The 68,378-nt window shown below is 37.1% G+C and overlaps 2 protein-coding genes across 6 annotated transcripts; one reads left to right on the plus strand and one right to left on the minus strand.

The window, feature by feature from the left end:
- The first annotated feature begins 38,319 nt into the window (after positions 1 to 38,319).
- LOC145243805 (uncharacterized) lies at positions 38,320 to 38,787 on the plus strand. The gene has a single exon (XM_080106836.1). The coding sequence runs from the start codon at positions 38,320 to 38,322 to the stop codon at positions 38,785 to 38,787; it is 468 nt and encodes a 155-aa protein (XP_079962962.1).
- Positions 38,788 to 40,087: 1,300 nt separating this feature from the next.
- LOC145243854 (beta-1,3-galactosyltransferase 1-like) lies at positions 40,088 to 60,739 on the minus strand. 5 transcript variants are annotated; one of them, XM_080106891.1, is made up of 4 exons: positions 60,417 to 60,739; positions 44,360 to 44,406; positions 41,593 to 41,638; positions 40,088 to 41,464 (listed from the first exon to the last, which is right to left on the minus strand). In XM_080106891.1, exon 4 carries the CDS (start codon positions 41,435 to 41,437, stop codon positions 40,490 to 40,492), a length of 948 nt encoding a protein of 315 aa, XP_079963017.1. In that variant the 5' UTR covers positions 41,438 to 41,464; positions 41,593 to 41,638; positions 44,360 to 44,406; positions 60,417 to 60,739; the 3' UTR covers positions 40,088 to 40,489. The 5 variants fall into 5 exon arrangements, with proteins under 5 accessions (XP_079963017.1, XP_079963018.1, XP_079963015.1 ...); XM_080106892.1 differs by having other exon boundaries at positions 60,413 to 60,739; XM_080106889.1 differs by lacking the exon at positions 41,593 to 41,638 and having other exon boundaries at positions 60,413 to 60,739.
- Positions 60,740 to 68,378: the final 7,639 nt, after the last annotated feature.

The raw sequence follows: 68,378 nt of genomic DNA on the forward strand, positions 1-68,378 counted from the left end.
ATTGTATAGGGAATAGGAGAAAAAGAAATAATCTCAGCGGATACCCATAAGTTCCAAATTATGGGTATACTCTGTTTACACAGATGGTTGGCGCAAATTAATGGGTACTCCCTCGAGAATTTAAGTGAGTTCTCGAGTGCGCTCTGTGCAAAACCGAGAGTTTCATCAGTGTATCCGTCAGTGCAGATTTGGCACTGTAATATACAATTTCCTTTTTTTCTTCTTCTTTTTACCCCCGCTATTAATTTATGGTCTTTTGACCACGTTTTTAAACGATGTTTTCTCCCCGTTACCAGCGTTAATCTTGATAAGGGTTGACTGGAAGACGTCTCGATAGAGTTTTTGTTTCTGCCCCACCCATTATTTATCCCTTTTATCTAATTTATATTTGTAAAAGATACAAAATTTCTCCTAAGCCATAATTGTATTTTGGTCTTCTTTTTGAAAGGTTCTGTTCATGTTTAAACTGTAGAAAGAAAAAAAAACATTAAACCCTCAGCAATTAATTATGGCACTACGTCCGGTGTTATTAAAGTGATATAAAATTATCCATAAAAATCTTTGTGTGTGTTTAAATGAGAAGAATCCCTAAAGCAAGGTTTTCAAACTTTTCATTATGACTTAAAAGCCCATATTGTTCATTGAGACAGAGACAAATTCTGCTACGATGTTCATTTATTTAAGAAAATTTGTATATTTCTGATATTTCGTGGTTTTCAACTTGAAAATAAAGCAAATAATACTCAATTTTTATTGAATGAGATTGATGAGCTTGTTTTTTTTTTTTTGTTTTTTTTTTCTCCAACACGATCTCGGTCCCCTATTAGACAAAACAAACAGTAGCCAACATTCAAGTCTGTTATTCTTACTGATTTCCCCCTTTTTTTCTCTCGACTCCCTACTTTATTTTGCTTTTTCTCCTTAAATTGCATGTGTCACAACCTCTTTTTGATCAAACAATATTGTCACCACGTCTCTTTTATACACAAGACTAGTAGGGCGCCTAGCGGTGCCCAGTCCTACAATACGCTTAAATATATTTTAATTTATGCAGATTGCATATGTCTTATCATACAATCAATCCTCTATTATATATTACGAGGAATAATTTGCCCGGTGGACCAATTTTTAAAAAATAAAAATGATAATGTTATCAAATTCCGTCTGTGTTTGTTTACAATATCACATCAGCTGATAGTTGATCTTGACGATAGGAAAGTCACTTTTGATTAATGTTTAGTTTTTAAGATATTCAAAGGAAGAAATGATTTGCAGCGATTTTAAATGGTACTTCTTTTTATCGTAAATTGAACTCATTAATAAAAAAAAATGAGGTGCATTCGAGCTGAATATGGGATCATTCGATTTGTAGTTGAATACTCTACCACTTAGCTATATCTCCAGACTATAGGAAATCTTTGTTTTATTAGAAATTATTTACTGAAATTTTATCTCTTCGCAGGTGTAACTAAAAATATTCCTCTGTAAAAATTATTTTTTTATCTATAAGAGAGAAAAGACTATTTTTAAGATTGTTGTTTTTGTTTTTTTTTTATTTTTGATACATACCGTATGAATTTTTGTACAAAACAAAAAAAAGCACTGTCAGATATATAACTTACCTTTATGTGAAATTTGCAAAAGATAGGTTCAACCATTTCGGAACATATAAGGAAGGAATTTACAAACACACAGTGATTTTCTATGATAGTAAAGATAGATATGTTGCTAGCCTCTTTCTGCGCTATCGTTATGTTCATGGTAGGTTCTCGACTGACCTTCAGTCCTTCTCCTCCTAAAACATTAACAAAGAACTAAATACAACGTAGCAAATAACTTTTCTTTCTGTAAAAAAAAAAAAAAAAAAAAAAACTGAATGTCCATTAAAAAAGTTTATTTCTTATAACATTTCATCCACGGGACAAGATATCACGTGTCTACTTCCAAACAACTACAGCATGGTCGTCTTCAAATGAACAAATACTTTTCTAATCGTCCCCGAAGAACATAAAGTCCTATTAAGTAATTGTTTTCCCATTCCACCAATTATCTTCAATCCTCGCATGGCGGCAATCATGATCTAACTCCTGGATTACGATGCGTTTCTTAAAGAGGACCAAATTCTTTATATGGAACAATTAAATGGTTGCAGACATTTTTTTTTTTTTTTTTTACTGGAAACTAAACGTGCAAAGAGTGTCAGGATGTTCTTGAAAAAATAAATTAATAAAGAATGCAGCAATTTTCGATTACTCAAAAACAAAATGGTTGTAAACACGAAAATATAAAAACAGGAACGACTAACGAACAAATATAATTTAAAATTTGAAATTAATGTTTTTCATATTTATTTTAGTAATCACCTTGTTAGTGCTCCGTGAAAGACCTTTGCCCTGCTCAAGAGCTCTATGGTATCCTGAAGTTTGGGAAACGCTGGTCTAACCAATAATCCTTCTTATATCCTCGAGTGGCTCAACACCTTGATAAACTGAACCATCAGTAAGAATGCACGTTTCTTGTTAACCAGACCTCTCTCGCAGGTGTTCCATAGAACTTTTTATTTCCAGTCTTGAAAAATAGCTCTTATTACTTCAGTATAGTTGATCATTAAATTAGCAATTTAACCAAACCGTAATAAAATTAAGATTACATTTGCTTGTATAAATATCAGTTTAAATATAATTGTTTACATTGATCCAGGGGAATTAAAATCAAGAACAATTCAAAATTTCCCCTTTTTTATAATCTAAAATATTGTGAGAAAGGAAGTTTGTAGTATTTAATCGGATATAACGTAAGACATTTAACAAAAAGAGAGCATAGTGAGTACAATTAAAGAGTTCAGATGGAGTTGCTGAACTGATCACATGTATTAGAAATGATTTAACACAGCGTTAAGTAATAAAGTTAAAATAAGTCTCTTTCGATTTCTCTATTCCCAATTTTCATCTCAGAATTTACTGAACAATTATGGACAATAAATTATTCATCTTCTTGAATCGTTTTGTTGACCTAATTAAACAATGCAAGAAAAACGACCTGGCCTTAGTTCTCGGAATTACACATCGTCGAAAGGTGATATCCTAGTGCCTATTTTATAAGAATTTCAATGGCAAGTGTTCTGAGGAACTTCGAGCATTAGTATCCCCAGCGCTGACAATACTCTGGACAAACCTGACAAACAGCAAAATCCCGCCCCTACCATATAGAGATCGCCATATGTCGTAAAGCCTTTTACTCTAATAGCTTTTCCCTCTGACTGCTGCACTTTGGAATTCCCTTTTTTTTTCTTCTTTTTTTTATTACATTTTCACCCCAAACAAGGCAAATTGCCACTGTGGTGTAGGGGGCTACTATCAGGGGCAGCAACTACTGGGGCACTATGTTGAGATTTGGGCAGCAAGATGTCGGTTCACGTTACACTTGAACTTCTGCATGTCAGTACAGTTGGGGAAGCAGGGACCTGGAATGGAATTCCAGAGTCTAGCGGTTCTGGGGAAGAAACTACTGGAGTAGAAAGATCTTGTACATCTAGAGATCTCTACTGTGTGGGGTGGGATTTAGCTGCCTGTCGGGTTTGTCGAGGGTGTCTACGTCGTGGGGGCACAAGTGTCTGCAGTTCGTCAGAGCATTCACCATTAAAATACTTCTAGAACAGGCAGAGGGATGCAACGTTTCGTCGATGGGACAGAGGCTGAAGCGTAGATGCCAGTTCAGGGCCTATCAGGTTCGCGACTCTTTTTTTAACCTTGTCTAGGAGCGAGAGACTAGTAGCAGATGCACCAGCCCAAATGTGACAGCAATACTCCATACATGGGCGAATCGTGGCCTTATAGAGGTACAGGATACTTTCAGGTGTCAGTAGTTTTCTAGCACGGTAGAGAGAGCCTACCTTTTTCGCAGCGGCCCTGGCAATGTTTTCAATATAATTGTTCCAGCTCATGTTTCCTGTGAACGTTAGGCCAAGCAGTTTGAAAGATGTACTCTCAGACAGGGAGTCACTGGCCATTGCTATTGGTGGCAGAGAAGGTTTCTTGTAATTATTAAAGGAAACCAGTTTAGTCTTGGCAGCATTGAATGTGACCATCCATTTTTGTCCCCCATTCCACTACAGATTGGAGGTCATCCTCTAGTGTTTTTGCCATTTCTTTAGTTATGTGTTCATTTGTTTTCCTGTCATGCCTGTTATAGAGTGTGGTGTCATCAGCATATATACCCATCTCAGAGGCAGTTTTGTTGGGGGGGGTCATTAATAAATATTAGGAACAATAGAGGTCCAAGGATAGACCCCTGGTGCACTCCCGCATTTATGTCACACTGTTTAGATGTACGACCGTCGAGGACAACCTGGATTTTTCTCTTATCTAAGAAGGATTTAATTATGTTAAATATTCTACCAGTGATACCGTATGATTTAATTTTCCTGAGGAGACCCTCATGCCATACCCTGTCAAAAGCCTTAGATATATCTAGAGCTACCGCTCTGCCCTCCCCTGCTTTGTCCAGCGAATAGTATATACGTTCAGAGAGTGCAGTGAGGATGTCTGCTGTGGAATGGGCTTGTCTAAATACATATTGTTTGTCAGTTAGAAGTTTAGCATCTGTAAGGTGACGGGCTAGAGCATGGTTAATTAGTTAAATCTGCGGTGTCCATGCTGCCTTTGAGCAATGGCAGTTGCGCAAGTAGTGGTAAACCATTGGGGCTTGCTATAAAATTTCCGCATGAGAACATGTGCTTCAATTGCTGTTTTGAACCATTCAGTGGTCTCATTTGCGCACTGTTCAGCAGGAAGAGAAAATATATTTCCCCATGGGGTATCTCTGATAAGATCTCTGATGGCTTCCCAGTAAGACTTTATAATATCTCGTTGTTTTGAGCACTGGCTCTTCAGTTTTGGGTCTAGAGTTTAGGGCGATTTCGACCATTATCACTGCATGATCAGCGTTCCCGAGTGGGCTGTCAGCATTTGTTATATAATCCTCGGGAACTGTAGTCAGAAACAGATCTAGAAGTGATGCATGTTGTTCTTGCTGGTCAGGGAAACGGGTGGGAAACGTAACAATTTGTGATAGGGAGTGAGATAGTGAAGCTATGAGTTGTGCTGCCCGCTGCATCTGTGTAAGTAGAGAATCCAAGCCAGTTTTTGTGGTGAACATTAAAGTGCCCAAATACATGTACTTGTGCGCTAGTGTCGAGGGAGAGTGCTGTGTCTATGCTGTCAGAGACTTTGTTTATTATGGTGCAGTCCTGAGTCGAGCGAGAGCGGTAGAGAAAATAAAAGTAGCTAATGTTATGTTGTATGTTTAGTCTAAAGGACATAAAGGCTTGATCATCCGTTTCTAGGTTTGTTTCTCTAGTCAAGGGGAGGGTGTTACGAATGTAGACTCCAAGTCCGTGCATATGTCTGTGTCCTTATGGCAGAGTGGGAGATAGCCAGGCATGTTAAAGTAGTTTGAGGGGATTGAGGAGTGTAGGTTAGTCTCGCTTAGTGCTAAGATATCAGGGGTATTTGTTAGGAGAAATGCTTCAACATCAGCTAAATTAGTTCTTAACCAACGGATGTTAGTGAATGCAAGCATCAAGGGGGAAGCAAGCTGGATTTGTTAGTCCCTAGGCCTGGTTTAAGCTTTTTTTTTTATTGTACTGCCATGTTTTTAAAGTTCGGTAAGGTCGAGCTGAACAAGAGGTTATGCAGGGTATCAGACTGACTGTACTGACATGCAGAAATTCAAGTGTAACGTGAACAGACATCTCGTTGCTCGACTCCATAATTAGTATCCCTGCAAATCTAATCCCAACCAGTATCCCCTCACGACTAAGTGGCCCTGTGCCTTGTTTGAGGTGAAACGTCAGTAAAAAAGAAATTAATGCAAGAAAAATGCTGAAAAGTTTTATTGCAGTTCAACGACATCGCCTTAGTCTTCAGAATAACACAGGCGCGCATCTGACTTGAGTGATTGAAATAGTAACTAGCAGGACCCGTTAACCGGCGTTGCCCGGTGGTAGCATGCACCCCCTCCCCTCCACCTAAAAGTTTAAAATACGGCCGTTGTTTTGTTGTTGAACAACCCCAAACCTCCTCATGTTAAAAATGGCTTTCAGAATAGACACCCGAATTTAGTTGCCTGGGGGTGGGCTTGTCACAAAATTTGCTGGAAAGTTCAGGGTATGGTTTAGGGTAAAGTTCAGGGCGAGGTATTTTTCTTGGCAAGACTGGACTTATGGTGGCAAAAAAACTATCGAACCCTGCGTCCATTAAAGGGAACTAAATTCCTGTAGTCACCTGTTCGTTACCAAGTATAAATTTAAACCGTATTTAAGAAAGTGACCATTTTAAGTAAGCTGTAAAAGTAAACATTATAAACAGGACGATTTATTTAAACAACAAACAAAAGTGAAATAGGAAGAAACACTATATTTTTGTTTTAGACATATTTGCGTTTCCCAAAAACTAATGGGAAAGAAGTAATCGAAGCCTTTTATATGAAAACTTTTTAAAAATGAAAAAATACAATAATTATCCGCAGAATTCAGAAGCTAACGTGCAGTGAAGATTGTAGAAGGAGTTGCGAGGAAAGGAAACGCTTTAACCTACTGCCCAACGAGTAACGTACGACGAAATGACTTCTTTAAACAATCACTGAAAGTGACTCGTTCAGTGGACATCAATAAGTCGTGTAATGTAAACAGAAGTAGAATTAAACCAACATTTTAGTTTTGTTGGACAATGTTTACAAAATTTAATGATAAAACAAAGCACCTGCAATATTTGTTTTCGAGAATGATATCTATGTAGAAAGTAAACCTATATTTTTTAATAATCAACGTCTCAAATATTAAATGTACTAAAGTCGAGAAAAGAAACTGGCCTAATCAGTTGTTTTATTTTTTAAATAAGTGTATAATAGGTACCTCCAACGCGTGCCACAGTTTTAACCCCCCCCCCCGTATGTAACGCTATGTAACTGTAATTTAATATTATCATCCTATCTTTTTTACCATTTAAAAGAAGTTTTAAATAAACTGCTAATATTGTTTGTAAATTTTTTACAGCATACAAAAATAATGAAAACGCGAGACAAAAATCGTGTTTACATTATCGACGCTTTAACCAACGTTCTTATGTAGTGGTGTTTGTGAAGCCAATGACATGCCCATATTTAAAATATCTAGAAAAAAATCAAATAAGTCATATTTTCCTGGAATTTTCGATATTTATTCATTATAAACTTACATAATAAACGTATGTTTCGTTAAATATATTAGAGGGAATATTTTATTCTAAGTGTTATACTCCCCCCCCCCATATTTTATGTTACCGAAACTAAATAAAATAAATGTATGTTCATGAGAATTTCAATATTTTTACAGCTGAAAAGATGGTTAGAGCTGCCGACTGTCAATGCGACGGTTGTAGGTTCAATCCACGGCTGGGGAAAGGTGTTTGTCTAGCCGCACTGATGAGTTGTGGTACAACGAAACAGTACTGTATGTGGATGACAATTACAGCCCGCCTCTTTGGGTTGAGCACTTTGTAAATATATTTTCACCTGACGCGTATTTAAAGCGATTAAGCGAAGCCCACTATTAATTTGTTTGTAAACAAGCTGATGGTTCGATGCGACGGGAGGGTGTGTAGTTAATACACACTCTAGGAGAAACTAGGCACTGATTGGTAGCCGAATGGTGAGAGCCGCCGACTGTCAATGCGACGGTTGTAGGTTCAATCCACGGCTGGGGAAAGGTGTTTGTCTAGCCGCACTGATGAGTTGTGATACAACGAAACAGTACTGTATGTTAAAAAAATAAACAGATTTTTTTTTTTTTAATTTCTCGGTAATATAATTTTTTTACAACAAAAAAAAACAGAATTCTAAAAAAATATAATTATTTTAAAATATCGTGACACTCGATTTTAACCCGAAAAAAAAAACTATTTACAAATAGCGTGATCTCAAAAATACTAAAGTTTGGTTTAATTTGCCTATTGAACTTTAAATGGGTTACATTTAACCACGTTATTGAAAACGTGCGATTATATTTTAATTTAATTTTATACACGTCGAAAAAAAGAAATAATACAAGAGTAAGTTTTTTAACAGTTGGGTACTTACGTATTTTGATTGTGATGCACACAGGGCCTTTGAGCGTGTAGTGTTGTAGCTTAGTGAATGTGTAGAGTGCTTAGCTGCTTGGCTTTCAGGTGCTTTGCTCCTCTTGCTTCCAGCTGTAACCGCCACCTATACTCGCAAGAGTGAAGGGGAGGCAGTTTAGTAAGCCCTGCCCACTGGTGGTTAGAGCGTCTCACTGGTCAAGACTCGCATGCCACCTCCTCGTGGTACATCACGGTTTAACTGGGTACCTTGCGGCCCCAGGCTAAGTGTATGTGGGATCTCGGAGTAGTCTGGAGCCCCAGAGGTGTTGAGTGCATGGCCCTCCGGCGTGAGGACACGCCCTGGCTTACACCAATCCAGACCCCAGCTATGTGGTCAAATAGCAAAATGTCATCTCGGCAGCAGGAGTTGGCAGTCATGGTATGAGCGCAGCTGATATATTTTTCAACCACCGGTCTCCCATGGCGGATCACTGAGCGGATGAATCAAGAACGATCAACGGTCAGGGATCAACACCCAGTTAGCGGGTACTGCGGGGCAACCTACCACTGCTCCAGCTGTCGCACTCCTGTGCTCCGCTGGGGTCCGCAATGTTGGGTCCAGAGGTGGATGTTCTGTTCTGGGCATGCACTCATCCACTATTTCCCTGCCCCGGCGCTTGACGTTTCAGGCAACTACTATGGATATGTCAAGAATAAATTCTCAGCGACTGGCAATTCGGGAGCCCCCTGCAGTCGGGGGTGCTGTCGTTGCTCGGCAGGGCCCGCGTTCTAGGCAGGCGCGCCCCGGTCGACATCCTGCTACTGCCTCCCCACTACACCTGGCCTGCTGGAATGTCCGCTCCCTTGGGGTGACTTCCTCTCTTGACAGTTTTCATCCTCGGAAGTCTGCTGTTATCGACCTGGAATTACTCCGGTTGGGGGTGGATGTCTCAGCACTAGGCGAGACATGGCTCACTGGAAATGGCTCCATACGTGAAGCTAACTTCACATTTTACTGGACTGGCTACCCTGACTTGGAGAGACCAAAACATGGAGTGGGTTTTGCCATCTGCAACAAGCTGCTCAGCTTTGTCGAAACTCCCGTCGCCATCTCTCCCAGATTAATGTCACTACAGCTACACACCACCTCTGGTCCAGTGTCCCTATTGTCTGCCTACGCCCCAACCCTCACCTCGCCGGATGACCAGAAAGATGCTTTCTATCTCCAGCTGAGTGAGACCCTCTCCAAAATCGACCGCGGTCACCGCATAATCATCCTGGGTGATCTCAACGCTCGAGTAGGCAGTAACACCAATGCCTGGCCTGATGTCCTGGGTCCTCACGGAGTGGGCTCTATGAATGAAAATGGACAGCGTCTTCTGGAACTCTGTGCTACACACAGGCTGTGCATCCCATCAACCTTCTTTAAGGGCTCACCGTGGTCGAAGATGACATGGCAACACCCACGCTCTAAGCGCTGGCACCAGCTGGACCATGTGATCACTCAAAAGAAGCACCTCCAGGATATCATCCACTGCAGGACAATGCACTCTGCGGACTGTGACACAGACCACTCACTTGTGCGCTGTAAGCTTAAACTAAAGCCAAAGAAAATCCACCTGTCTTGCTCAAAACCACTTTCAACGCTCAATGTTCTTGCTACTAAGTCCAAGGAGAAATGCCAACATTTTCAAGCTTCAATACAATCCACCTTTGGCCAGTCTGCACCCCCTCAGGATGCTGCCTCTGCCTGGCTGCGGATTCGTGACACTGTTGGAGTTTGCGCACTCTCCAGTTTTGGTAGACGTACAGTAAAGCAGCCGGACTGGTTCAGACACCACGCGGACACACTCCATCAAGCACTAGCAGAAAAGCGAGCGGCAAGACTGGCTGTGAGGCAGGACCCCTCTCCTCAAGCTACTAGCCTCTGGAAGCAGAGCCGCTCAAAAGTGCAGCGCCTAACTCGAGAGGCTAAACACAACTATTGGAGTGACATCTCCAAGCGTGCTGAAGACTGCTCTGCCACCGGCAACACCGGTGGCATGTACCAAGCTCTGAAAGAGGCTCTAGGTCCTCCTGTGAAGAAATCATCTCCTTTGCGATCTCTGACCGGAGAACTACTCACCAATCCTGATGATCAGCTTGACCGTTGGGTGGAGCACTACAGCTCACTGTATGCTCAACCTGTAGCAGCTAGTGAGGCTGCTATAATAGCTGCTGTTCCCCAACTACCAGTCCTCCATGAGCTAGATTACGACATCACCATCGATGAAGTACACAAGACCATCAAGCTACTGAGGAACAACAAAGCCCCCGGCGTGGATGGGCTACCTTCAGAAATCTTCAGATGCGGTGGTGACTCACTAACTGAGGAACTCCATCATCTCTTCTCAATCTGCTGGAATGAAGGTACTATTCCCGATGAACTTCGTAACGCCAACATAGTTACCCTGTATAAGAACAAAGGGTTTCGCTGCGACTGCAACAACTACCGTGGCATATCTCTACTTTCCCAGCCTGGAAAGATCTATGCCCGCTTAGTCCTGCCACGTCTCCAGATTATTGCCAACAGAATTCTTCCTGAGAGTCAATGTGGCTTTCGACCTGGCCGCTCTACCACTGACATGATCTTTTCTGTTCGTCAGATCCAGGAGAAATGCATTGAGCAAGGCCGTCCTCTCTATGCAGTTTTCGTTGACTTGACGAAGGCCTTTGATTATGTTAGCAGATCAGGGCTATTTCTAGTCCTCCGTCTACTGGGCTGCCCTCCCAAACTCCTGAAAACCATACAAGAATTTCACGATCAGATGAAGGCTACAGTACAGTTTGAGGGCTCTCGTTCTAAAGAGTTCCCCATCTCTTGTGGTGTCAAGCAAGGCTGCGTGTTAGCTCCTACTCTGTTCGGAATATATTTCTCAGCTGTTCTGCGCCGAGCCTTCCCAAACCCAACTGGAGTGCTCCTTCACACTCGCAGTACTGGAGGCCTATTCAACCTGGCCAGGCTACGCTCAAAAACTATGGTTAACCGCGTACAGATCCGTGAACTCCTGTACGCTGATGATGCTGCCTTCATCGCCAACTCGGAGGTTGAGCTTCAGGCAATGTGCTCCTCCTTTGCTTCTGCCTGCGAGGAGTTTGGTCTCAAAATCAGCCTAGGCAAGACGGTGGTCTTTGCCCAGCCTGCTGGGCTTTCACCCATAATAACCGTAAACAATCATGTACTGTCAAACGTCACCAAGTTCACTTACTTGGGTTCTACAGTTGATAACACCAACAGTCTTGATTGTGAACTGGACTCCCGCATTGGAAAGGCATCAACAACTTTCGGCAGGCTTAGTGAGAGAGTCTGGAAGAACAAGTCCCTCTCGCTACACCTAAAGATCAAGGTTTACGAGGCCTGCATCCTCAGCACTCTCCTGTATGGCAGTGAGACTTGGTGCACCTACCGCCGACACGAACACCGTCTGAACGCCTTCCACTTCCGATGCCTGCGCACAATTCTTGGATTCACATGGAAGGATCATGTACCAAACACAGCTATCCTCTCCACGACCAAGAGTACTGACATGTACACAGTGCTGCGCATCCGTCGCTTACGTTGGGCTGGCCACACCTGCCGCATGGACGACAGCCGGCTACCAAAAGCACTTCTCTTTGGAGAGATAGCTGATGCCCCTCGCTGTGCTGGCAGGCCACGCCTCCGCTACAAGGATGTCCTGAAACGTGACCTCCAGGTCTTCGGCATCCCTCACAACACTTGGGAAACCTCTGCCGGCAACCGAGCAAAGTGGCAAGCTGCTATAAGATCTGGTGCCAAAAGATCCTGCCAGCAATACACAGACTTCCTGAACTGTAGAAGACTGAAGCGCCTTGCCAATCGTCGTCCTCGACGTTAAGGGCCTTTGTTGTTGTTGTTGTACTTACGTATTTTTTGTTCCGCGCTGAAATAATGTTATTTTGAAAGCCATTCTTTATATGCGGAGGGTGTTTTGTAACTAATTTGTGTTTCTGCCTTTTCAGCTGCATATGATGGCAGATGGTATCGCGCTCTGCCATCATATGCATTCCAGATCAATATCTAATTTAAAATTTGGTGTTTATGCGCGAATTTGTAAATAGTGTTTTCAGGTTAAATTTGTACGAGCCTTTTTCAAGTCTCACACAAAACACACATTCATATTTCAAGCTGTCATATACATACGCGCACACAAACATACGCGCCCACGTCCACACATGTACACTTATTCACGTTCGCGTACATACACTCACAGTCACGTATATATACACACACGCTTACGTATACACATGTACTCACACACGCGAACACGAACACAGCACATGGACGACGTCACTTCCGCTTTCTAAGGAAATACACATGCGCAAAATACACTCTGGAAACGAGTATAAAAACAAGGCGATAAGCTGTTTCTAATCCTCTTTAGAACCAACTCTCAACGAGAGAGGTTGGGCTAACAGCCGCCGCCGCTTCGGCGCGCGCGCACGCGCACCTCACGCCCACTTCCTACTATGTATGGGGCACGAGCTAAAGACTGTATGTATACATTCTCACTCTTTCTCTCTCTATCTACTACTGGCCACTAAGAACACCTTCGCGTAGCTGCCTACTAACTGATGACAACTCTAATATTCTCTTCCTTGCCTACACGCTGGATTCTCATTTCCACTACCACACTCACTTCAATTCTCACGCGCGAACAAACAATAATGACCCGAACTTGAGATGAAAACACATTTCCTATTCTTGCTACAACACTAGTCCTGCAACGGACATTGGTTACATACGCGCGGACATGTTATAACTAAAACATTCATTTCTTTCAACAGCAAATAAACGACATTTATCTTATCCATTAATTGAGTCTTTGTTTCCTTCAATTCCCATTCGTTTCATTATTTTTTGTAACGGGATTTATATATCCTAGTCCCCTACAAATTCACGTTTCATGCTATTTTTTATTATTATAATCGTAATGCGGAAGAATAGCGACAAAACGTCCCCCCCTCCCCAAGGTTTAAATGACTTTGTAAATAAAAACATTATTATTTCAGCACAGTACTAAAAATATATGCTGAACGCTTGTACTTATTACTTATTTATAAACACACACACATACACACACACACACACACACGTACTCATTTTAAGATTTAGATACTTCTGCAGTTTAAAGCTTGTCTTTCTGTGGGTCTCGCTGTCAACGCCCGACGAACGACGGAAACCGCCGGATTATACCGTAACTAATCTGTGCTTCCACCTAAAAATGTAATAGCAATAATAAAAAAAATATCGTGAAACATGAATTTAATGCATAAACACCAAAAATATACTTGTTCACTAATTCCAAGAAATCAAACTTTTATTACGATACAAATAACCGTTGACATAAAAAATAACTATAACAGAAAAATTTATGTAATTATTACGGTAAGTTTTATTTGTTTTATTTTCTTTCTTTTTTATGGGTTCGTTTATTGAATTCTATTCGCTCGGTATAATCCGGCGGTTTCCGTCGTCCGCCGGGCGTTGTCGAGTAAGACTGACGTAAATATATAACGGAATGAAAAAAAATCTGATTTGTTCTTGGTCAAATTATACGACAAATAAGTGATAAACCAAGGTTTGGGGGGGGGGTCCGAACGTAACAAATGCAATATACAAAAGTATAAATATATAATTGTAACAACAATAAAGTCTGCGTAAGAAAATATAAGAAAAGTTCGTATTGTAAGCAACATTGTATTTTTATATAGTAAAAAAAGTTATAATAATTAGAAGGTGCGAATGGTCAAAACTGGAAAAAGTATTTTAGTAAAAAGGTAATTTGTTATTACTTTAGTAAAAACAGGGGAAATTTATCTTTTCTGGTAATGATAAAATTAAAGTTCGTTTCATTTTTTTTTTCTTCGAGTTTCCGAAATTTGTAGTTGAGGTATTTAATCAGAAATGATTGTCTAAAATAATAAGTGACATCTTTTTTTTTAATCTCTGAGTGGGGTTCTTTTTTAATGAGGTTTCGCGCATTTCGGAATGGCAGAATATGTACTTGTCAGTCAATGAGATTGTATTAAATGTAAGGAAGGGGTAGATAAAAGGAAAGGTTATGGTGTGTGTATAAGTATATGAGCCAGAGAATTAGGGCGAACCCCCATATATTACCCTAATGCAGGAAACATTCCGGTGTCGAGTAGTAGTGGGAGTAGCACTTTTTTTTCTTTAGAAGGAAAAAACAGCTATTTCCATTGTATATCTGTGCGATCGTGATGATATCACTCATAGGATTAAATGTAATATTACGAATTAATGTGTCTAAAATGCCGTTCTATAGTTTAATAAGGTAATGATTAATAGTTTAAACCTAATAAATTTGTATGTGTCATCTGTTGTTGTAAACATACGGTATTTTGGTCCGGGGGGGGCTCTTTATATATATATATATATAGAGAGAGAGAGAGAGAAAGAGAGGGGGGATAAAGAAGTAACGATTGTGAAGAGTCAACTTGATGACAATCCCGAACTATGTAATGGATTCTTATTTAAAGTTCGGGATTCTCATATAGGTAATGTTGTTTTTAAAGCCATTTAATTTTTAGCAATTTATTTTTAAATTCAGTCTTTAATACATCGCCATTGTCGTTGAATTTTAAAAGATCTCTTTTAAATGATTTGTTTTGCAGAAATTAAATACTTCCAAATTCCTTTAAGATTTTAAAGCGTTAAAAAATCTGTGAGGTTGCTCGGGCGTTTATTTCTTTCTGTATCGAAAACCAAATGTTTTATAAACATCCCAAATAACCACTTGGTTATGATATTAGTGTAAACTTATTATTCTTTTTGTTCAAAACTTAAAAGTAACACTGTATGGTGTATCTTCATTTTTTTTTTCATACCAATGTCGGTCTTCATCAGGGCTCTATTCTAGCTCCAATACTGTTTCTTTATGTAAATGAATTTGGAGAGAATATTATTTAGGTTACGCCAGTATGTTGAAAATTGATATTGCTGTGCAGGTTCGTTTGTGCAAGAAGAGTTCAAGGGTTAAGTTGCTAACATATGTCAAACTTTGTAGCTGATATCGATGATAGCACCGGAAATAGGTTAATCGGGTTCGTGTAAAAGATAATGTGAAATGAGAGGAAGATATCTTTTCTTTCGCATGCAAGTCAATCTGGTTTCGATTTGGGACGCAGCCGAAAAGGTTAAGATTTTGCAAAGATGCGTAGAAGAAAAAGACGTAAAGAAGAGTCGGCCAACAAAAGATACGGAACGGCTGTAACGTGATCGACTTCAGGGAGCGATTTTCTCCCCATTGGGGAGGTTGAGACCCCCGGGACCTGCGAAAGACTGAGTAAATATGCTAAAATTATTTAAATTATCCCCTTACGACAGCGGTTATCAAAAAGATTTGAATTAGAAGATTCAGATATATATTTTGTTTCATTGTCAAAGCCAGAAATATATTTGTTATTTGAAAAATAGACGACAGGAAATGTTAGAATAATGACGATGACATTCGTCTGCCCTGAGGAGCACCGGGCCAGGTGTTCTGAGTTTTAGGCAAGAAAAATTGACAGCCGTTGACCCTCTAAGGTCATGGGAACAGATATCATTTTTGGTCCCAGATTACAAAACGCAATTTAGATTATAAAGCCCCATATAGTACCATGATCTGATTGGCTGAGTGGATTTTCCACTCCGACCCGACCCAAAATATATAAGGCCAATGCCGCTCGAAATTAACCAGATTTGCGCGAAATCTCGAGATAATAACCAGCTCCCAACGCCTGACCCCCTCTCTATTCCGCCTGAGTGCCATCTACGAAGAACAGAGATTTGAGACTTTAAAAACGTGCTAAGAACTGTCTTCAAAAATGTGCTGAAAACTGAAGTGTACATATCTGTAAAAAGTTTGTAATTTTTGTGTAATTGATTTTTAGTAGAATAGTAACCAATTGTTTGTTTTTCTTTCTGACGAATGCAGCTTTCGTTTTTCCGCTTCCAGAGAATTCTACACCGAGGCGTTTAGGATTTAATGTGATAGCCTCTCGGAGAACTAGACATCACGAGCCAAAGTTCGAAGACGAGCAGGGGTCAGTTGTTTGGCCTCACCACGAGGGGCGTGTCACAGGCAAAGACAAGAATAAACCAAGCACTTGTTATTTTGTGCATGCAGTTTCCTTTTTCAGCTACGAGCGACGAAGCCAAGAGACAGAAAAAAGGATATGTCAATGTTTAGTTATGCACACACATACACGCGTACTAACAAACGATAAGACATTATGAACACAGCCATATATAGACACAAGATGTATCATGATCACATGCATAGATACAGACAAAGAGACACACGTAAGGAAATATACACACAGCAGACAAAATCCCCGAAATCTTACAATTGGTCTCCAATTCAATTTTAATACTTCATTGTAACACAGTTTATTAATCCAGTAGTTTCTTTCTAAAAACTGCAAGGTTGTGGAACTCTATTCCTGTTCACCTTTTTTCCTCCTCCTGCATACAGCTTTTCAAGATTACGGCCAATATGCATCTCCTGTCTTTGCGATAATCTTTCGTTCTTGATAGCCTCAAGTGGCTCCGTGCTTTTTTTCAAGCGATTTGCATGTTTATAAAGTCTTACTACAATATGGAGTATTCAGGTTTAATGTAAACAAATACTTTTCGGCTCGTCATCTGAGATAATGGATATTTCTTAATTAATTGTCGTAATTTTTGAAGAGCCGGTAATCAAGACAAACGTACTAGTATCTTAAACAAAAGTGTGTTACAAAAAGTATGCTTCCGATTCTGCAGCAATAACTGCCACTACGCAATGTCTCTATCAGTCAACAGATTTCTGGAAGAAATAGATCAAGTTACACCATAAAAGTAATCTTCGGCTTATCCTACCTATTGTTTCCAATCCTCTTGTGTTCATAGTCATATGCTGGTGACAGTCTCTTTAACAGTTATCTTCAGGTGGAATTCGAACATAAGCCATGATCCTTTAGTAAAAAATAATTCATCTTTTATCGACAATCAACAAAAAATTAAAATGACTGATTTGATTAACGAAAAACCCGAAATGCATTGTGGTGGATTTAATTCTGTCATCTAAGTTATATTCCTCTTTGTCTGACTATGTCGAAAACTACTAGTCCGACCTGGCTAAAATTGTATGGATCTTTATAAGGTGCCGCGAACCAAGTATTATGGTATCCTTTCGATAAGGATTAATGTGGATATTTAATGCAAAAATGAGTACAAATTTAACCATATTCAACCATAAATTTGGCATAAAGCACTCGCTCTAAATCAACGGACTATAATTTTTGCCCGTTTTTAACGCTCCATTTCACGTACGAGAATTAAGCTTTCTTTCGCAGAAAAAATAATCCCTATGCAATGAAAACAGGACAATATTTTCCGTCTAGTAATCTTTATTCAATTAAGAATTCGACTACTTGTCTAATTGACAAGCGGAAATACACAGCTTTTATCGGCTTGGATTATCAAGGGAGATAATCCATATTCACAACACCCCCGAACGCTATTAATTAGAATTAGTGAAAAAAAGTGCGTCGACTTTATTGTATCTAAAATCCCCAGCTCTAAACTTTGTGAACTACTTCCATAGAGTTCTGTCACCTAAAACATCTTCATCGTAAACTGTACATAACTGTTATGTTATTGTCGTCGTGTGTGCGAGACAGTTTTATTACTATCAAAATAGAAAAACATCAATTACTAAAAACGGGTCTTACAGTCTTCCATTCTCAAAGACCTCAAAAATTAACACCAGTTAGATAATTATTCAATTTCGTTTTCATTAAAAGCTTAGAGTATGCTCTGACCACAAACGAAAGTGGAATGACGGTGTGGAGAACCACAGCAATAATTACCAACGGTTAGCGTGTGCCCTCTGTAGAGGAGGAGCGCTGGCATTCGAAGCCGCCCGATACGAAAAATAAGAATGCAACTTTAGGCTATCGTGGTTAGACACCAAATGCTGCAGTATACTGTCGCCTTGAGACACAATCGCGTTTGTTCGAAGACAATGGCATTTTATTCTCGTGCACGTGAGGTTGCTGTCAATTGCGAAGAAGACGAAAATAGAATTACGACAGCGAGGAAGAAGAAATAGAACACTGATTGTTAAGAAGAATTCGGAATCCGACCATTTTTTTTTTTTTTTGCTTTTACTGCTTTGAGAAGTTAACGATTCGCCGTGAAAGAAGTACGAACACAATTTCGACGTCGTTTTTTCTCAACTCGAACGAATTTACAGGATTAATTCCCAGAGAAAACTATAAACAATCTTGCAGAAAGTATATTGTATTTGTCAATAAGTTATGTTCTAACGCCTCTAAACATAAAGTACTAAATATCGAACTTTTTGGACAATCTTATATCATATCTATATTAATAACATCATGAGACAACTTTATGTGTGTGTGAGTGTGTATGTATATGTACGTGTGTGCATTTCGTATGTTAAAGTGACTAATAATTTCATATTGAATCATTGCTTTTTATTGGCTGTTAATCGAACACTATACGACAGAATCCCGTTGGATCACCGGTTAAGCAACGTTGAACCTGGTCAATACTAAATGGGTGACCAGGTGCTGTATGTGCTCTCCGCTTGTCTCGTATCGGCATTGTTTCCAGTCGTCCTGGACTTCTTGCCACTGGACTCAAGCAGTGTTGATTCAGGAAATTACACGTGCAGCTTCCCCTACAGGGGATCCCCTTTGTCTTTCGAGACTGAACGGAGGAATCGAATCGACCACTTATTGAAATCCAAATGCAATCGCGTACATTAAACGAAATTTTCAAAATATTCAAAATATAATTTAACTAGACTATATCAGACACATAAATTCTTTCGAGTTGATAACAAAACATACGCTCGAGTCGGATTATTTTTGTGTTCTTTCACGACGAAACGTTCGTTTTTTCGCATAAGCAGCAGTCTGTTTCTTTTTCTCTAACTACATTGGCCTTTTAGCCGAGATCAAAGTGTAGTATCTGTTCCGGCAGATACTGCACTTAAGATAATTTGTACCAGTCAATGGAGGGGAAACCCTCTATACTGGGACAATTATTATTTTTGGTAACCAGAGTGACCCCTTTTAGGGGAGCTGGTTTTTACCTCACATTAAAAACGGCCTTGTGCCTAATTTGCTCAGTGGGGGAGCAAATAAATACCATCTGTTCTTCAGATGCTGCACTTCTATTTCTTGTTCTCTTTCGGTGGAGGAGAAATCCTTCACGACTGAGACAATTTTTATTTTTGTACCTTTTCTCCACGTTAAAAAACGACCCTGGTGTCTAACTCTCTCCCGTGGGGAGGCATAGTAAATAAGTACAATAAACTCGCAAGTTAACGAGACAATGTCTAAAAACGAAAACCTTATTTGAAACAATAAATCTGTTTATGTTATCACATCGTATTTTCAACAGCGCTTAAATTTGCATACTCGTATTATTCTAGTATCGGAAGGGTTCTATGTTCGTGTGCCAATGCTTCCGTACAGCGGACACACGCCAACCGTGGGTGCTTATTACTATGACTCTCCACAACATCATCACAATAGCAGCCTTAGCTATACAATCAAACCAATATATACGTTTAGTTTACGTTTATTTTACTCAAATGTGTTTTTCATGTGTGCCATAAATGAATAAGAATATTTCAACCGTTTACAAGCATATTTTTTTTCATTTATTCTTTTTCTTCTAGCTAGAGATGAGGCATCCTACTTGATATCAGATATTTACCTGCTATCTCACACATTTCAGCTGAAAGATATATAAGGTTCTAACCATTATTTTCAGTGCAATTATTTGCATCTCTCTTGCACTTGGTTCACAGTGTATAATTGTATCAACGTCTAAAAGTGAAAGATTTATGTAGACAAAAAAATTTATCTTTTTATGCTGCGCCTTCAACTCCCACCAGCGCCTAAATTTACTTACACTATTTTTGTATTGGAAGGTTTCAAGGTTCGCGTGCCAGTGCTTTTCTACAGTGGGCACACGCTAACCGTGGGCACTTGTTTATATGTCTCTTCATACCGTTACCACACGGACAGAAAGGCTTATCAAAACATATCACTATTTATGAGTAGTTAGTAAAACTTGGCTACAAAAATCCATTTGATCATTGCGTGTCACGTGATTAAAATTTGGCACGAACATTTCAGACGGTTTAATAATCGTTTCACTAATAAAATTACGTAAAGAAAACACGTTTTGTAACTGTTGCATTTATTTCTTACATTGTAAAATATTTTCATTACAGGGATGATCATTTTCATGCCTGGTTGGACTGGTGTGTGTATGTGTGTGCATTTACTTTTATTCCTTCTAAACCAGGGTTTCCCAAACTTTTTCGGCAAACGCACCCCTAGAACACTCTAATACCTACTACTGCCCCCTCCCTACATGCATCCTTACATAATAATAACGTTATTGGTACAAAATTAAAGTAAAAATAATTAACTGAATATTCATATAGCTTTGTCAATAGTACAGGGTGTGATGCTTGAATTAATTTTTCTAATTAAAAATAAATGTGATTGAATCAATTTCCATATTGAATTGTGAATCCCAAAGAAAATGGGTTGAGAAAACCTGATTATGTTACTAGAAGCTCTTTTTTTCACAACCCTAAAGGATCTAAAGGAATCCCTATAGGATAAATTTGGCCACCGCCCACCTGAGGTCTTGTAACGCCCCCCCCCTCGTGGGCGGTACCGACCCCGTTGGGAACCCTGCTCTAAACAAATGGATATTGTCACTGAATGCAACGGAACAGCATACTGTGATAGGACTCAGACTTGTGGAGCGAAACTTGAATGGGGAACTTGACAGCAATATATTTGGTCATATTACATTTAAATTTCGGCTTGTGTGGTCAGAGAAATGGAAAGCAGGGAAAGGATTTTATAGGCAATTAGTCGGAGGAAAAAAAAACTGCCAGAACAGAAAATGTTCAGGTATGCAAGAGTGAAGGGGTGCGTTGGATTGATATAAGTGCAGAAAAGTTTCTCGGGGAAAAATTTTTTTTTTTACATGGAGTTCACCACTTATCAAGGCCCAATGGCCACTCGGGGATAAGGGTTATTGTGTGTACAGTACTCAATGGGATAGTGTAACAATAGTATTGGAGAATTGATAAGGTGTCATTACTTAGGGGGGGGTCATCAGGAATTTGTTTGTGTTGGACTTGAAGACATCCAGGTTGAAGTCGGGAGGGAAACAGGCAAGCGGAACAGAGTTCCACAGGCATGCAGTTCTAAGAAAGAAGCTTTGTTCGTGAAATCTACGTTTTGATTTAGGCACAGATAAGGAGTGGGGAAAATTATTGACGGTGGTTTCAGCTAGTCGGGTGTTTTTCGTGAAAGATTGGCGAGGGGGGACCAGAGAATGGAGCTCAGACGAGCACTTGCTATGGAAATAATGATAGAACAATGACAGACTCGCTATGTCTCTTTTGTGGGAAAAAGGTTGCGGGGAAGAGAAAAGGGCATCCCCCACCAAACCACGAAGTCTATTTTGTACTCTGTCAAGGCAGGATAGGCTATTTTTAGCAGCTCCTGTCCAGATGTGGCAGCAGTACTCCATCTTTGGACGTACTTGGCTCTTATATAGATGTACTTGAAAAAAAAATTAACCAAAATATAGATGCATGTTACACTTTGCGAGTAAAACGATTAAGTATTAGAAAAAATACATTTTTATCTATACATCTGTGGTGTAGTCATCAGTTCGATCCTTGTCGATGGTTGATCCATGCTGATGACAGATCATACCCAGAAGCACTTGTCCATTGATATAATTTATTCACGTAATAAACAATAATAAAATAAATAATAAATACGTCCCATCAAAACAAAATGGGATAACGAAAAACAAAAATAAAGTGGGGGGGGGTAATCTACCTCCTTTTCACCGCTTAGGAAGTGAAAATTAAATACAAAAATAAGCAACGGTTCAAAACTGCTTCTATATACAAAAAAGTAAAAACAGATATATATAATTTTGCTATGCAACTATTTACTTTCAAAATGTTACTCTCTGATAACATTGTGTCCGAGATGGTTATATTTGTTGATGATACGACGCTCTATGATATGCATGAGGGAAGAACGGATAGACATAAATCTAAGATAATGGCAGAATCGTTAGCAAATAACCTCAGTGAAATGGGATGTTAATATTTAATGCTAATAAGTTATTCTCCTTTAACAATAACAAAAAGACGCCTCTCCAACCACTGATACCCATGATAAATAATGCCCTAACTACGAATTCTTCCTTCAAACTCCTCGGTCTAGTACGCTGAGAACATTTCGAAGGCTGATGGAAATAAGGTGGTTCTCTCTATTGAGCTAGAAGACTACTCACATCTGAGAGTATCCTGTACCTTTAAAAGCCTACCATTCGCATGGAGTATTGTTGCCACATCTGGGCTGGTGCATCGACCACTAGCTTCTCCCTCTTGGATAGGGTCCAAAAAGAGTTTTTAATCTAATGTGACCTAATTGACCTAAGGGAGCGTTTTGCTCACCATTCGGGGGGGTCAGACTTCCCATGGACCTGAGGAGGACCGGATAACTATGCTGAGATAGCTTTAATAGATCCCAGGCAACGGCAGATATCCCAAAACTTGAATTGAAATATATAGATATATTTTGCTTTATTGTTTGAAAATCGGAGATATAGTGTTGTTTGAGAGGTGAACAACAGGAAAGGGGAGAATGTTAGAATATTCGACTGTACTTGTCGACCCAGAGAATCCTTCAGACTATGGCTGTCTGAATGATGGGACGTGATCTTTTGAGGTCATAGGAATTGATTGTTGATTTTGGTTCCCAGATTTCAAAGCTCTCGACTATAGCCGAGCTGCACACATACAATCCGCACCTGCGTGTCGTAATTTGATTCGCTTAGGAGACTTTCCATTCCGACACCCCCCACTATATAATGTTAACCCGCTCAAAGATTAAGCAGATCCCCGTTTGATTCCAAGGGGCACAGATTGCATGGAAACTCGCCGTTCCCTGAAGACGTGACCAACACGCCCCTCCTCCGACCTGTTTGAGTGACGTCTGCGAAGACTAAAGATTTGAGACTTTTAAAACTTTCTAAAAACAAAAAATATTGTAAAAAGTCTGTAATATTTTTTGTGAAATTAACCTTCATTAGAATAGAATTCAAGTGTCTGCAATCTTTCTTCCCTGCGTGAGTTTTGTTATTCGTTTTCAGCATACCAGGAATCTGATGTGACCGCCTCTCGGCGATTTAACGACACGAGCCGAAGTTTTTCCAAAGGTCAGTGGGGTGATCTTACAGACAGAGAGGTAAGTCACACTAATAGGTCTCATTTATCAACTAAGCTCGAACCCCTGTCCCATCGCCGCAATGCTGCATCTCTGTGCCTGTTTTACAAGTATTTTAATGGAATGTGCTCTGATGAACTCGTTGCAATTGTGCCCCCTCGACAAACCCGCTTAGCAACAAAATCACACCCCTTACTGTTGAGGTCCCTAAATGCCAGAAAGCTTTCTACTCTAACAGTTTCTTCCCCCGAACAGCTAGACTTTGGAATTCCCTTTCTGCTTACTGTTTCCCTGATTGTACTGATATGCAGTAGTTTAAATGTAATGTAAACCAACATCTCGATAATCTTTCCTATGTCTGGTCCCAAATAGTAGCCCCTTGCGTTCAAATGGCGATATAGTTTGAATGTGAGTAAAAAAGAAACATAATTTCAAATACAAATTTGCGTTGCTGGGCGTCACGCGCCGTGTTATAATGTTTATCACTAATGAATCCGTCCACAAACAACAAACCTGTTTTCAATTATCCTAGTATTCGTATGTTGCCGTCTTGGCGTGTTGAATTAAATGACGTGACCCAATTCACATATTACCAAACAATTAATTTCAACGTGCATTTAAAAGAATAAATGATATGATCGTCAAGTGGCCAAATAGTAAAAAAAAAAAAGGGGGGGGGATCGATTTACTAATGTTTTAAGGGAATCGATTAATTATATCATCGTTTTCTTAGACCATTTTTAAAACTTGTTCTAAATTCGGCCATTTCCAGAAAATGGTTCTCCCAGAATAACATCGAATGCATATGCAAACTAGCATGCCGCCCGGCGTTGGCCAGTCGTAAATTACACATAAATATTATATTTTAATTAATGAATATTTCTTATTTATTATAAACAGAAATATCGTAAGTATTAAACGTAAATTCCTTTAAAAAAAATTAAGTAAAAAACGGAAAGAAACTGAGACATATACATGTGAGTATTATGTTTGCTCTAAACAGTTCAATTCTTGTAAGTGAAAATAAATCCTCGAGCTGAGATCGAAACCAAAACCTAAATACAGTTAGTCAAATATAATAACCATTAAGCCAGATTGACGTGCGCTTTAAAAAGTGTTTTCAAACCTACTTATTCTTAACATAAATAATTTGTCATGTATAAATCGTCCCCTTAAATAATCCAATTTATCAAATCTTTCTTCCCTGCGTGAGTTTTGTTATTCGTTTTCAGCATACCAGGAATCTGATGTGACCGCCTCTCGGCGATTTAACGATTACTACGATATTATCCCATTGAGTAATGTACACGAATAACCGTTATCCTCGAGTGGCCTCGGGATCTTAATAAGTGGTGACTCCTATGTAAAAAAAAACATAAAATCCGTTTCCAAGGTCGCTGAGAAAATGGCGGTATCATTTTACCGCTCTAGTAGATATGTCACCGTTAATGTAATTCTTCATCTGTATAAGAGCCAGGTACGTTCAAAGATGAAGTACTGTTTTCACGTTTGGGCAGGAGCTACCAGAAGCATTTTATCCTGACTTGACAGAGTTCAAAATAGACATCATAGCCTAATATGGGATGCCCTTTTCGCTTCCCTGCAACCTATTTACCACAGAAGAGAAAAATTGTAGAGGAGGCGGTGTCTGAGATGTAGGAAGCGGGGATAATTGAACACTCCAGCTTACCGTGGAGTTTCCCCATGGTAATTGTAAAAAAGAAAAACAGGGCACACAGATTTTATGTGGATGTCCGGAAGCTAAGTGCCATTATCAAACCCTTAGCGGTGTCTCTGCCCCTATTAGATGACATACTGGCTTTGTTGGATAAAGCGAGATGCTTTACCACCCTAGACTTAAGATCAGGTTACTGGCAGGTAGTCCTCAATGGGGAGGATTGGAACCGGGAGTGGATGATAGGGCTTTCCAGGTAGGAGTGATTAATTCCTACACCATAAGGGAAAGACCGGACTGGAATGAGACTGAAGCTGAGCCTATTGTCGACCTTGATTGGGTCGAAATAATCGAAGCAGGTCAAAAAGATAAGGAATTAGCAGGGTTAAGAGCTCGGGTGGAGGAAAGTCGAACCCAAAAATACAGCCTTCACCACGCCAGGCTGTATTATATTGTTGGTCGAGACGGAGAAATGGGATTAAAGATGGTGGTACCAGCCCGACTCCGGAAAGAAGTCCTGGATCAGGCCCATGAGTAGGCAGGACACTTGGGAATCGAAAAGACGTATCAGTTGATATTCAGAAATTATTCTTGGCCGGGACTGGTCAAGGATGTTGTAGAATGGGTAAATAGATGCGTAACATGTCAGACTCACAGTAGATATCACCCGCAGGATCCCTTCCAGAAAGAAAGTTTGGACATCTCCGGACCCTACCCCTTGACAGAAGGTAGTATATATCGTGAGCATAGTGGACTGGCTTAGTAGCTGGCCAGAGGGTTACGCAGTGCCAGATAAAACCGCTCAGTCGGTGGCCGGTGTAATCTTAGGTGAGATTTATCCGAGGTATGGGCCCCCAGAGCAATTAGTTACCGACAATGGTGCAGAGAATGTGAATCGGATTATGAAGGAGGTACTCGACGTCCTTGGTGTCCAGCATGTGCTGACCTCCCCTTATCACCCCCAGAGTAATTCCAAGGTTGAGCGATTCCACAAGACGTCTCTGTTTTATCTTTATTTTTATGGCATCTTCATCGTCTGAGCTCCAATCTATGATCCTCCCTTGCAAAACTTTCACGAAAAACACTCATCTAGCTGAAACCACTATCAATAATTTTCTCCACTCTTTATCTGTGCCTTAACCTAAACATAGATTCCAGGAACAGAGCTTCTTTCTTAGAATTACACGACTGTTGAACTCTGTTCCGTTTGCCTGCTTTCCAGCAGACTACAACGCAAATCAGAACTACACAAGTGTGGAACTCTGTTCCGTTTGCCTGCTTTCCAGCAGACTACAACACAAACAAGTTCTTGAACTCTCCCCTTAAGTAATCCAATTTACCAAATTCACATTACTAACGATGACTACGATATTTTCCCATTGACTACTGTACGCTCATTAACCCTTATCTTCGAGTGGTCTCCGGGCCTTGATAAGTGGTGACTCTTTTTGAAGAAAAAAGTTAACGATTCACGCATGCTCATTCGTGAAACAGTAATAAACAAATAACATCCGATAACTTCCAAGGTGTCTTTCATGCGAGAACTTAAGATGTCTTCAATAAGTTTCAAAACTTTTCTCGTATGAGCACTCTATTAATAGTATACACATGAACTCTACTCTCCATTCGAAGTAATCTCCTCCGGCTGCAATGCCCTTGTACCATTCCAACAACTTCTGGAAAGCCCCATGGAAGTCCTCTTGTGTGAGCATGTCAATGACCCTCGTCGCAGCTTCTTTCATCTCCTCAATTTTTATATTACGACAGCCTATAAAGTTTTCCTTGAGCTTAGGGAATAACCAAAAGTAACAGGGAGCAAATATGAACTATAAGAGGGTACAGAATTTTCTTGATGCCCATTTTGCTAAAATAGTCTGTGACAAGGATGGAGTACCCTTGGGACAAACGTAGCGCAAATCTTCCGCATCTTCGTTTCCTCGCGAATAATTGTGTACAGTTCCCACACTGACATCAAACTATGTACTTATTGTCTTTATAGATCCAGGACGGTCCTTATCCATGAAATTATTTATTTGGCAAATCAACTCTGGTGTTCTGACTTCCTTACTCCTCCCACACCTTTGAACATCCCTCACAGATTCCCTGCCTTCCTTGAACCTCTTATACCACTCAAAAACTGATGCTTGATTTATGCAAGATATTCCAAAAGCAGTCTAAAATATTCCATACGTTCCTGTGGCATTTATATTTTTTCATATTTAAACGGAATTTTATTGCATATCGTTCTTCTAAAATGTCCTTACCTCCTGATTGCATTTTCGAAATTTACCAGCTGTGACGATCAGGCTTTAGTAGGGCGCATTCTACTTCTTGTTGTAGCTGTTCATTTGAACCTGAAATCATAAAAATTGGTCAGTACTCTCATAAGGTATACAGCAGTAATATACTGAATTTTCGAGAGTCTGCGATTTTAAATGCCGATGCAAAAACAGTCTGGACTAATTTAAAGCACCTTGTATTTCCGATTGTTGGTCTCAGACGTGTTGCTTTTGTAAGTTTTGTAGAAAGCTTTTCCTTCTGGGTCATAGCGTTTCTTAGCACAATAGAGACCATCTAGATTTTCTTAACACAATAGAGACCATCTAGATTTTCTTAACACAATAGAGACCATCTAAATTTTCTTATCACAAGAGACCATCTAAATTTTGTTTGCTTTGTTTTCAAACACGGGACTTATTTACTTTACTACGCAATTTATATCTTTATTCTGTTTATTCATGGCTGACCCATATGAAAATCTTTCATTCGCCCGTTTTGTAATACTTTTAGTATTGCTATATAGTAAGACGTCATCACACACAAAAAATATTTGTGATTTTCTATTTTGCAGCACTATTAAATTTATCTTTTTGTACTTCACGTGTGATTTCATGTAGTATGACCGAAACGTTTTTGATAGTATTCTGCATCATGATTTTAATTTCACTTCCTGTAACATGGTGCACATGAGCGCGTGGAAAAAATATCAACAGCAGCAAATGATGGCTGGCTTGCGAAGAGATTAGCAACAGCAGCAGCCGAAAAAAGCGCATATGCAAATTAGGAAGTGTGCGCGATAAGAAAAGAGATAAAAATACTACTTGGTTGAAAAAAAACAAAACAAAGTCGGCGTCGAATAAAATGAACGTGTAAATGTAAAGACGAGAAATGACTGGCTATGGTCGGAAAAGAAAAGTGTATGCCAGGCGAAATGGGTGATAGGGAGAGACTTTTTCAGATGGTGTTGATAGTGTAGAATAACGGTAATAAATTTATTTGCTAAAAAATGTCGACCCAGATTTATTTATTTTTGTTTGTTCCTGTCCGACAATTCTGGACTGTGTGGAAGTCCGGGAGAAGTTTGAACTGTAACGAACACGGTTTGAGCAACGTTACATATCGATACATAAGGAAGCGATTACTGCGTCCTTTATAGATTCACTCTGTCTCAGGACCAACCTTGAAAGTCTGTCCGTATGTCCGACATACTTGAATGAGAGATACTCTAACTTTAAATCGTAATTTAGCAAACAAGTCTCCCACCTCAGCAATGTATTCGCTGCATAGACATATAGTTCCTTTTTACAGCCTCAAGATGGTCAACAGAAGTTTATAGTCAGTCTGCAGTAAAAAAATTCATCCTTGTAAATATCGGTGGAACTTTGTAACTGCAAAGATAATAGCAAGAGCTTTTTTCTTGATTTGTGAATAGTATTTTTCTGCCGAGAGCACAGATCTTCAATCATGTGCAATAGTTTTTCGTTTTCTTTTTTACTTCTGCCTTGCAAGTTTATTGAAGATACAGGCCTGTATTCCTTAAGAGCTCGTATCTCTAACGAATATGATATCTAATTTGGGGTCATAGTGGGTGAGGAATGTGTATGGCGTCAGTGTTTGTTATTTTATCGGATGCAACCTAGTGTTGTATACTGTAGTGTTGTATACCGAGTATATATATATATATATATATATATATATATATATATATATATATGCACGTGTATGTAACGATTGTTTTATTGGGTGTACGTCTGTTCTTCTCACATGTATTTACGTGTGATCGCCTAGTTTTTAAAATGTCACAAAAATAACTTACCTGGTCTATGTTTACATATAACAACAATTAAGGGATATGATAAACATTTTTGTCTCTTGCCAGACAAAGGAAGACATACCTTCAACAAAAGGGACGAATTTGGGGTTATAACATTCGGCCAATTAGGGAACACATTTGGTTCATCTTTGATCTTGTCGAAAGCTGCAATAAAAATTCTACCACGAACAACAGATCTTCGGGTTTCTTTTCGGCAACCTTTATTCCAAGATGATGTTTCCATCTTGGAAAGGTTGAACGCTGATACAGTCCTGTCTACATCTTAATTGTCGATCTTGCCGTTGATGGGTGCCATTTCATCTCTCAGTCGTCCCCGACTGCCCGTTACACTCTACTAACTTTCTAAGGTGTCTCTAAACTCGTTACGTCATTTATCTACGTAACCAAAAATCCTTGCCTGGACTTTTGTCACGTATCTTTCTTTATTAAAACCAAACATTCCAATCCTATTTATCAATGCATTTTTACCGGGAATTCAATGACGCATCTCTGCTTCTGACGCACGTCTACGATAGAGGTTGCTTTCTTAGAGTATAATACCGTTAATATCTGTAACAGAGAGATGAAATTTTTAGGTCATGAATGCATAAGTTAAGTCATCATAACAATGCAATTTGCAGTCTCTTCTGATCCATTCGGACGAAATAAAAAATAGGAGGCATTACTTTTGGAACGCTTGTATAATATTACGCTTACCGACAATTGAAAGGCATCATGGATAGAGATATCATAGATACTGCAGAATGTTGTCAGTTGGATTGCGTAACGCTTACATACATAGAATTGGCTTCGATAATGTCTTCTTGATCGACCAAAGGTCGTTTCTTATTATGCCGAACAAGTTGATGTTAAGCGACAGGTTCCACTGAGAGCAGCCACTATGAGAAAGAGCTTATATAAGTAGAACGCCTATTGGATATGGAGACGTGGCGATACACATTTGAAAGCAGAGGTGTTCATACACGAACATTCCGAGTTGATTTGATGTACATTCTTGTGTCCTATAAAAGTAGCTGAAATTGTAATTATCACGAAAACAAAGAACTGTTTATATTCCAAGGTCAGAAGTTATGAATTGTGCAAAATAGAACAGAAGAATGTGGTATGTTGATGTATACCATTCCAGAAATGTCGATTTATGACAATATAAATGTTGCATAGGGGTACATATTGGGTACATAACAGGACATGTATAACGGGGTACATATAATACACGAATTACGATGGTGACGACAATTCTGATGGGAAGACATTTATATGACATCGTGAGGACGACTGTGACAATTCTTGGAGTTTTCATATTAATACGGACCGGGTGATATTGAGACAACAGTTCTTATACACATATAGAGAGGAGGAGAGATACTTCACTTATGATGATGGGGAGGACACATAATTGTGAGACTAACCGTAGCCCTCGGCGCAAGAGGGTCCGTGTGTGCCTGGCGTGCGGGGTGGTGGCTGATCCTGTGGTCGGGGAAGCGGAAGAAAGAGTTCCAAGATGGCGCCTGCCTGCTTTTATTAGAGACGGAATCTCGCAGGATCGCGCGAGATCTCGCGGGGATGCAAATTAGCTAGGCCATCTTGAGGAATAAAAATCGGTCCATTGGAGGTGCGAGGCAGTCGGGTTCTGACGTTCGCGATCAGTACAGTGACCATTGGGTTCAGTTAGTGACCGTTGGGTTCCGTTTCTATTCGTGCAGTCAGCTGAGCTTTGTTAATTACCTTCGCGCCGTGGCTGTCATTGTTTGTTGGTTCGCTGTGTGTTGCCGTGGTTCTTCAGTGAAACGCTTCGTCGCCCACGACGAGACTCCCCGTCTCCTACACGTCGGAAACTACACAAGATACTCTTACAAGCTATTTCGCCCCCCCCCCACTCCGAACTTGGTTTTCTTTTCTTCAATGGCGGATAGGTTCGATCTAAAGTTGATACCGGAATTCGACGGATCCGACCCGGTACTCAGCTGAGTTGAGAAGGTCGAGTTACATTGTCAGTTGTCCGGCGTGAAAAATATCGAGCGCGTGATTCCTCTGCGGCTGACCGGCGGGGCCTTCGCTGTATATCAGCAACTCAGCGCTGAGGAAAAGTGTGACTACTCGAGTATCAAGGCGGCGTTGTACAGGGCGTTCGCCACTGACCCCGCCACTGCATGGGAGCAGTTTGAGACGAGGCCTATACGCTTGGGCGAAACTGTGGACGTGTATCTCGCCGAGCTTAAGAAGCTGATGGTGTTGTTCGGCGGTCTTCCCGAGAGGGCCCTAGCCTAAAAATTCCTGTCAGGACTCCCCGCTGGAGCAAAGCAGCTCCTGCGAGCAACCTCTACCATGTCCTCACTACCGCTGAGTGACCTAGTGGACAGAGCCAGGACAATAATGAAGGATGACTCGACGGTGCAGGAACCGGTAGTCGCCGTCGCACAGGCCCCACCAAGTGGCGAAGGACCGTCTCAGGGACCCAGCCCGCAAGGTGATGTCATCTGCTACAGATGCAACGGGCGGGGCCACATGGCAAGAAATTGTAGAAGGCGGTCGACGGCTGTTCGCTGCTACCGCTGTAACAAGACTGGGCACATGGCCCGAGACTGTGCGGGAAACGGGGACGGGGACAAGGTGCCAGTGCCGAGCTCTTCCCTGAACAGAAAATAAACAAGGCGCTCCCTGTCATTCAGGTCCGAGTTAATGACACGTTATGTTCAGCCCTCCTTGATTCCGGTTTCTCCCGCACCATAGTGTGTGCAGACTTCTGTCGGGCGTGGAAAAAGAAGAACGTCAGGATAACTACCATTACTGGAAAAATACGAATGTGTTGCGGCGTGGGTGTGGTACACATTCGCACAAGAACTGGAAACTCGGCCAACGTCGAAGCGCTGGTGACACGCGAAAAGCCGCTGAGTTTCAACCTGTTGCTAGGCTATGATGCCATCAAAGCCCTGGGCGGCGTGCGCATAACGCGCGCTGGCGTTGTAGAGTTTCAGGATATGCCCTCGGTGTGCGCAGCACTAAGATTCGACCAGCCGGACTTCAGTGCGGAGTTCGACGACAAACAGAAGGCGTGGACCGCCACTTGGAGGTGGTCAGAAGACAAGGAACCGGCCAAACTACAAAACAAAGTGGCAGAGTACCGTATGCCCGACCAGATAAAGCCTGCATACGAAAGCGAGCTCCGTGAATGGATTAAGAACGGTTGGCTGATTCCATACCCCTACGACAAACTTGGACCCCCCAAGGGCCTGATACCGCTGATGGCAGTTGCCCAACCTAACAAGTCAAAGGTGAGGCCGGTAATGGACTACCGCGAGTTGAATGCGCACGTTGATGTATTCACAGCGGACGCCGACGTCTGTGCCAGCAAGCTGCGAGTGGCGCCGGCAGGGGTCCAATGTGTCCCTACTGGACTTGAGAAAAGCATACTTGCAGGTCCGGATCGGCGAGGCGATGTGGCCTTTCCAGACAGTGATGTTTTCCGGGAAGAGATACTGTCTTACGCGACTCGGATTTGGGCTAAACGTAGCACCCCAGATAATGAAGGCTATCGTCAATGTCGTGTTGTCACAAGAAGAATGGATCAGAAAGGGAACATCGGCGTACATTGACGATATATACGTGAACGAAGATATCATGTCATCTTCGCGCGTAAGATCCAAACTTGCTGAGTTTGGTCTAAACTGCAAGGACTCTGAGCGGCTTGAGGATGGAGCCCGCGTATTGGGCTTGAGCGTTCAAGAGGAGCGAGGGATCCTGAAATGGAGGCGTGGAACCGCAGTTCCCGACGTACCCGACGTTTACACAAGACGTGCCGTGTTCTCCCTGTGCGGGAAACTTGTGGGGCACCTTCCAGTATGCGGATGGGTTCGTGCGGCGACAGGCGTCATAAAAAGGAGGGCAAATGCGGTCACCAAAGGCTGGGACGATGAGATAACCGACGAAATATTGGTTCGAATGTTAAAGGAGACCGTCGCTAGTGTGAAAAAGAATGACCCCGCCACAGGGGACTGGTGCGTGCAGGGAGACGAACTGAGCGTGTGGGTGGACGCAAGTTCTCTAGCGATCGGTGTAGTTTTGGAGAAAGATGGGGCCGTAGTTGAGGATGCCTGCTGGCTGCGACCGGCGAATGATGCTGCCCATATCAACCTGGCAGAACTCGACGCTGTAATAAAGGGTATTAACCTGGCACTTCAATGGGAAGTGAAGAAACTGCGTGTGCACACTGAATCACTTTGCGTGCACCACTGGGTGTCGGACACACTCACGAGCAAGGCCAGGGCACGCACCAAGGCAGCCAGCGAAATGCTGATAAGACGGAGGCTGGAGACTGTGAAAAAACTGGTGACGGAGTACAACCTGTCCGTAGACGTAGTGCTCGTCACCTCGGACTACAACCTCGCCGACAAGCTCACTCGGGTACCACGGAGATGGTATGAGGCTATGAAGAAAGAAGCTAAGCCATTGCCTCTGTGTGCTGCCTCCGTCGAGGAGGACGAAATCAGGAAGATACATCACGACAGTGGGCACACCGGAGTACAACGGACCTACTACTTTGTGAAGTTGGCTAGACCATCAATACCAAAAAGCGCAGTAAGAGCAGTGGTCAGGGAGTGCCAAACGTGCCAGTCCATCGACCCCGCCCCAGCCAGATGGCGAAAAGGACAGCTGGGAGTGGACGCGACCTGGAGTCGGTTGGGTATGGATATAACCCACTACGGCAGCCAACACTTCCTCACGCTGATAGACTGCGGGCCAACGGGGTTCGCGATTTGGCGCCAATTAGCGAGGCAGGATTCCACCAGTGTCATCCACGAATTGGAATCCATATTCTACGAAAGGGGGCCGCCTGAGGAGATCCTCACGGATAACGACACGGCGTTCTGCAGCAGGGAATTCAGGCATTTTATGGACAACTGGGGGATCCGCCTTCGACACCGATGCGCGTATGTGCCGAGCGGCGACGGCATAGCGGAGCGGTGCCATCGAACCGTGAAGAGGATCGCGGCCAGGAAGAAGTGTACGGAGGCGGTTTACAGATACAACACAACGCCTAAGGACGCCGTGACTGGCGACAGTGCGCCCGCTGATGCGATTCATCACTACCATCTCGCGGGATGCAAATTAGCTAGGCCATCTTGAGGAATAAAAATCGGTCCATTGGAGGTGCGAGGCAGTCGGGTTCTGACGTTCGTGGCGATCAGTACAGTGACCGTTGGGTTCAGTTAGTGACCGTTGGGTTCCGTTTCTATTCGTGCAGTCAGCTGAGCTTTGTTAATTACCTTCGTGCCGTGGCTGTCATTGTTTGTTGGTTCGCTGTGTGTTGCCGTGGTTCTTCAGTGAAACGCTTCGTCGCCCACGACGAGACTCCCCGTCTCCTACACGTCGGAAACTACACAAGATACGGACCGGGTGATATTGAGACAACAGTTCTTATACACATATAGAGAGGAGGAGAGATACTTCACTTATGATGATGGGGAGGACACATAATACTTTGAAGGGGGTTACACAAGACTTCGTTACAAGATGATAAAACACATTTACCTTTTCTGTTGTAAGGAATGACGTCACGAGACAACATATTTGATTTCTTTATTCTTCAACCGACCGATCAGTGACGTCAGAAATTCCAACCTTTTCGACTACATGGTTTACTCTAAGGACTCCCACTCTACATGTGTGATTTGCTCTGATTATCTCATCCTCATCAACTCTTCACTGACTAACTCCTGGCTGATCAACTGACTTCTAACTCCGAACCCTCAGATTCCTATATTGAGAAATCTCCTTTGTTTATGACGTCAGAAGTGTGGTTTTCAAACGTGACTAATTTTCGCGTGGCTTTACATATGCTTGTTCAAACACACTTTTAGCAAACAAAAGACTCCTCAATTCTAATTGTAACCTATTTTTAAACAATATATCGTATTGTGCATTACTTTAACTGACATATTTAATATCTAAATTTCTGAAAGAATGGGCAATCGACTCTTTTTCCGACATAAGCAATATTTAAATTAAGTCTATTGTTAATCCTAACATTCCATTCTCCATTATCTTTAACACTTGCCTACAGGGTTCGATTCTAACCTTGTCCTAATGTCATTTTCACTTATCTAGTACGTCTTCTTACTTACATGAGAAGGGGACAGTCCTTCATGTAACACTCCTTTCCTGCCTATTTTTAAAAAAATGTACGTATTTTTAAATTCTAGTACATTTTTTCTATATCTGTACAGCCACTTGGCTAAGAAAGATCAGACACCATTAAAATAAATAAATAAACTTCGTTAGCCAGACCTTTTCCAACTGACTCCATAATTATATTTAGCCCAGAATCTCTATCTGATCTTCCTGGCATATTCCTTTTGGGTTTAGGGTATTACCTCCTATGATCCATATCAGCTGCTCCCTCCAGCCACGCTTATGCCGTAAACCTAGGTCCCATTTTACCTCTTCGCGAAATCGACGACTCTTCGTCCAAATGTGTCTTGATCCTTTCTTTCCGCGTGGTTGTTCTACTAATTAGAGCTTTGTCTCATTTTCGAACTATTTTATTTCTTTTGGGACATACATCAAAGCTCATTTACTTAAATCGTTGTAGGTTGGCTTCTAATTATTAAGATACACCTTTTCATCATACTGATTTACTCGGATTTCCTTTCTTGGACTCTTAGAAATCGACAAAGACTTAGAAAATATCACCCTTAACTAAACAACCCCCATCCTCTGCGCCAAAAATCCTACTTGTGCACTGAATTCTAACTATGGCCCAGATTTCTGTGATTTTTTTTCCCCATCAGAGCGTCCAAGATCCCAAAACAGGAATATCCCGCATGCATTCATCTCTAAAAAAGTATAAGGTTATATATTTTTCTTCCTACGTATTACGGCATATTTTACTTTTTCTCCCTTCTTATTACTATATGTGATTTGCCCGTGGTACTGACTCTTATAGTCCTTTGCTACCCTAAGGAATTCTCGTATACTCTCCAACACCTGCATTTTTAATTTATTGTGCAGAGACTTATCCTTTACTCGGAGCCGTTACGTGCAGCATACTTTAAATAAAAAGAAAAATTCTCTCTTTTGGCTTATCACATTTGAAAACCTATCAAAATACCCGCTTACGTAATTTTCTTTTGTTCCCTCTCTGAAATTTTAACATATTCTAGGCCAACCATTCGTTCTAATCATCGTTTCATTTGTATTTTCTTATGACTTATTTTTTTTTCATTTTAATTTATCTACATTATTATGGCTTGAATTCCTGACGACAAATACAATACAGTATACATACATTTAAAAACAATGTGTACAATACTTGTTCAAACATCGTATAACATCTTCTTCAAAACAAAATTCATAATTACATTGCATTTAACTATGATCAAGACAAAAAAAACGTTCCAGTTATAAATTTCCTCCCCCCCCCCAAAAAAAAAAATTTCTGTAAACAATAACAACAAAGTCTGTTAAAAATGGGCAAGAATATGCAATTTGTTTTTTTTTTTCATTCATATTTACGACTGTATATCGTCTCTATTTTAAGTACATTCTTTTGTGCGATTATTTTCCGTTTTTTCTTCATTTTACATTGTGTGTATGTGTGCAATAAATAAATATTCGTGTATCTTTTTGTTTTATCTGTTCTATTACTGTTTTTTTCTTTGCGACTTCTTTTTGTGTGTGTGCGGCTGTATGATAAATCGTCTAGCATTTTTTTCGTGTGTTTTAAGGACCGTATTTTGTGACTATTTCCCTTTTTTAATAGAGTTTTTCATATTATGACTGTGTTTTTCCTTCTTTTCTTTTTTTTCTTGATTATTGTGTGAATTCCGTCTAGTGTGTGTGTGTGTTTTCTTTTTTTTCAAATGACCCTTAGTTGTGTTCCGTGGCATTACCGAAGTTCGATTTTTATTCTTGCAGAATAAAATTATCACGACACTCAAATCGTATGATGTTGCATAGGGGTACATATTTAAAGATGACAGGAGTTCATATTGAGGACATATATATATATATATATATATATATATATATATATATATATATATATATATATATATATATATATAACGGAGACTCAGAAGAGATGACGATGATAATGAGGGAGGCACTGATTCTTGGGGACTTCATATTATCTATACAGACTGCATGATATGATGTAACACATATAGGGGAGGAGGTACTTCACTTATGATGGTGGGGAGGACATATAATACTTGGAAGGTAGTTACACAAGAGTTCGTCATAAGATGATGATAAAACACATTTACCTTTTCTGTTTTAAGGAATAACGTCACGAGACAAACATTGTTGGTTCTTTATTTAATCGACCGATCGGTGACGTCAGGAATTCCAGACTTTTCGACTACATGGTTTACCCTTCTACCTTCGCCTCTAAGGACTCCCACTCCCCAACTCTATCACCGTGCGTGATTTGCTCTGATTATCGCATCCTCATCAACTCTTGACTCTCCACTCTTGGCTGATCAAGTGACTTCTAACTCCGAACCCTTAGATTCCTATATTGAGAAATCTCCTTCGTATTAACAATGAATAATTAGAAATCACATTGACCCCTGATAAATATGAATCTAAGTAAGAGATAAGTAGAGACCATTTTAATCCTGGATAAATAGAAACTATTTTAACCCAGAATAAAAAATGGACCTTTTAGATATGCATACAAATAATCTTCATAAATCATGGCTAAGAGATTTGTTTAAATGTTCAGAAACATTAATCCCGGATTTCTCCATCCACATGTTTATTACAAACATTTATTTCGGCCTTCTGTAATGATCTTCCATGCGTTTCTTACGTCTTTCGTGCTATAATCCTTGTTGAAGAGTTTGGTGTTCTTCACGAATTCACAAGAAGCCGCCTGCTTTCTGGGGAAGTACATTCCAGGCGGACACGCTAAGTGGCTCACATTTGCAATCTCTAACTGTGGTGTACTCACCACTGTTACCACAGACAGAGGTTCTCAGTTTACGTCACACACCTTCTGAGAACTTTGCAAATCTTTCGGAATTTCCCACATTGCAACCACCTCCTATCATCCTTCTGCTAATGGGATGGTAGGGCGCTTTCATCGTCGACTAACAGCTGCACTAGCTTCTCAGCCCGAACCGCATCGCTGGATTGAACATTTACCGCTCGTTCTTCTAGGACTCCGATCCATTATTAAAGAAGACTTGAACGCTACACCAGGACAGATGGTTTTTGGAACCACTCTTGGCCTTCCTGGGGAATTTTTCACAGTCGACAAGTCTATACCTGCCACCACCTCCAGTTATGCTGACCGTTTGAAACTCGCAATGTCTCGAGTGATGTATACACCACCGCGCTCGGTCACTTCCAAACCATACTACCCACCTAATCTCCATTCATGCAAGTATGTCTTCGTCCGCATTGACTCGATACGACGACATCTCCAGCCACTCTATGATGGACCATATCTCGTTTTAGAACGTTCTGAGACATATTTCGTCATCGACCGCAATAGATCGCGTAAAACCCGCCTTCTCGGAAAGCTCGTATGATTCTAATTTTCCTTCTGCCAATTTTTTCAGATTCAGAACCAGTAATCATACCCTGCTCTGACCCGATCATCACACCAGATTCAGCCGTCGTCATTACACCTGCTGCTTCCACACCACGTAATGAACCAGACATACACTCCCCAGACCCTAAACCTGCACCTACACCTACAACTCGCACGACTCGAAGTGGTTGTCATGTAGTATTTATACGCAAATACGCAGACTTCGACACCTCTTAAAAAAAAATTCTCTCTCTTTCCTCTTCATTCCGATACTCTTGATCCACATACATCTGCATGCTCTTTTCCATTTTTCTTTCCTTTTAGCTATCTGGGGGGGGATATTAGACCTGCCAAACTTGCTTTGTCTGCATCAAACACACAGACACAGAAGAAGCTGTGTGCAGTAGCACACACGCATGGAGTGAAGCACGCGCAGGCATTACACGGCTTCCGGTGACCTTTGACATAAACTTTCGTTTACCTCCTTTTTCTCCCTCTTTTTCGCTTGACACCAAGCCGTGCACACGTATAAACCACGCGCTTCATAAGCATGCACTCGGAGAGCAACAACAGAAACATGAGGTAGGCTTGCATATTTTTCATATAAATTTTTACCTGTAAGATGCTTACACATAGAGCTAATGCAATATGAAAAATCCAAGACATAATTAAGCTATATATCGCTCGTGTAAAATATGAACTATAATATAACATATGCACACTTCCACAGAGGTTAACATGTACAAGCCACAATCACACGTCTTTACGTGACTACCCAATTATTGAACTAATGTATGAACTTTGTTTTGTTTTAAATAAATAATGTAATTTTATATATATACTGGTATAATGGTTTTCTTTATTGCTAAGTCGTGAACATGCACTATATGCTTTCTATGGCCTCGCAACACCCAGTAAAGTCCAGTCAAAACCTTCAGAGTTAAATTACGATAATTGTCGAGAAAGTTGCCGACAGCTACATCGCCATATTTGTCGTTTTCCTTTTCGTCTGATGTTTCTAGATGTTTGTATATCAATGGCATATTACCAAAAGTGTTGTCGCCAAAGTGAAAATCTATCTAATATAGTCAATATGTAATTAAGCCTTTCGGGAATAGTTAATGGTCCAGCAATATGTTGCTAAAACGATTACCTGGGCGTTTTTAAAGATTGACTGAGTATGACATCAGATTTTTATTTTTCTCACACGCCACACATGTATCAGTCTTTAATATCTCTGGAACAAAAAAAAACGTTTATCCTTAAATCATGGATAATAGATAACTTTAAATGGTGCATAAATGGGAATCTCATTTTTATTACAAATATTTTTTAAGTGCGTTCCTTACGTTTTTTCGGCTATAATCTTTGAAGAAAAAACAGCTTTTTTTATTGGATACAGAAACAATGGATATCGATGACATTTAATAACGTTGAGCCCTTTTCAGTATAAAAAATGGATATCATATTTTAAAAGATCTCCATTAATCGGGAATAATAAAGGACCACCTTAAACGTCGGTAATTAAGATACAAATTAATTTAATCGTAGGTAAATGAGACTCCATTAACCTATTATAAGGGCCCTATGAACTGTAGATCCAGAGAAGCCAAAATAACCGTAAGATATAGAAAGGCACCAATTTACTGTAAGATATAAAGGGGGTCAATCATCCCTTTTTGTCAAAAGCATTTATGTTTTTAACATTTTTTCCTACCTTCTTTGATAACTTTCCAGGCTTTTTTAACATCTTTCGCGCCATAATCCTTGCTGAAAAGTTTTGTGTTCTTCACAAATTCACAAGGAGCCGCCTGCTTCCTAGGGAAATACATTCCACGTGGATACGCTCGGTGGCTTACATTTGCGATCTTTGCAAGAATGCCGGTAATACATACGTCCTCCATTTCTATCAGTGACGCCCGTGGTGCTACGTCTAAAAGAGCGAAAAACGTCTCCGACCTGGCGATATACATGTTACCCGTCGTGTAAGGCGGATAGAATTTAAACGGGTACGATTGATGGCTCACATAATATTTGCCCCTTCTCTCTGGCAGACTATTTATTATCAGGTACCCTAAGATCGTAGATTTCATTTGAGGTATCGCTTCTAAATGCTTGTATAGCAGTGGTATATTCACGAAGGTATCGTCGTCAATTTTCGCTACGAACTTTGCGCCTGCGCAATAGCGTCTTACCCAGTAAAGTCCAGTCAAAACCTTCAGAGTTAAATTACGATAACTGTCGACAAAGTTTCCGACAACTACATCGCCATATTTGTCGTTTTCTTTTGCGACTAGATTCGTTTCATTGTCGTCTGCAAATTTGCCGAAGAGAAAAACCGTTTTAATTGCGATATTGACTTTGAAATCCGGCCACTCATTTACCCTCGTCCAAGTTTCGCGAATGGCAGCTCTTTTGTCGCCATTTTTAGGTATTGAGAGAAAGAGCAGCAACAAATACGGTTGGCTATCTCGGCAGATGTTTTGGCCATTGATTACGAAATCATGCTGCCATATATTGAGCACATTTGGCGGAAAAGATGTCAGGCTGGCTGCTGTTGATGGAGGCAAACTGGTTGTACAAACTTGATACGTGTTAAAACGAAAGAGTCCGATGTAACCGATTACCAACAATATCAGTTGAGCCATTATAAACCAGCAGTATTTTCTCAGTTGCTGCAAAAAATAAAGAAAATATTTTGCTCAGTGTCATATAATATACATTCACACACACACACACACACACACACACATTTAGAGAGAGAGAGAGAGAGAGAGAGAGAGAGAAATAAAAAGGAACAAACCGAATTATGTGTTCATCAACGTTTCGTCTTTATTTTGAGATTTCCTCTGGGTGTATGAAATTAAGAAAACAAAAACACCAGTACAAATATTTGAAAACTTTCTTGTGAAAAGTGAGATGCTGTTCCATTTAAGAAACAGAAAAAGACGTTGGAAATTCAAAAAAAAGGGGGGGTTGTTAAAGAGAGGGAGATTTTTAACATACATACATCCATACATATAACCACACACACACACACACACACACACACACACACACACACACACACACACACACACATATATACAGTGATGATCATATTTATTGGCACGGTAAAATAAAAGTTAAATTTTGTCTAATAAATTCTAAAAAAGGGATTAAATTAAAGAAAATAACAAAGTATATTATGTATTTTTAACTGGCCTTTCCGATGCAGCAATCGGATTTTAGAAAAAATAAATAACAAAGGAACAACAAACATAATTGCAAAAAACCCTTGTTCAAAATTATTGGCACGGCTTTGTTTTTCTTTTAGTATCAGTATAATATCAATCAATTTCCGGTTTACGTGCTTTCTGAACTTTTTAAAGCCATATTATGCTTGTTTAACGCTAATTCAGTGAATAATTTTTTTCAGATAATTTTTAGATAGCGATTTATTTAAACTATTATAAGTGACTAAATTATAATTTTCAATCGCCATGGTTAAAACTAAGGAACACAGCGAAGACGTCATGAAATATATCAAAGTTATTATTTTAGTAAGGGGGTGATACAGTTTTAATAAAAAAGTAGAATAATATGATTGTGCCTTCATTCATGCTGAACAGAACGCTCACACCATACCCAGAAACAATATATTACATATAAAAAATGCTGCTGTGGAATTGCTACAGGTCCCGTTAGTGTATATATATATATATATATATATATATATATATATATATATATATATATATAGTTTCTAGAATTTTGAGATGGTAAAGAGAATGCTACTATATAGATGAGCCATGGATATTGCTCAAAACGTCCGAAATTTTTCTGCAGTCCTGTCACATTCTCTTCCGCCATCTTGAATCTACTTTTGTCTTCTATTTTGAAAAAGAGAGGTCACTTTCTCTCGAAATTAATCAAAGTTCCATACCACCCACGGACTTTACATACACCGGACATACCAGCAACTTGGTTATAAATAATTATACAATGTAGGTGAAGAATGATAGACGAATAAACGGCTAGGCACTCCTCTACTCAAACATACCAGTCTACATTTGTTTGTTTTCAATTCTTTACTTTCGTGATTCCGGTCTTTCTTCGCATTGTTTTTGGCTTTTAAAAAAATTCTATATATTTCTTTACCAACAATGCTTCAAGCAAACTACTACCTACTCTTATATATATATATATATATATATATATATATATATATATATATATATATATAAAACAGCTTGGTCGTGAATGGTTACATATGCCCCCCCCACACACACACACACACACACACATATATATATATATATATATATATATATATATATATATATATATATATATGTATGGGGGCATATGTAACCATTCACGACCAAGCTGTTTCAATGTATTGCAACATACAAGTTTGACTAAATAGGTAAGTGTTTCAAGCTGAGATCGAAACTTGACTGTCTAGTAGATAGTCTGAGCTTCTAAATATCAGCCATCCGCTACAAACGGTTACTAAGTAAAATTTTTATGTTTAGTTTCCGATCTATATCTATCTAGTCAGGCTCCTTGCCCGAACCAATGTGACTTTCTCTCCTTCTCTCTCTCTCTCTCTCTCCAAATTTCCCTGTCTTCCATCAGCTGCTTCAGACCTTCAGAATCACAGTTGGCATCATGTGTAATTTGCTCGTGCGCTTTGCCGTGGAGTCAACAGCAATACATTTCTCACCAGCACTTGTTTGCTACTCTGCCAGTAAATCGTAGATGTCGCTCCTGATGGTAGTAGATACGGCAGATAGTTTGCCATAAAGTTGCTGCTTCGTGGGATGATCTTGCCAAGATATATTTAACACTGTCTGTAGCATATAAATGTACGTATTGTCTAGCTTTTTTCCAATCTTTTGATGAGTGTCAATTATTGTAGAGTGCTCAATTTGTTCACACAAACAGTTTTGTATTTGCACTAATAGTAGTTGGCTAGTTTATGCTCAACCCAAGAACAGGGGTATCGAAAAATGAAAACTATAGTTCCAGAGCGAAATTTGTTTTGCAATATTTCCCTTGTTCTGCTATGAAATTGATTTAAATGCAAATATTTTTTTGTATAAAAAATACAGACTAAAAAGCACTGTCTAGTCAAAATCAAACATCGATTTGTCCGGCAGCTTCGGCAATCCAACTGCTTTTTATTTATATAAAACATAAAAGTATATTTATTTCTCTCCCGCCGTAGGAGGATGTTACAAAAAGCCCAAAGATGGTGTCTCGATCAGTGCTAAAGAGGCGTTGCAATATGACCTCTTCAAATTAATCAAGCCAGTCTCCGTTAAGGATGCTGAAGGCAATTAACGCCTCAAAGCGAGAAGGAAATGCCTGGGTGGATTTGATATAGGATGAGAGTGTGTAGGGCGGGGAAATAGTGAAGTGGCATTAGAATGGGTTTAGTCTATACGTCTTTTATTGTTTTTCGTTTACCGATACAATAAGTATTCGTACTTCATAGGAACTCTGCGATAAAATTATAAGTTGTTATGCGGAAAAGGGGAAATTATTTTGTAGTGATTAATAATGTCCTTTTTTTTCATACTAACCTTCATGACGGCAGCTTCGGTAGATTAACGTCTTTTCTTGTCTGAATCTGTAACAAAACAGATCAACAGTTGTAATAAAGGATAAACCGTTCATTATGTATGTTTTTAAATGCAGAATACAAACGAAATTGTCGTCTATTGATTAAAAGTACTAAAGAATCGACTGTTCATTAGTGAACAGAAAATAAAAAGATAACTTGAAATAAAGATCCAAAACTTTTATTACCATTTCAAATGTATTCGTCTCTAATCATTGAAATCTCTACTATTATATAAAAATCAGTTTGTGTGTGACTTCCTTCCTTATAGATTCCGAAACGGCTGAGCCTATGTTTTGCAAATTTCACACAAAACTAATTTATATGTCTGGCAGTGTTCTTAGATATGTTTTGTACGGAAATTCATCTGATAAGTATCGAAAATAGAAAACAAAAACAACCTTTAAAATAGTTTTTCTTCTCTTGTAGATAAAAAAAAATACAGAGAAATATTTTACGTTACACCGGTGTAACGTAAAATATTCCCCTGTAAAATGTCTTTATTTATCTATAAGAGAAAAAAGACTATTTTTAAGATCGTCAAACCCAAATATCAGCTGAGATGATATTGTTAACAAACACAGACGGAATTTCATGAGCGACATTATTATCGTGGTCGTCGTCGTAATCGTCATCAAAATTTTTTCTCGATTCCGATACAAGTAACGATTTCAATTCCGATTCCTTTAAATTTCTTAACATTTAATAAAAGAGTCAATTAACTGTATCACCCCCCCCCGCGTGTAATGTCCACATATACACTCCGGGTCAAAAATTTTAGACCACTTGAAAATCTTTAAAAGGAAACTTTTTTTAAGCATCATTATAAGGATCATAGGTATGAATTCTACTGAATTGTACAAATATTGTATGAAATCATTCAACAACCAAATGTAATAATGAGTTCTACCTCCACTAGTTTTGATGACTTCCAAATACACACACACACACACACACACATATATATATATATATATATATATATATATATATATATATATATATATAGCTACTTAATTTACTCACATAAAATTAATATATGAAAGTATAGATTTATGCGGAAACTGTAAGTATTTACTTCAAAAGTGTTCAATACGTAGGTAGAGCTAGTTAGTAATATATATATATATATATATATATATATATATATATATATAAATTTAAAGGAGATTAGAATAATAGTCTAAAGAGCTAAGTGTATTTTAATGTAATAGTGAAATTACTAGTTTAAAAATTTTAAAACTTTTAAATTATAAATCACATTACTTAATATATATATATATATATATATATATATATATATATATATATATATATATATCTGCTTGATGAAGTAGAATATTAAGCGACTTATGTAATCCATACGGGTAGGATCATAGTTGCGACCTCACTTATCCTCTTTGGGGTGGGGGGGGGTTATTTGATGGGGGTTAGTTGTACTCATAGTTGTTCTGGTCTACTAATTTAGAGTTCTTTAAGTGCGTGTATTCTGGAATGTTTGCAGGATATAGCAGTTTCTTGTATAATATTTAATAATTTATCCCTATCTTTAAACCTAGTTATCTCAAGTTTTTCTGATAAGCATAATGGACATGGTGAGTTCAATGAGTGGCAAGTATTGGCCCTTATAATAATCTTCCATTCTATACTAGGTGTTTTATTTTCTCTAACTAATTTCCAGTAATATAACGATAAGGAAGTATCCTTTTCATATGTTTGATTATTCATCGAGCGTGTATGTCCATAGAATCTATTTTTGAAAGTCATTTGGGTACTACCTATGTAGAATCTTTCGTCCCTTGGGTTCTCTACTGGGAATACTGATGAGGTCAGACATTCATTTTTTATTGGGCATTCCTCAGGCTAGCACTAGTATTTACACCTTCTCTATTAGTCATCTTTAAGATTCTTCTATTATGCTTTTTTATAATCCTTTCTAAGTTATCACTACATCTATAACTTAATTTTAATGTATCTTTATTAAATATTAATAAAAATACATTAAAATTTAATAAAAATACATTAAAATTAAAATTTGTTTTATTTACCTTATTTTAATTTTAATTTTATTCTTGCATAGTCATAGTTATTGCCTAGTTTAAGTGCGTGTGTGTGAGTAAAATAAAATGAACAGCATATATTCGCTTCTGAATTTCTGTATTAACGTGTGTGTGTGTTTTTACACAGTGATCACCACTTATCAAGGCCCGGAAGCCACTCAGGGGTAAGGGTTATTGCAAGTACATTACGTTAGTGTGGAGATTTGATGAAGTGTTTACTTAAGGGGGCGGTTCATTAGGAATTTGTTAACGTTGGACTTGAACACATCTAAGTTGTAGTCAGGTGGTAAGCAGGCAGACGGAACAGAGTGTGTGTGTGTGTATCTGTGTGTGTGTCTGTGTGTATGTGTCTGTGTGTGTGCATGTATGTGTGTGGATGGGTGTAGATTGAAAGACACCGGTCAGTACTCAGTGACCATAGGAAATGTTTTTAATTTACGGACTGCAAGACAAAAATACTAAATTCTCAAGTACATTATGCCATAAAAACCAAAAGATGGGATGGATAGAGAGAAAGGGAAATGAAAAAGAAGATGTTTATTATCTTCAAAGACCTCACTTGTCCTCTCCCTGCTTATGACTCCCACCCAGGTTATATTCTAACTTTATAAACGAAATAGGAAAATGTTTTTGTTTGAAATATCAGTTCTCGATGGTAATTCTTGGCCTGAAGACGTAGTCCCCCAACGCGGGTGATTACAGAAACATGTATGCACATATGTAGACATTAATGTTTGTATAAATAAATTTTATATATATCTATATTCCTGATCCATAAATTTAAGACCACTTGATAATCTTAAAAAGAAACCGTTTTCTGAAGGATAGATTTTAAGATTACCAATACTACAACCTAAAAGGTTAGGGGGGAGGTACATTCCAAACATTTAATTCAGAAATTTACATTTTCATAAGATGAGGCATTTTACACTTGATCAAAAAGGGGTATAAATTGTTTTTATTTCAGTTACAGATTAGAAATCACTGCGTAAAGGTGTCACCATGCCTAAAGCAAGCAAACTTATCAAAGTTGAGTGGGCTCAAATTCCAGATTTCAATAAGCAAGGTCTGCAACAGCGGGCGATCGCAACTAAGGTAAATCGCAGTAAAACTGTGATTTGCAACTTTCTTAAGAACAGTGAGAATTATGGAAAAGCAAAATCCACTGGTAGGCCCCAAACATTTTTCCTGCATTGAGTAGGAGAATAAGACAGGTTGTGAAAGAAGGAGACTTTCTTTTAGTCAAATTAAGACAATCACAGATGCTGATTGCATTCCATCAAACGACAACTTACGACAAAAAGGCATGGTAAATAAAAAGCGTAAACAAATTTCTCGCCTGCTTCCACATGACAAAGAGGATATGCTTAAGGTTTGGTCGTGAAAACCAAACACATGACGTTGAGCCGTAAAAGAAAGCTCCGTTTTCTGATGAGAAAAAATTCGATCTAGATGGTCCCGATGGATTCCAACGATATTGGCATAACGAAAACATGCCTCCTAGACTTTTCTCCACAGGTCATAGTAATGAAGAGTTCCTAATTGTTTGGGTACCTTTTCTTACAGAGAGACGATGGAGCTCCAGGTGGTGCAGGGTCGTCAGACAGCGGCTGGTTATGTTAGCATGCTACAAAAACATTGTTGATGACGGAGGGCCATTGTTTGTGTGAGGACGGATGGTTATTCCAACAAGATAATTCATGTTGCACGACGGACCGTGACCTTTCTGCAAGAACATAGGGTCCATCTGTTGGGACATCCTGCATGCTCACCGGACTTAAACCCAATTGAAAATATTTGGGGATGGATAACAAAAGATGTTTGTCGAAATGGCAAACAATATTTGATAAAAAATGAATTCGTGAGGCCGTCTTCAGAAGGTGGAGCAACATTCCCCGTACCTTAATGGGAACACTTATTTTAAGTATGTGGGAGTTGAACACTCTCAGCCTAACTCAATTATCGCCCTTTAATTCTGAAGAGCGACCTAGCTACGTCACTTCCTGTTTCTTTTAATTCACTCTCTTTTCCGCTGAACGCTCGACCAGTCAAGATGTGACAAACACCGGTCCGGTGGCAATGGGCCACAACAATGCTCCTGGCTACCGCCAGCCTCTCGCAAGTAACGTTACTCATCTCTCAATGAACTCTTATTCTTCCTAATCACTTTCTATCCTCTTTCCTGTATATATTTATGCAAATAAATTGCATTTGTTTCGTTGATATATAACGGTATATTTTCGTCTTCATTATGCGACCTTTCGCCTTTCAATTTCTCTACCATTAAATACAACCATGTCACCATTATACACATGGGGACGGGATCGTCTAAAACACGGCAGACCGTCCTGTCCCCAACAAGTATGCCCTAAAGAATTTTGGAAGTCATCAAGACCAGTGGAGGTAAAACTCATAATTAAATGTGGTTGTTGAATGTTTTCATACACTTTTCGTACAATTTCGTAAAATTTCTACCCCTAGTACAATTTATACCCCTGGTACAATTTATACCCTTAGTCTTATAATTTTGATCAAATTTAAAAAGCCTCATTTTATAAAAACGTAAATTTCTGAATTAAATGTTTGGAGTGTAACTTTACTTTTTCCATAACCATTCATGTGCTCTTAAATTTTTAGTCAGGGGTGTATTTTGTCAAAATGTAAATATACACTTAAGAATATATATATATATATATATATATATATATATATATATATATATATATGAAGAGCATAATGTGGTGTCCCACAATTGAATAAAAACGGATGATATGGGGAAAATGTTATGCGAAGTGTCGAAAGATACAAGAGCAAAAAAAAAGGGAAAAAAAAACACAGATTTGATATTCCCGAATATCAAATCTGTTTTTTCCTTTTTTTTTTTTTTTTGCTCTTGTATCTTTCGACACATCGCATAACATTTTTCCCATATCATCCGTTTATATATATATATATATATATATATATATATATATATATATATATATATATACATATATATATACATATATATATATATGCACACACATATATATACACATATATATACATATATATATGTATATACGTATTCGAATACGTATATATATAAATATATATACGTATTCATTTTTCAATATCCATATATAAATATATATATATATTTATATATATACATATATATTTATATATATATACATACATATATATACATATGTGTGTGTGTGTGTGTGTGTGTGTGTGTGTGTGTGTGTGTGTGATATTTTGATTAATGCAGAGTTCGTATTATATTATTATATTATATTGGATCCAATATATAGTAATGATTTAAAATCTACCAAGAATCCAAATTAAAACGTTTAGCTTACGATTTACTTTTTCCTTTGACGTTAATACCTGATCTATGAAGGCATCTTTGCTGCAAGGCTAAAAATTAACGTTACGCATGTATATTCGTAATGCCCTCGTTTAACATTAACCTGGCAAATTCCATTTATTTAATTTTCACATTTTTGCACCGATTTTCCCCGGCTAAAATCCAAATATAAAGTTCCGCATGCGGTCGAATACCCTATATATTAAGTTTCATTTGTGTAGACCTACAATTGACAGAGGTGTTTGGTAGGCAAAATCTTTTAAACAAATATATCCATGCATACATAAATTTATATTGAAAAAGGAATGTGTTTACTGTAACCTTTTTACGCAAATATTACGCAAGTATAAATCATGTAGAATATCTGCATGAATATAATTACACGTAAAATGTTACTAAAGATGATCATACCATAAGAAATTTGAAATACTAATAGGAATTAATCAAAATTAATATTTAAAAGAATATGCAAATTAGGTAGATCTTTTGAAGATGAATGCAATTCCACGATGACAACAAAGTTGTATTTTATTTTTAAATACATAGAAAAAGGGGGTTTTAATATAAATATCAATTTATAGGACAATATATATACATACATGCATAAATCGATGCTGAAAAATGAATTACAATACTTATTGATCATCAAAATTCAAACAACTAATTATAATAAAGAAAAGGCCTTAATACATGGATTTTCAAAGATAGGCGCTTTTCAGCAGAGGATAAATATTAAGAAAAAATTATTCTCTGGTTAGCATGAATTTGAAAATATATTTTTCAAAATATAAAGAACATTTTTGCGAAAAATAAAAACGCACTTGTAAGTTGTCATTTATTCAATACTAGCCTGAGTGCCCGGCGTTGCCCGGGTGTTTGAAGGTATGTGTTGAGCTAAAAAAATGTTGTGGTAGGCAGGCAGGCTCGTATTCGTATCGTGAAGGAGGAGAAGAACGTGAAAAAAACGTGACATCTTTGCTGTTGCGCCCATCGCCAAACCGGAAGTTACGAATGTTTAAATTAAGGCTTGTCAACCGAAAACAGGGGATGATTTTCGACAATATCGGCGGAAAAAGCAACCCCTCCCTGTAAAAAAGTGTCCAATTGAGGGTGAACGAATTAATGTCTTTAGCTAATTTTTCGATATTTGTCGTCTGAAGGGTCCATCTTAAAAACAATACCGTTTTTGCGCGACATACAAACTTACATGCATACATACATTTAAACAGACGTGATATTTATAGAAGATTATTTTTAATCATCAATTTTTCCTATTACTTTAATTACTCTATCTGGTATATTAAGCTTGCCAAGGAGTGCAAAGGAATCAACAAAGGTTACCGGTGACATAGATCAAACCCAGGATTTCCATTGACAAAGCGTGAACCTGCGTTGTGAGACAGATCAGTGGGTGTCTTTTGGTGGGAGCCGGTTAACGGGGATTACCACACACACCGATAAATAAAAGAAACGCACATGAGGACTTGTTAGTTGAGAGTTTAGAGTTGAGTTCGAGTTTGAGTCCGACAAACACAGTCGTCGGATGTACCACTCTCGTAAAACGACGAGGGAAAGTTATTTATAGAAGATAAATCCATAGAGAAAGTCTCACTCGTCTTCTAAGAGTAGGGAGAGAACATGGGCGCGCGATTAGACTTTGAAAGTCAATAAAGTCCTAATTGTCCAGAGAATGAGCCTTTTTTTTGTGAATGTTTTGTTCCAAGGGAGCCGATGCGGTCAAGAGATGTGAAGAAAATATAAAAAGGTACGTTTCTGCTTTTATTTTATAAATCCCCCCAAAAGGCTGAGGTGCCTTAAATATGAACATTGACTAAAAATAAGCAGATACCATCCTTCACCCCAACTTTTCCCCCATATACGTAACAGTGGTTCCCAACCTTTTTATATGGTGGCACACTATTGAGCTCTCTAAATTTTTGTGGCTTACTTATCACAAAAAATGAATATTTTCTACCCATAAACCTTTTTTGCAATTAAATGAAAATAAAAACAATCATATAATGAAAATTTTTATTCACATGAATAAAAAATATCCTGTATTCAGTACCTGGTATATAATAATAATAATGATGATGAATAATGCTGAATGATAATAGTATAATATAATAATTATGAATAATAATGCTGGATGATAATAGCTTACCAATGTTTATTATTATCGAAAAATTTTAAATACCCAACAATTTAAACAAACGATTCCATACATATTTTTGTTATGTTTTTATATTTTCGCGTTAACATCATGTAAGTAATAATGTGTTAGTTAGTATTTATTAATACAAACAAATGTGGTTATAACAATAAGAAAGCTGTTTTCTAACTAATCGTTCCACGGCACCCTAATGTGCCATGGCACAGTGGTTGGGAACTACTGGATTAATCAAAAGACAAAGCACACACAGAAAAAAAATCAATATTTTTTACTTTGACGTTAATATTAAACACATAAATATATTATTACACTTTCGGTTATAACGATATGAAAATTGTTTTCCGCCTAAAACAATTTATTCCACCTATAATCTCTCTGCGGCACACCAGTAATCATTCGGCAGCACACTATTGTGGTTAGAAACCACTGCATAAAGTGTATTATAAACGCCAACTTCTTTTAAATATTCAAATATTTTGCTTGGATTCATTTAGAGTAGGACATTCTCTAGGTTTATATATATATTATTCCTTAATTGGAATTTTTTATTTTGAGATGAGCTATTCGAAGTTCCTATCCGTCGCGGTTACCACCTGACGAAGGCCAGAGGAAGTTGGCCGAAACGTTGTGAACCAATAAAAACAAAACAAACAACAACTAATAAAGATGAGACTAATAGTCCGAAATAAAAATAAAATTAACATTCTCTAGGTTTGTTTCCTTGTTCAAAACAACTTGTCAATACATGACTTCTAGTATCCAATTTAGAGTTGTTTCCCTTAGAAAGATAGTTGTGCGTTCTCTACGGAATCTTGATGATAGCAATATTTATTTTATTTGTTCATTCATTGCATGTAATTTATATTGCATGTAATTTATATTGCATGTAATTTTTGGGCATGTAATTTTTATTGCATATAATTTTTATTGCATGTAATTTTTATTGCATGTAATTTATATTGCATGTAATTTTTTGCATGTAATTTTTATTGCATGTAATTTATACTGCATGTAATTTATATTGCTTGTAATTTATATTGCGTGTAATTTATATTGCATGTAATTTTTTGCATGTAATTTATATTGCATGTAATTTATACTGCATGTGATTTATATTGCATGTAATTTATATTACTTGTAATTTATGTTGCATGTAATTTATATTGCATGTAATTTATATTGCATGTAATTTATATTGCATGTAATTTATGTTGTTTGTAATTTGTATTGCATGTAATTTTTTTTGCATGTAATTTATATTGCTTGTAATTTATATTGCATGTAATTTATATTGCATGTAATTTATATTGCATAAATTTTGATTGCATTTAATTTATATTGCATGTAATTTATATTGCTTGTAATTTGTATTGCATGTAATTTATATTGCATGTAATTTTTTGCATGTAATTTATACTGCATGTAATTTATATTTCATGTAATTTATATTGCATGTAATTTATATTGCATGTAATGTATATTGCTTATAATTTGTATTGCATGTAATTTGTATTGCATGTAATTTTTTTGCATGTAATTTATATTGCATGTAATTTGCATTGCATGTAATTTTTGCATGTAATTTTTTTGCATGTAATTTATATTGCATGTAATTTGTATTGCATGTACATTTTGGCATGTAATTTGTATTGCATGTAATTTTTGCATGTAATTTATATTGCATGTAATTTGTATTGCCTGCAATTTGTATTGCATGAAATTTGTATTGCATGTAATTTATATTGCATGTAATTTATATTGCATGTAATTGGTATTACTTGTAATTTATATTGCATGTAATTTTTTGCATGTAATTTATACTGCATGTAATTTATATTGCTTGTAATTTTTATTGCTTGTAATTAATATTGCATGTAATTTATATAGCATGTAATTTATATTGCTTGTAATTTTTTGCATGTAATTTATATTGCATGTAATTCTTATTGCATAAATTTTGATTGCATGTAATTTATATTGCTTGTAATTATATTTCTTGTTATTTATATTGCATGTAATTTATATTGCATTTAATTCATATTGCTTGTAATTTATATTGCATAAATTTGGATTGCATGTAATTTGTACTGCATGTAATTTATATCGCATGTAATTTATATTGCATGTAATTTATATTGCTTGTAATTTTATTGCATGTAATTTATATTGCATGTAATTTATATTGAATGTAATTTTAATGCATGTAATTTGTATTGCATGTAATTTTTATTGCATGTAATTTATATTGCATGTAATTTATATTGCTTGTAATTTATATTGCATGTAATTTATATTGCTTGTGATTTTTCGCATGTAATTTTTTGCATGTAATTTATATTGCATGTAATTTATGTTGTTTGTAATTTGTATTGCATGTAATTTATATTGCATGTAATTTATATTGCTTGTAATTTATATTGCATGTAATTTATATTGCATGTAATTTATATTGCTTGTAATTTATATTGCATGTAATTTTTATTGCATGTAATTTTTGCATGTAGTTTTTACTGCATGTAATTTATATTGCATGTAATTTATATTGCATTTAATGTATATTGCTTATAATTTGTATTGCATGTAATTTGTATTTCATTTAATTTTTGCATGTAATTTTTTTGCATGTAATTTATATTGCATGTAATTGTATTGCATGTAATTTTAGCATGTAATTTGTATTGCATGGAATTTGTATTGCATGGAATTTTTTGCATGGAATTTATATTGCATGTAATTTGCATTTCATGTAATTTTTGCACGTAATTTTTTGCATGTAATTTATATTGCATGTAATTTGTATTGCATGTAATTTTTGCATGTAATTTGTATTGCATGTAATTTTTTGCATGTAATTTATATTGCATGTAATTTGTATTGCATGCAATTTGTATTGCATGTAATTTGTATTGCGTGTAATTTATATTGCATGTAATTTATATTGCATGTAATTTGTATTGCTTGTAGTTTATATTGCATGTTATGTTTTTTCTATGTAATTTATACTGCATGAAATTTATATTGCTTGTATTTTATATTGCTTGTAATTAATATTGCATGTAATTTATGTAGCATGTAATTTATATTGCTTGTGATTTTTTGCATGTAATTTATATTGCATGTAATTCTTATTACAGAAATTTTGATTGCATGTAATTTATATTGCATGTAATTTATATTGCTTGCAATTTATATTGCTTGTTATTTATATTGCATGTAATTTATATTGCATTTAATTTATATTGCTTGTAATTTATATTGCATAAATTTTGATTGCATGTAATTTGTACAGCATGTAATTTATATTGCATGTAATTTATATTGCATGTAATTTATATTGCATATAATTTATATTGCTTGTAACTTTATTGCATGTAATTTATATTGCATGTAATTTTATTGCATGTAATTTATATTGCATGTAATTTATAGCTGTATTCAGAAATAACTATGGAATTGCCAGTTTAAAGACATCGAATGTCGACGGCTAACCCAAGATTGAAATTTTCTGTCGTTTAATAAAAAAAAAGGAGCATGCGGGTTGATACAATTAATTGAACACAAATTAATTCACAAATGTGATATTTAAAAAATGACATCGATTATGGAAGCCGCGTAACATGACCAGTAGCAGGAAATGCTTTAAATTCCCAGTGATTTTCTGCAATGTACCTGAGATGTAGATTTTTGGGTGTGGCCTATAGGACCATAATACTTGGCGTTTGTAAAAGCAGGCGGTGCAATTTTACCTGTACTTTGTAGACGGACTGTCATGTATGAGCTTGGTCGGCCCACACATTCCTGTTTGTTTATCTCCAGTTGAATCGGACGATCGATATCGGGTTCCTATCAATATTAATATTTCTATGTAAATAAAAAGTATATTATTGACATATAATTAATAGACGCAACAAGGTATCATTAGCAGTATTTTCTATTAGTATATGCATTTATTTATGAAAACAAAATGACGTCCATTTTAATTTGCATTTACTGTTAAGAACAAAAATGGCGTCCATTTTTTTTTACTGCTTTTTCAACCCAGATAAGGCACAGTTCCACTTGGATGTAAGGGATTACAATTTAAGAAAAATTTTGTAATAATACTATGTAGGGAGTTAAGCAGCAAGATGTTTGTTCATATTACACATTAACTTCTGCATGTCAGTACAGTCAGTAAAATAGAAACCCAAGAGACACTATTTGAGAAGACTTTCCGACATTTAGGGATCTCTACAGTTTACGGATGGGATTTTATTGCTTGTCGGGGTATTTAAGTGGAGGGGGTTAAAGGGCTTGGAGTTCGTCGGAGCATATTCTATTCAAATAATTATAAAATAGGCACAGGGGTGCAATATTTCGTCGATGGGGCAGAAGTTGAAGTTAGAATGACAGTGCAGGACCTATCAGATTAGCGACTCTTTTTACAAACCTTGTCTGAGAGCGAGAGACTAGTAGCAGATGCATCAGCCCAAAAGTGGCAATAATAATCCATGCATGGGCGAATAATTGCTTTGTAGATGTATATGATACTCTCGGGCGTAAGTAACTTTCTAGCAGGATAGAGGGAGCCCAGCTTTTTCGTGGCAGCCTAGGTAATAATCCCAATGTATTTGTTCCAAGTGATGTTCCCTGGTATTTGAACGAAGAACTTCCAGATAGTGTATAACTAAATATGGCTACTAACAGTTAAGAAAGTTTCTTGTAATTATAAAAGGAAAAAAGCTTAGTCTTGACAGCATTGGATGTTACTATCCATTTACGGTCTCATTCCACTATATACTGGAGGTACTCTTTTAAGATTTCAGCCATTGTCTTAGATATGTGTTCATTCGTTTTCCTCACGTGCCTGTTATAGAGTGTGGTGTCGTTAGCAAGTATACCCATCTCATAGACTATTTTATCAGGGAGATCATTTATGAATATGAGGAATAATAAAGGTCCAAGGATCGACTCCTGGGACATAACCACATTTATAGCATGTTGTTTTGGTTATATATATATATATATATATATATATATATATATATATATATATATATATATATATATATATATATATATGCAGCCCCTTTAAGAAATTCGTTTCTTATCGTTGAGCACTTTCAGTTGAATTAAAAGTCGGTCAATTTAGCTCTTATGCGTAGATCATCGTATAACGATTTGATCACTGTCTGCCTGACGTAATGAACATTTAAATCAAAATGTTTAAAATTCAACGCTATTTCACACGGTTAATAGTAGCCGAATGGATACGGCCTCCGCTAATCGAGCCAGAGATGTCTCGTGTCGCGGGGTTCGAATCGTTCGACTGGTAGTAATCGTGACACCCTGCAGTGAAGAATCCCGAAAGGATGAAACACTAGTGTCTGTAGGTATTTAATTATTATAGTAAAAAAAATAATTATATATGTATATATATATATATATATATATATATATATATATATATATATATATATATAGGGCTACTTCCCTAGCCTTTCTTATCCAGTGCGTGGTATATACATTAAGAGATTATAATTATGATATCTGCAGTAGAACGGTCTTGTCTAAATCCATACTGTTGGTCGGAAAGAAGTTTATGATCTATGAGGTGGTGGATTAATACTCGATTGATTAAGGACAAAAGGTTTGGCAAAGAGAGAAAGGAGGCTAATGGGGCGACAATTGAGTTGGTCAGTTCTTTCGCCAGAATTCTTGAAAACTGAAGCAATTTTCCAGCAATCTGGAAAGCAAGATTCAGTAAGGTATTTGTTGAAGAGTTTGGGGGTAGCCGAGACAGCTTCAGCGGTGCCTTTTTTAATACTATAGCAGGGATGAGATGAGTCTCACATGCCTTCAAGGTGTCTAGTTTTTTTTTATATGACATCATGAGCATGAGAACGGGTGATTTTCGGATCATTAAGTGTGGCTTCTGTCTGCAAAGTTAAAATTTGTGAGAGAATAGTTTGTTGGGTCTAAAGTGGAGTTTGGAGGCAAATTAGCCATCTTAGTTGCCGTGCAAACAACCTCAAGGTTTGTGAATAGTGGAAGGGGAATTCTTGATTGCCCATTATTTACTACACTGTTATACAATTTCCAGAAATCACGAGTTCCTTATGTGTTTTCTGGTAACTTCGGTATGCCTTCTCTTCATTGCAGCTTCGGTATCCATTCTCTTCGCTTACAGTTATTTCTAGTTTCTATATACTTTTGCCTATTTGTTGTTGTTTATGTTGGATAAGGATGCGGTATGCATGCTGCTTTTGAGCAATGACAGCTTCACGAGTACAACTGAACCATTGTGAAAAGTGTGGTTCGTTATACAATTCCCGTGTGAGAACGTGTGCTTTAATTGCTGATTTGAACCATTAAGTAACCTCATTTGAAAGTGTTCTGCAGAAAGAGAAAAGATACTACCCCATAGGGCATCTCTGTTGGGATTTCTCATTAATTCCCAGTCGGCCTTTTTGGAGTACTTTATTGTTTTGAGTAATGGCTCTCCAACTGAGGTCATGAGTTTAGATTACGTTTAGATTATGCTTCTTCGGTGTTCATATTATTATTCATATAAAACACGTGCATATCCTTGAAGTTAAAATCAATTAAATAAAAGGAAAGAAAAATAAAACGTCTCGAACCGAAAAGTTAACAAATAGAAAGAAAAACATAAATTGCTATAGAAATGAGAAATGTAAAAAAAAACTAAAGAAAGGCGAATAAATCGGTATGAAAATAAGAAATAAAAAGTTAAGAAAATATAAATTCGTGTAAATATAAGAAATAGAAAATAAATAAAAACGTATAAATTGGTATAAATATAAGAAATGAAAAATGAAGAAAAACGTATAAATCGGTATGAGAAATGAAAAATAAATAAAAAACGTATAAATCGGTATGAGAAATGAAAAATAAATAAAAAACGTATAAATCGGTATGAGAAATGAAAGATAAATAAAAACGTATGAATCGGTATGAGAAATGAAAAATAAATAAAAAACGTATAAATCGGTATGAGAAATGAAAAATAAGTAAAAACGTATGAATCGGTATGAGAAACGAAAAATAAGTAAAAACGTATAAATCGGTATGAGAACTGAAAAATAAATAAAAACATATGAATCGGTATACATATAAGAAAAGGAAGATAAAGAAAAACGTATAAATCAGTACAGAAATCTATATAAATAAAACATATGTGTGTAAATATTTAACCGATAAACTCTTAAACAAGTCATATAACACTGAAATCAACACAAAATAGTAATCATACACAATGGATGGTTTACAATGAGTAAAATCTTTATTTGAATGAATGAATGAATGAATGAATGAATGAATGACGCCAACAAAAATATGTTGGCAAGTTGAAATGCAAACTGTTCATTTCAAATAGCCAACATATTTTACATCTTTCTACCCATGCCCAAATTCATTTGTTCAAGTCATTTAATAATAAATCTTGCTTGCCGATTTCTCGACAGTTAAAGCAGAGGAGACACTGCTGGAGCACTAAATGTTTTGGTTTCGATTTTAGTCGTTTATTTTAAACTCTTGAAATCATTACTATATATTAGGTACAATATAATATTAAATTGAGAATTGGTTCTGTAATAATAAATACGAAATTCGCATAAATTAAATTTAAGCGTATTTTATGACCCGGAGCCTCCCTCTAGTAGGAAATAAAAAAAAATGAAGACATACGCATAAATCAGTTTAGAAATCAGAAGTAAAAAAAAAATAAATAAATAAATAACAAAACGTCTATGGAAATAGAATGGAGGATTTTTTTTTTTCCGAATTAATTAGTTGTCTTATTTCCTTTTTGCTTTCTCCCTTCTTCTACACATTTGAAATGGTTTTACATCCTAGTTTGTTTTTTTTTTGTTGTTTTTTTTTCTTTTTGCGCGGTGGAATGGATATTTATACAGATACAAATTAATACATATTGGTTTTTACTATTGCGCGGAATACTGGATATGCCATGCAACTGTAGTAACCATTATCTATATTATATTTCTCTTGGTCTTTCTGTCTGTCCGTTCCATTTTTTCTGTTAAACTACTGAACTGATCTGGTTGAAATTTTGTACAGAACTTTATGATAATGTGCAGTGGACTAGAAGTATGGTGTTCTGCATAGTTATAGATTAATAGGGATTAATATAGATTAATAGGGATTAATAGGGATTAATATAGATTAATAGGGATTAATAGGAATTAATGAGCCGAAATTAAATTATATTCAACCGATAATTGAGTATAAAGCATTCAATCTAAGTAAACGGGATATAACTTTTGACCATTTTTAACGGGTTAAAAAAAATGTAGTCATAAATAATGTCGCTTTATGTTGCATATATTCTGAAAATAATTATTTTTGCTAAAATGACTTAAAAACGAGGCACTTTAAAAATATTTAACAGATAGAGAATAAAATATTTACTTGCTTTTTAGTTTTTACCATCCAAGAATCCGATTTGAAACCCGATCTCGATCGTCCGATTCAACTGGAGATAAACAAACAGGAATGTGTGGGCCGACCAAGCTCATACATGACAGTCCGTCTACAAAGTACAGGTAAAATTGCACCGCCTGCTTTTACAAACGCCAAGTATTATGGTCCTATAGGCCGCACCCACAAATCTACATCTCAGGTGCATTGCAAAACACGGATATTAACAATACATAAACATATTTCAATAGGTTTGAGCCAAATAGTCCAATGAACAGGATTTTTTTAAATTGGTTTTTCTTTTTCCTTTCCTTTTTTTCTTTCCCTTTTCGTTCTTTTCTTTTTTACTGGGAAAATACTTCTCTTTAAAAGTTTACACATTTGATCTTTTAGTCACAGTTTACAGCAATAGCAGCCATTTCGTTTTCACTGTCATTTTTTTTTTTAATAATTCTTTAAGTTCTGTAAAGAATTTACTTCAAAATAATGATAAAAGGATGTTTTCATGTAAAAAAAAAAGTATTTGCTTTTTTTTTTGTTTAATAGATAATCAAATTTTGTCGTTAAATGCAAAACACCTTTGAAAAGTCGTAAATAAATAAATAAAAAAAATAATGACGGAGGAGGGAAGACTGAACTTTTCTGAAAGTGAAAGTCGTAAAAAAATAAATAAATAAATAAATAAATAAATAATAATAATAATAATAATAATAATAATAATAATAATAATAATAATAATAATAATAATAATAAAAATGATGATGATGATGATGGTGGTGGTGGTGGTGGGGGCTGCATGAGCCAACGTAAAAATCAAGGCTGTAAATCGGTTCTGAAAATGGGGGATCGATTACTAGAACGTTGTATGTGAAACCGAACTCCCTTCCAAATCTTTAAATATTGATTTTTGTTTTTTCATTTTTATTTCATAATCTGGTAGCTCAGGGTCTAATAATCCGCCGAAATAGTTGGAAAAGGACGAAAAGTTAAAAATTGTAAGGGGTGTGCCGCTTATTCATGTGCACATTTTTTTTAATATTTTCTTTGCCCAAGTTTTCGTGATTAAAATTAGAACTTGATTTTTTTTTTTTTTAATCTACGTTTTTCGTGTCCAAAATTATTTATTTACGATTATTTTATTTGTATTTTTCATTGCAAGTTGGAATTTTTTTCAAACAACAAAAACAAAACAAATATGTTTTTCTAATGTAAAACAACTACTTGATTAGTTTACATTAAAAAAAATATTTGAGTTTTTGCCACCTAATTCAGCGTAGTTTACCTCCTAAAAAGAAATCAAAACCAACTTTTCTTTTTTGCTAATACGTTTCAACGGCCTTTAAACATGTTATATAAAAAGGAATTTGTTTAATAATTAAAATTTAACGTTTTGGTATGGGGATCACTATCCTATGTAAAGTTAACGTAAAATGAGATCCCACTTCTTGTAGCGACGTAGCGAGATATGTAACCGTTAGCATTTTTTCAAGTTTAGTGGTGGGGTGGAGGTAGAAAGGGAAATGGGGTAGGGGTGGGGCCATATGTTACCAAACATTTTAAAAATACGTAGAAACGCTTCAAAACGTGGTGGGGGTTTTATGATTTGCTTTGAAAATGTCTCACAAGTTTTATCACAGGATGTTGGCATAAATAATATATGAAAGTTTTTATTAACATTTCTTGTATTATAAAAAAAAGTCGGTTTCGTAATTCAATTGAATGTGCTTTTTTTACAATACATTATTTATGACAAAATTATGTGAGAAAATTTGTGAAACTTTTAAATTATTTTCATATGAATATATTTTATTTATTTAGAAAATTATTTATAGAAATGTAAACTATGAAAGCTTATATTACTTTTTTAAAATAAAATTTTTCCATACGAATATATGGTTCATATACTATATGGTCAATATCAAGTTTTTTTCCACCTCCCAAAAAAAACTTAAAATGGCGTCTTTTAAAGGTTTTCGGGGGTGCTGAAAACAAATATCGCATTTAAATTTGGAGCAGATAATTAGTTTTCATGATGTGAAGAAATTACTTTTACAAAAAAGTGAGGGATCACTTTCCTATAAATTTAACAAAAAATTAGCACCAATTTTTTGTCCACTTAGTAATTTCTTCATATCATGAAAACAAATTTAACTGTGATATTCGTTTTCAAAACCCCCGAAAAACTATAAAAGTTCTCATTTTAAAGGTTTTGGTAGAAATTTTTCTATACGTTTTCTTTTTTTTAATATTTTTTCTCTTAATATGATGGTTAAATCTTTAATCTATGGTAATAATAAAAAAAATAAAAAAGATTTTAAAAAGGTGTAAAAGGAAAGGGCATTGGAGCGGGTCATGTCGTACAGGTTCGCCAGTAAAATAAAAAAAAATTTAAATTCAATAAAGAACGACGAATTTAAAAAACAAAGAGAAAAACTATCTATGATGTACTTACTCGTGATGTGGAAAAAAATTCTCTTGTTTTTTTTTGTTTTTTTTTTTGTTTTTGTTCTTGTTTGTTTTTTGTTTTTTGTGGCCGCCTGAAAGTTTTTTTTTTGGGGGGGGGGCCTAAAATGAACACCTTTCCGGCCTTTTGGGGGAGTATAGGAATAAATTTTTTTTTTTTTTTTACTTTCATCATTCGATAAATAATTTGGTGTTTGCGCAGTTTCACGCTGACATAGAAACCAAAACTAAACTAAAGAAAACAAGCCGATCAATTTGTGCGTATGTGTGATTAAATGAGGCGAAACTGCGACCTTTTGGTCAGTAATTCACAATTTCTTCAATGTCATATCTATTCGTTTTCATTTATTTTTCAAATTATTAACTAAGTTACAATTTCTATTCATTTTAATCCATTCATTTGTCAACAAAATCATGAATACCAGTGCCACAGATTCTTGCGAGAATTTGGCGAATTTGTACTTTGAGACAATCGAGGAGTTGATAAAAAAATGAAGAAAGGAGCAAGACTTTTCTTAGACGCAATGGTGCCTTACCAAGTGATGTCAATTGCACCACGTGTCTAAGACCATGTTCCTATAGAGAGGATTTGGCCAGTTGGCGTTACACATTGGCGTTATAATGCCAAAAAAAAATACTGCTTCTTCAGTGTCAATGACGCTAAGGGGACATTCTTGCAAAAGTCATATTTCATGCTTATTTTGTTTGTAAATCACTACCTTAGCCGTCCATGGGAGCATATCACCGTCATTGAAAATCTGTATATTTCCAAACAGTCTAATGTAGATTGGCGTACTTTGTTCTAAGGTGTGTGAAAGTTGGCTGAACACCCAATACCCAATAGGAGGCGATGGCATTGCTGCCGAAATTGACGAAACGATTATTGTTTATCGCAAACACAATAGAGAAAGAATCGTCAGTCAGATTTGGATGTCTGGAGGGATCGAACGAGTTTCGAAGCATAGTTTCGTTATCGCTCTGACAGGCCCTCACGAACAGAAAGGGCGAGGACACATTAGTGCCACTAATTAAAAAAAAATATTTTACCAGGGTCCGTTATATATAGTGACGGTTGGAAAGTTTATAGCAATCTGACGGAACATTATACGCACTTCATCGTCAAATATACAGAAAATTTTGTGGACCCGGACAACTTAGAACATAGAGCGTTTATGGCTCGATATCAAACAATGGGTGAAAAGGCCAAGCATTCGTGCAAACTTTATGCCACAATACTTGGCTACATTTTCATTAAAAATGAGAGTGGCCGGTGTAAACTGCTGCACAAGTTTTTCGTTTTTCAGGCGGCAACATTATACCAACATAGGTCAAATCATGGAGAGCGATAAGTAACTCACCCCACCTTTCGAGTTTGCTGATAACAAATATGGCATTCAAAATATGCGCAAACAATTTTCCTGCTCTTAAGATTTTGTTTGTACATATTTTGAATGTCAGATTCATTAGCAACATACCCGAAAACCTACAGCTATTAATCTCTCCCGTCCAGTTCAATTCAGAGTTTTTTCAAGAGATTTTTTTTCTATCACGGGTAAGTACATCATAGAGATTTTTTTCTCTTGTTCTTTTAATGTCTTTATTGAATGTTTTAATGTATTGCTTTTTATTTTATTTCATTCGCGGACTGGTACGGTAGTATACGCCCCTTCCAATTTTCTCATTCTTTTTTTTAGGGGGGGGGAGACACTCTTGTACAGGTTAGCCATTATATTTTATCTTAATCAACGATGCCTGCAAAACGAAACAAAAAAAATCCAACAAAAAAAAAATAGGTGGCCAGAAAGTGCTCATTTTACGTTAAATATATAGGGAAGTGATCCCCTACTTTTGGAAAAAGTAATTTCTTCATATCATGAAAACTAATTATCTGCCCAAAATTTAAATGTGATATTCGTTTTCAGTACCCCCGAAAACGTCATTTTAAGGTTTTGGGGAAGATGGAAAGAAACGTTATATTGATCTTTTAATATTTTTAAATTTTTTAAATGTAAAAAATAAAAGTTTTTTTTTTTTTTATTGTTTCATTATAAAACAAGAAGTGGTTCCACATGGCTTCGTTTTTCGTTTCATTTCATATTTAGGTAAACCATTCCATATTTAGGTAAACCGAGTCCACTTCCGGCGTCTTAACTTTGCGTATTGAACTTTTGGACATAACCAAGTTTTGTTGTCCAAATATTTCAGGCAATATTTGGATAGTATCATGGAATGATGTTTCAATCGGTTGTCTGGACAGAACGTTGTTTGCGTATTTTTCGTTTTCTGCGGTTCCAAACTTCCCTAAAAGTCGGACTCTCTTTAACATCTTTTTTAAAGATGTCTTCATACATTCGGAAGTTACTTCTTCCGGTTTGTAGATAAATTCGCATATTGAATATATTATTGAATTTTTGAAGAATTGCTTGTGTTATTTTCTCTTTTTACCAATATACTACAATAATTTTACGGATCTCTGTGGTTGAGATGTTGTTGGATTTCTTGTCGTTCGAATCAATAGTCGTTGTGTTAAATTTCTTACTCTTTAAAAAAAATTAAGCATGCAACTTCCATTACTTTTTCAACACCAGAAAAAGTTTTACATTTTAAATTATTTTGTTGTAAAATCTGTTTTCGCTTCGGAGTAAATTAGAATCCGTTGGCAATCGGTAGTGTATTTTAAATCGAATCTCTCACCACTAAGTCCGTTTGCGGTTTGCTGAAAGTTTAGAATCGAATCACTCGTCGCCAGAAACGTGCCGTATTGGTGAGTGGAAAATAATATACAGATACAAAATACAGAGCAGGTTTATTCCGTAATTGAACGAACCGGGAGTCGATAACTGTGCATATTACGGACCGGATTTCTCGTAAATGTCCGGTCGAATTCGATCAGTACCTGACGTCGCCGCCGGAATATGCCGAGTGCCGTTAAAAATGCTCAGAAACTTGTTCAAGCTATTTGTCTGTTCGTTTTCTTAATAATATTTTCAACGTTAAATTCAATTTTTTACTATAGTTTTGTTTAGTAAATTGCTAGGTGAAAGTACAGAATAGTTACAAAATACTCAGCTCTCCACATGTTAAAAATGGCTTTCTAAATAATAACGTTATTGTAGTGCGGTAATACAGATGAACAAGTACAGTCATCGTTTGATATGTAGAGAAATCCGGTTTTTAATATACAACAGTAATGACATCCGATTCGTACAATGCACCAGTAAGCCGTTAGGTACAATAATAGAAGTCCGTGTCGGGTAGCAACAACTAGTGGCGTTCGCATTTCAACTGACTACAACCAGTTTCACTCTTCTTTTTTACAGTGGTTCGTACAAAGTTGTATAGGCTTAAATTTGATATGTACTCTTCAAAAAAAAATTTAATAATTTCTTTCAAAATGCAATTTTGTAAAGCAGCAAATGAAAACTCATATAAATATAAAAGGTAAAGCTTAGGATGATTACAAAGGTTTATGGTTGATGGGTGAGGTCTTTAAATTGGCTGAGGGAATAATTGGGCAGAAAATAAGAGAAATAATATAAAACTTACATGAAATACAGAATATCAAGAATGCTAAATTATCCTCATACAAATACAAAAGAACTTACTCTTCCTTTGGGTACAATAATAGAAGTCTGTGTCGAGTAGCAACAGCTGGTGAGTGAGTTGAGATGTAAGTTAAAGAGGAATTAAAGGCGAATCAAATGAGGTATAGCTTTTTTTAAACAGTTACATTAAATTTAGCTTACATTTGCGGTTTTTGAAAAAATAACAAGTTCAGACTTCCTTTTTGGCGCCACTGTACGTGAACTGCAGTCAGGTGTTTGAAACACGTCACCGTAAGGCTGAGGCAATCCTGAAAGAAACCCCAGAGGACTTTGTCAATTAATTCACGCATGATCTACCGGCGTGTGGATTGCGCTCTAGTGCCCAGCAACCTGAGTCCTAGCCACGAATGGACATGTAGACCTCACACTAAACATGGGCAAGAAATGGACTACATTGCCTATATCACTAGCAATCTTTTTACTAAGCCAGTGATCTTCACGTATTTTCATGCACATTAAAACTAGTGCTACTTGACAATCTTTGACGGAGGAGAATCAAAACCTTTTACATATGCTCTTAATACAAGTCAGGTAACTAATGACGCATACTTAAGATAAACTTAAATAAATCAAGTTCCAAATCAAAAGCATATAATGATAGTTTACAGCTGTTTCAGAGCAGTATCTATTTTAATTTATACAATAAATAATCAAATTATAAGGATGAATAAGTATTCTATTCAGAACATCACAACCTATTTTCAAATCAGAAATATCGCAAATGCAATACAAATAAAGAAAAAAAGAAAGAAGAAAAATACCACAGAATCGCGGATAAAAAATAAATAAATCAACATCTTATTTATATATATATATATATATATATATATATATATATATATATATATATATATATATATATCATTTCTTCCATTTGAGAACCAGCTGACTTCCATTAGTACATAAGCTATATTATGTCGCCTGACGAGAACTTTTGGTTCTTGCCAACCAATTGTCCCAAACATTACCATGTTCAGTGTAGAGACTATGTAATATTTATCTATAAAAGTGAACGTGTCTGTGTGTGTGCGTGCGTGTGTGCGTGTGTGTGTCTGTGTGCGTATGTCTGTGTACATTTCCCTACGCAATAACTGTCAATTTTAAGTCTAAAGACTCGAAATTTGATATACAGGGTACTAAGATTTGGGAAAATCGACGTAATCGGTTTTCGGCCAGAAATTTGACGATTAAGGGGTCAAAGTGGTAGTACCTGTTAGGGTCCCAACTATGGGTTAAATAGAAACCGACTTGAAGACAACAAACATATTCTATTTAAAAAAATTTCTTCAAAATCTTTGGATTCGGCATTAAATAACCTGAAAAGGGTTGATATGCCGTAAAACAAAAACAACCAACCAACCTTGGTCATGGATCTAACTTAATAACTTAAGTTGAGCCCAAAACAATAAATGTTAAGGGGTCATAATAGGGGCTAAAGTTAAAAACAAATTGACCTCTGCGGTCTTTTCCAAATTACTCAGACAATTTCTGGTCTAAATATTTGAAATTTTGCATAAAGGGTATTCAGAGATAGGGCTAGCTTTTTCATCAGTTTGGGTCGAAATTTTTAGTTGCCAATATATAAATGTATGTATATCTGTTTGCATGTCTGCCTTAAACTTTTAATAAAGGCGACGGATTTTACCAAGATCAGTATCATTTTAAAGTTCGATCTTTCATACGATAAATATCAAAAAATTGGCTAAAAACATTAATATCTTCCGCTTCAACCTGCCACTTTTCTACAGGGGTGGGGGTCAATTTTTTCGCCGATATTTTTGAAAGTTAACCTCTCCTTTAGATTTTCTAGCCTTAATTTTAAAAAATGTCGCTTCCGGATTGGCGGTGGTCATAACAGCATAAACGTTAGGTTTTACTCCGTTCTTTTC

The sequence above is a fragment of the Euprymna scolopes genome, chromosome 22 (genome assembly GCF_053919585.1).
Source record: "Euprymna scolopes isolate OS-2025 chromosome 22, ASM5391958v1, whole genome shotgun sequence".
Classification (NCBI taxonomy): domain Eukaryota; kingdom Metazoa; phylum Mollusca; class Cephalopoda; order Sepiida; family Sepiolidae; genus Euprymna; species Euprymna scolopes.

Excerpts from the sequence above, each read along its gene's own strand:
- LOC145243805 (XM_080106836.1), top strand. The coding sequence starts at position 38,320 with ATGGTAGGGCGCTTTCATCGTCGACTAACAGCTGCACTAGCTTCTCAG.